The sequence below is a fragment of the Rhynchophorus ferrugineus genome, unplaced genomic scaffold, assembly GCF_030347505.1.
Source record: "Rhynchophorus ferrugineus isolate W39M unplaced genomic scaffold, kcgeb_rfMv2 rfM1, whole genome shotgun sequence".
Classification (NCBI taxonomy): Eukaryota; Metazoa; Arthropoda; class Insecta; order Coleoptera; family Curculionidae; genus Rhynchophorus; species Rhynchophorus ferrugineus.
Window position 1 is genome coordinate 3,072,061 of NW_027472580.1, and position 72,089 is coordinate 3,144,149.

Here is a 72,089-nt window from a genome sequence, read left to right on the forward strand (position 1 = left end):
ATGAATCAATTAATCCGATTTCATTACATAATTATAATTATTAATTCCTGTCATCTTCCTATTATTTTGGATGAAGACGTCAAACGATATATGGCTCGACAAAATCAACACGTCAATTTTAATCCATCCTGGGAATTTCGTAAAGAATGTTGTCAATAACAGCCCGCATACTTTATAGCAGTCTAACAAATATAAAGTGTCCGTAGACCAAACTTGTTAGCACTACGAAGAAAACCAACCAAGCGTGTAAGAGATAAGCTGATACAAAGAAATACGTGAACGATAAACATAATTATGTGTCAAAATTTGATTTACTCTGGGGCTGCTAAATTTTTTCACCATAAAATAAGGCAAACACACTTCTTAACCATAGCGTGACGGATTGAGGATTATGGTGCTTGTTGATCTTTCTCCCGACCCGGACAAATAAACTTGTCGTTTTGTTTGCGTCATATACAATATCGAATATTTGATCGAGAAATTGTTATGTTATCAGGTCAAAAGATTCCTCGAGCACACTTCGAGTTTGTTTTGTACCGACGTTTTGACGTGTCTTATCTGCGAGGTGGATTTTCTTTTGGATTACTGTTTTCGTAAGGTGGTTCCATTCAGGTAGTGTGGATAAGACGGATCGACTGAATACCTGTTGAGTAAATACGGTATCGAACCATTCACAAAGTACGGGTAATGAACAAGTTCTTGTGCTTTTGTTCTGTACCGAAACGACGATAAGGACTGCCGCAGTGTTAACTATGAAGTCATCACAATATAAGTTCTTGCGTTGGGTGAGTATCGGCCTGATGGAGGCACTGTACCTGCCAATTAGATATACCGAGTATATTTGCATATATAACTAAATAACAAACTTATCAAAGACGGAAAATTGATCTGGTGAAAGAGTCAACATTTTATGTGTGCGATTTTTCTCATTCTTGTGTTAAAATGACAAGCTGCCGGTAATTTAATTTCATGTTGCTTCAAGATATTCCTTAAAACTATCGCAGATATTTTTGGAATCTGATTCGTTTTATTTGGCGTTAGCAACTCGTCATATATTACACCTTGTTAATCAACATATCAAATATACGAATAGAAAACTATTCGTATCTGGCCAGACAAGCAATAAAACTACAATGCTAAAACTGTTCGAAATAGTATATTCGGCCAGTTCGTGTCATAACCATTTTCGCTAATTTTGAACCATCACCACTGCATGTAGACATCGGAAAACACTTGTTTCATGAAGCTTTATGACATTTCATTGAGTTCGATTAAGGTTTATATCCAATATTATAATCCTTTTTCAATCATATTAAAGTAACCCCATTTAAATCGTTGAATTCAAAATCATAAATTGATATATGACAGAACAGCATGACCATAATTTTATAATAGGGTTTGATATACATTAATAAAGACCATTATTTCATACAGAAAAATGTCAAAAACAATCGAATATAACAGTAAGTTTATGTTGTTTAAATGTTATTTTCTTTGATAATTCTCAATTAAGAAATTTTCTAAATCAAGAGATATCGCTGATCAAACTAATGAAAAAAAAATCAAATATAAATCTAAAACAAAAAATAAGTTATAATATTATTTAACTTTTGTTTATTTTTCAATCAGTCATTTTAATAATATGCTTTTTCCTCGCATTGACTATTTACAGCTTTATTATTTTCAAGTGTCATATATTCGATGCAATATTATTAATATAATAAAAATAATGATAAAATAGAAAGAAATGAATTAAATATATATGTAGGAATTATGTTCATCCGAATTAATTTTGTTTAAAGGAAGAAAAGCTTTATCTATACTAATCAAATCGTTAAAAAGTCTATGCGAAAGAAATCCAATGAAGGTTCCGAATAAAAAATTTATTAAATATTAATTAAATAACATTAAAATATTAATTTAAAATTTAACTGACTTCAAAAAATAAATAAGGGACGCATAAAAAGATTTAAAAATAATCAAACTTTTAACACTTTTAAACTTTTTGTAGATTTTTAAAACAAAAAAAAGTTTTGAAATAAATTATGTTCATAATAATAGTCACAAAATTATAATATCATTTTTGTATTGTTATATATATATATATATATATATATATATATATATATGCTACATAGGTTAAGATGATGATGATCCTCATTCACAATGTATTTATATTAAAAGAACTACTAAATATTTATTTTTTTAATGTATCACATTTCCATTATGGTTTGAAAAATTCACTGTTGACCGGTTAAGTTGTTATCCAAGCTAAAGCCAAGTATCGAATTTAGCTTTAACGTTGGAAATAATCTGGTCATTGGTCAGATAGGAATGACCCAGGTCAAATTCATAGAAATATGTATTCGGAATAAACTTAATGTTGATGAATCAATAATTGAAATACTTTTATATGCACCATGGATGCTAAATTTGTTAATTCGTTTCTTTATATATGAAAATAATGGAGAATATTTTGACTGCATAGATAGGGGATGGACAAACTAAAATAACACCTAACATACGATATAAACAATAATTATTCAGTAATACGGTGTCTACGCACTGACTGTTTCTAAATTAGCTGCAATAGTAACATTTTCCTCTCTATCCCTCCCTAAAATCGAATTTTTGATGGGATTTGGCATCGAATCTCAAGAAGACATATGGCAGGTTCAAAATAATATACAAATAAGGACTATTTGGACATATGAAAAGAAGGATGGTCTGCAATAACACCATTCTGTTGTCTTAAAACTGACAAATGATGGAATCGTGAATTAATATTATATTGGAAATTAGTAGCGTTGTTGTTGACTTGAATAATGACTCAGAAAGTGACAGTGGATGAATGAAACTTTCTAGATGTGAGATTATGATTCAATGATGAATCATTATAAGACAATTACCAAGACAGGGTGATGAGAGTAGAAACAAGTACTAAAAAGTGAGTATATAATTAATATACTAAAAATGTAGAAAATCATCTTGTAGAGTGTGAAGCTGAGTTGCAGATATGGCAAATGCATTAAAAAGAATACAGTGATCAAAAGGAATTGTATAACGAAAAATTTACACAGGTAGTGACAGAAGAAACTAAGGAGAAATACAATGATAACAAGACGACTTGACAATTAAATACAGCAACGAAGGAAACAAGAACTAACCGTAAAAAGGTAAATATGCCCTCTAAGGAAACTATACTATATACTACGTATTACTAGGTTATACAATTGTTAGGTGCCTCTAGAGGATACCATAGGTAATTTGGAAAACGGTTTAATGTAAATATGATGAAACAACTCTAATTTACAAACTATTATGACTGTATAGTTAATAGTAGTTTAAGTCCTTCGATAATATATACATTTAGTAGAAGTCAAGATAAAATTTCAGAGTCAAATGTGATGCGACAGCGACGTTTTGACGTCATAAATTTAGATGACGTGAATTATCGTGCACTCTATAAATATCTTTTTAAGCGAAAAACCAATAAGACTAATATATTATGCATATTAGTTGTAAGGATATGATAATTCTCCGAAACTGAAACTTTGAGAGATTCACACATCATATCTGATCCTAAGAAAAGCATTCAATCACACCCCATCAAACCTATAATATAACAAGTCATGTTTACAAAGAAAAAGTTCGCACCAAATGATAATAGATCGTCACGCATACGCTCTTTTCCATTTCTCTACTCTTCTTCTGGACCAGGGAACAATCCGCAAGTGTACCAACACGTCTTTTGTCCGAGTTAATGGCGAGGCGGCCTCATGTACCAGTTTCTGTTCATCGTTCCGACACATTTCAAGAAATATTTACACTCACACAAAACGAAATCCCTTTATTCGGGGTTTTATCCAATTTAGAGCCGCTCCCATTGTGGTCCTGACAGTGGGCGGACCCGGTTACATAAAGTCGGTCTTGGGCCGTTTTATCTACGCATTTGATATGGTGTCTTTAAGTCATCTTCTGACGCGTTTTAATTTTCGGTAGCCGCAAAGACCGCGCTGGGTTCGTCGAAATGTTTAAGGTCTTCGGAGGTGATCGGATTAGGGCGTCGCTCTTCTAATCTCGTATTTGTAAAAGTTAATAGCCGAATGTCAGTCAAAATAAATGTCAGATCTCAGTTTTGGTCTCGGCCTATTTAATTTCCGTTTCGGTAGTTTCCATTTTACTATTAACATTGTCTAGTTTTCTTTCACACCAGGCATGTTTTACATGAAAAATAATAATGAATAGTATTATCTATCATTATCTATAGCCGTTCCCTATCCTCCAGGCATGATTGGAAAAATTTGTTCTTCAAATTTCCATTTTTTCTTTACCTTAGTTGCAATATTTTAACAATTTAACATAAACCATATAGGTTTAGGCCATAACACATGTTAACACAGTATTCACATACAGAATTCTAAGATTATTTATTATAGCAATATAGTAAATTAACACTAATACAAAGTGGGGCAAAAAAAATTTGATTGCCTATAACTTCGCTCAAAGGAAAGATAAGTAAGTTTGGTTTTCATAAAAGGTTTATTTGGTCTTTTTTTTTTGTTTCGTTATAATTTAAACATTATGTCGGCTAAACAATGACCACGAGTCGCTATACAATTTTCGGCACTTTTTAAAGCATTTTTCATGACATCCTGCAACATCTGAGACTGAATTTCTTGAATTTCGTGACGAATATTGCCTTTAATATGTTAAATCGTTTGGGGCTTATTCATATAAACTTTCAATTTTAAGAAACATCATGATAAAAAGTCTCGTGCTGTTAAATCCGGAGATCCGGCCGGCCATGCTAAATCGTTAGTTTGCGAAATTAGTCTTTGTGGAAAAACGTCATTCAATAATTGAATTGTTGAACGACTGTATGTGCTCTGGCCCTATCTTGCTGAAATCACATATACTCTAATCCTTGGTCTTCCATTTTAAGCACAGAGAAATTTGAGAAATCATATCTTAGTACCGTCCAACAGTAACAGTAACAGCAACACCTTAGTCATTTTCAAATAAATAAAGACCAATGATGTTTCCAGCATGAATTAATTGACGATTCTGTGTTTCCCAAAACGGACTGTTCATTGACGTGGCCGCTGAGAAAAAAATAGCTTCAACGCTCATTATCATTTTAGGCGAAATCTACAATTTTACCAGATAGCCTTAGGATTACATTACTGTACTCACATCGTTGATCAGGATCTCTCGATAGCAATTCTTGGACTAATTGAATTTTGTACGGGAACAATGTCAAATTAGTTTTCAAAACTGCGTGCAGAAATGTGTAACTGGGAACCGGAACGTCTCTGAATTGATGTTTCTGGAGACTCTGAAGCACTATCGTGCACTAGAGCCACATTTTCCGCAGTTTCAGCGTCGCGTTGTCTTCCAGAACGAGGCCTGCCTGATAAATTGTGGTTTTGTGAGGCACTGGACGATTAGGATATTTTTGACGTAATTTCCTCTGAGTGAGAATATTGTCACTATTTTTTCTCGTTCTTGTAGTGTGTATTTCTCTATAATAAAATTCGGACGCCTACACAACACAATGGTTAATGCTAAACTGAGCTAAACGTCACGTAAACAAAATGACGTCCAATGAAATTGATAGCGGGACTTTTGCCCCACCTGTTACAATTACAAAATACGTATTCTACGACAGATACTTTGGGCTTAACATTTATGTTACTGTTTTTAATGCACACTAAGTTTTACTCAAAACTTCACTGAGTCATTATCTAAGAACAGGAGAACTTTAATATTGACATGCTGCTGATATGTTGCTTCATGTCTTTGGACATATTACTTGATAACGTTATCGACAGTTTCTACCCTCAGTTCCTATCGCAAAATGTAGTTACGAATGCACTATGGAGCATCAATAATACCTCACAGTACATTGTTTTGGAATCTCGTCATGAAGTTTCTGTTGCTTTGGGTAGTACATGAATTTGAACCCCAGTATTGAACAGCATATGTGCACACTGGTTTCAAGGCCGGTCGGAATATCTACCTAATAAAGACAACATTTTTTGTACTTCAGCTTGAGTCCTTCACATTACTTCTTAACTTGTAGTTTACGCCTGAGTGAAACATCAAGGATCATGCCAAAATATTTGGCTTCATTTCCATATGAAACTAATTGCTGATTTCTATATGATGGCTTGTGCTTGATTATTTTGTTGGTAAAATCAATATACACTGATTTGTTTTGATTCGTTTGATTATACCATTTTTTCTGTCAAGTCTGTTGATTCAATATTGTTATCTCCAATAATTAAGATTTCAGTATCATTTGAAAATGTAGCAACAACATTTTCATTGAATGTAAACAGATCCTGAGTGAACAGCAAATAAGGGACTGGTTCCCATACATTTCTCTATGACACAGCTGATTGTATATTCCTCAAGTTAAGATAGGTATCTTCTTGTTGGACTTTGAAGTATCAGTAAGCTTTATAAATCTCTAAAATATTTGAATATTTTTCAGGGAGAAGCATTTTAATCCTGTTATTTCAGCCCTCCAGTAAAATTTTGTCGAAAGCTTGAACAATATCTAAATCCATTGCAGTACAAATTTTATTTTCTTGTAGTGATGTGATATTTCTATAACACTGGTGATTCTGTAAAAGTGAGCAATCGTAGAATATTGTTTCTTCAAACCGAAATAATGATGAAGAATAAGATTATTTACCTTCATAATTGATTTTATCCTTTCAAATAGAAGTATTTCAAATTATTTGGACATTGTTGACAATAGTAATATTGGCCGATATAATGTTGTTTCATGAGTTGGCATTGAAACGTTACCTAGAGGTGTGTAAAAGTCGTAGCTTTCTCCTAATTACCTCTGTCCCAGCTCCCATTCTCATTTTTTATCGGAAGCGTTTGCGTGATAGGTCCTCTTAATTTACTGCTGCTCAAAAGTAGCTCTATTGGCAAGTCCACGGAGAAATTCACTCATTTTTTTGGTTGTTTAATTTCATGTCTTAGTTGAAACTTAAGACTATGTAACTTAGTGTCATTTTGCTGACCCTTGGAATAACGTATATAGTGTAATTAATACTGTTTATTTTCCTTCTGATACAGGCACAGTATATACAGAAAGCGGACAAAAGCATAAGAATTCGTAACATCTATACTATATTTATTAATTAATAACCTATTGAGCACTTTTCTTTAGAGCTTTTAAAACATAGATTTTCTATAGAAGTTTAAGAGATCGCACATTCCTCTGATCGCTTGGTTTTGCTTTGTCACGTAGCAAGGCATTTAATACACTAAACTATAATCTAATAGGTCCATTGAAAAGTCCCCGGCCTGAAACATAGATGGCGCTACTAGAATAATATCACCTTAATGACTACTTAATCAATAACTAATTAACCCTCAAAATATGCGCGTATAAATTAAACGTGACCCAACTTTTGTTATTGTGAAAAAAATGGATAAACAAGAAATTTGCGTGTTGATAAAATATTGCTTTTTGAAGAGAAAAAATACAGTTGAAGCAAAAACTCGGCTTGATGCGGAGTTTCCGGACACTGTCCCAGGAAAAACAATCATAAAGGATTGGTATGCTAACTTTAGACGTGGTAAAATGCACCGAAAATATTTCTGGACATTTCATCCGAATTTCATTTCGAAAAAATCAACAAACTACTTTAAATGACCGTAAGCTGAAACTGAATGAAATAGCAGACACTCTAAAGATATCAACCAAACGTATCATTCACGAATCATATCATTCACGAATGTTTGGTTATGAGAAAGCTTTGTGTAAAGTGGGTGCCGCGCGAGCTCACTTTTAACCAAAAACAACGACGAGTTGATGATTCGGAGCACTGTTTGAAGATGATCAAGCGTAATAAACCCGAGTTTTTGCGTCGATATGTGACAATGGATAAAACATGTCTCCATCATTTCACTCCGAATTTCAATCGACAGTCATCCGACTGGACTGCACACGAGGAACCCGCTCCAAAGCGTAGGAAAACGCAACAGTCGGCTGGCAATGGCGTCTATATTTTGGGAAACTGATGCTTATTTTGAAGCAAAGGACAAATCGTACTACAAAATGGTATCGAAAAGTTGAAGGGTCGCTATTATCACTGTATCACCCTTGAAGGGAATTATGTTGTAACCAAATAAAAAAACAATTAATTCAATTATAATAATTTCGTGAAGATATAATTTAAAATATTTCATTACATGCAATATAATTATGTGTTAATATTTTCAAAAAGTTGTTAGTATTGTACAGGTATGCAGATTAACATTTTACCCTACGTGGGAATCCTACCATGGCACGTTAATACCCTTTTTCATTTACTGAAGGATCAATGCCTTACTAATTTAAAAATGTTTTCACTATATCATAGGTTTTAGAGGATAGGGGCGTAACCTTATTTAGGTGTCCGTCGCATTTTTACAATATTTGACAAAACATTCATTGTATTTTGATCACACGTGTCAGTGTCAGTCAAAATATAATGATACTCGAAACTAATCTAACAGAAAACTTATTTAGAAGAAACATGAAATACCGAGGTTTTACATTAATGCTAACTGACAAGTAAAACACTATCTCTTTCATTATATTTCATTTTAATGTTTTTCACTTTTTGTAAAATGTGTGTATGTACAAACTTCTTTATAACGAAAAGAGAGAAAACCAACGAAACTAAACTACTCTGTTAAGGCAGTTGCGAAATATGTAAATAGATTTTTTAAGGAAAAAGTTACAAAGGACCAATGTCCAAGGCACATTATCATCATGAAAAGTCGACGAGTTACAGACCTATTATTCTGGTCTCTTGAGACTAATAGCTTCACACAATAGAGGCACTAATATGTTATTGTCGTGTCAAAAAATAGGAAATACTTTTAAATAATTTATTTAGTTTAAGCTTAAGGGATGAATATACACTATTTTTCATCCATTTTACGTCCTATTTTACAATTCAGTAACAATACACTGGTCATATAGTTGGATAAGGCCGAATGTATTTTGAAATAGATCCCTCGCCAGTCGATAGGCTCAATGCCAAGAATCGTGATTCGAAGTTCATGTTAAGCAATAGATTCAATCAATAAAAAATTAAGAGGTAGGCATCAATAAAATCTATACATATATAAACATATTTCAACGGTTTCACTTTCTTCACCTCTTTTGCTTGAAGTCCTGTTCTTGTTCTAATTGAATTCTTTTGAGGTTTACGATAGCAGGATATCAGTTAGCTGTGTAAGCTCTAGTATTTTCTTCATTAAATCTCTCTCTTGAGATGTTGTTCATCGGCTATATCAAATCGGTTGAGGCGTTTAAAGCATCATACCGAACACCATGTCTATTCTCGAAAACCTATCTCATAACTGCATCCACTATTACTAGTTTCCAGAGAAAACGTATTTATTATCTCGATTTTCATTTCAACTCATATATTTGTCAGAGTCACATTGTTGCCCTAACAGTGGCAATAGTGGCTGTCGCTATATGTAAAATTGACTAAAACCTTGCAGATATTTGCTAACTTCATGCAAGCACTTTCATGGGATATAATGTGTGTTACATTGCACAGTATGTGTTAATTTAAAGTAATATATGAAATATTAAAAACAATATTTCCAACATATCATAGTATTTTGAGATATTATCATTGTCATTTTTATTCCCAACATATTTAGTTACATTAGTGAAATTTCGCTTACATTCCTGTTAATTTCAACTAAATGTGTTACCTATTTTTATATGTTGAGTATTTATTAAATCAAATGTCACGTCTTCGAGGACTATTCACTAAATATAACTACTGAATAACACTTGACGGGTAATGAAAATTAAGAGACCAGAAACCAGCAGCACAATAAACGTCTTTGAGCTAATAGGTTGAGACGTTAGGCACGTCACGTTCAAATATGACACCGATATAGACTATTCGTCACAAGTACAAACCTTCATTGGCAATATGGAAGAAATGCAAACATTTTCATGCATTTAAAAACAAAGGTGATTCTTTGAAGTATTTAAAGAAAAGTCTCACTTCCATTGTTAAATATGCCACCACAGTCATTGAGAACACTATTAGCTGAAGCCACATTTCAATCGAAATTGTTTTTGCGTAAATTCAGTAAACTAAGTTCTTGCTACTAAATGATTAGCAATAAAAACAGTGCATAAAAGGTATGGTCCTAATATTGAATCAACATCTAAACGCAACGCCAAGTGTACCATAAAGTTGATTATCTCTATCTAATGTTAAATTTCAGATGTATATTATGGATGACGAGGAGCAGAAACTAACACAGACTGTCTATGCGACCACATCCAGTAGGTGGAGGATATAGAAACTGTGGTTGGTGTTGATGTAACATTTTTACAAAATCACAAATTATTGGTCCAGTTATTCATCTCCGGGTATATGTGATGTCCACACGACAACCACATTATTATCATTAAACTAGAGAAAGTACAATGTAGCGAGCACGTATGAGGATACAATGTACCAACTGTTAATAAAGTTGTTAAAACGACTTTCAGGGTTGGAAGAGGAATTATTATAGCTGGTCAAAACGGACCTAACAAGGCGTACATGATCCAAGATAATAATTGTTCTTACGATGCTTTACAATCTCTGTTGATATTTAGAAAAAGAGAGGTTGGAGATCATTTAAACATTAAACAATGAAATTCAGCGACAGGTACAACATGTACATTATTTTATTTTTATTGTTTTTTGTATAAGTAATTTATTTATATCTTTGTACATCCTGGTCGAGTGCCACAGGCGGTTGGTTGGCCTAAAGAGATCTATGGAACAACTTCTCCAGTTGAAGAACCTTGAGCGGCTGACGAATTATCTGGCAACCATTGAAATGCTCAAATATAAATAATTAAAGCTGGTAACAGTTTACAGTAATTTATTTGTACCGTTACTTGTTAACTTATGCATTTTAAACTGTCCATATTTTACGCTTTATGTTTTATCCTCTTACTTGTTTTTAAATTATGTATTTGTGTTTACATTTATTAGTATTCCTGCATTTTATTTATGAACAAAGTTTGTTTATATTAGTATTCTATCTTGTCCCTTACCCTATTTATACTGTATCCTGTAACATTATATTGTACTAGGTCCTAAATAGCCTATTAATCTGACACAGCCGTTAATAAATAATAAATAAACATATTGACTGATGGTTCGTGCCAATCAATATAATAATTATAAAATTAATATATTGTTGATATCTGTGTAAAAATTAGAAGCGAGTGGTTATGATACATTAAGTTTAGACAAGCGAAGCTTCATTTCGAAGACTAGATACATATACCTGATGCTAACATCAGTAACGTAGATGGAGCAACTGATATCGGCAACATATGTGCCTCACATATTCTTCCATCATCATATCCTGGTAAGTCACATGCAAGAATATATTCAAGATGCCATGACTTTTGTGCGTGCATACAATCGACTAAATCTATTCATCCCATTTACGTGCAATCCAAACTAAGATGAAGTAAAATTTTGTTATTGTCAAGTCAAACATCAATGTATTCCCATAATATCGCTACATGTATCTTCAAACAAAAATTTTAAATCACCTGAAAAAATAAAATATGAATGTATATCATCCCCTAAATTGAACAAGCTTTGAAAATAAATTATTGCCTTCTTCAAATCTCTTATATCAAAAACAAATACACATAATGATAAAACTAACAGAATTATTTTAAGTATCTATTTATAAAAAACCACAATTCCTTCCCATCCAACCCGTCATTATATCATTACCATTGAAACAAAGCTTTAAACAAACATAAAACAAACCGACGATGACAGGCTAAAAAGAAACAAAGGTAAAACCAATTATAGAAAGGGTCATTAGTAAGTATCGATTTTGAATAAGGCCAGTGAAATTATACTTATCAGTCCATCAGGTCCAATGCCTTTAAGATGCTTTCGGGCGCTTTGTAACTTCCAGTAGCTAAAAGGTCGGTGGGTTGATGGGATTTCGACGAAGTGCGAAGGTCCATCCGTGTTTGCGGCTCAACGGATTAGGATTTTAATCCTATGTTTTGATTTTTAATAAGTTAAAGTCAGTCGGGACAATATGCTATGCCATTCTTGTTCTGTAAAGTTTACCGTCAGGAAAGTATTGTTATTATTCAGATTAAATGTTAAAGAAATCGGGATTGACAACAGCATTGACTGGTTACCCAGGTGAGCAAAGAAATTTCGCACGACTTATTTAACTTCAAATAAAGGAAAAGAGTTAAGGCTATTAGGTTATGTATTTGACAAGTTTTTAGCCCATCCAATATGGACAAAATAAAATTGTAAATTACCTGATGTTGGAAATACCTTACTTCAAGGAAAAAATAATAGACAGACCCCCTAAAATAATAGACAGATATAGAATGTAGAATGGAATAACACATTATATTTATTATATACAGCTGAAGCTCATTAATATGACCTAATTCACACCATGTTAGTCGACATTATCCAAATGATTATATTAGCGAACGTGATAAAAGTGATTTAATTAATAAACGTTTTATTAAAAGAAACGTTTAATACATATACATATACTTATAACAAACTAAACAAGCATTTCGACAGCTATTATTAATTTTAGTTAGAAAAAAAATATTTAAAATTTTGGTCTGCCTTGTATCTTTCCCCACAATTTACGAAGAAGTACTTACAACACAATAAAAAGCTTGGTTAATAGCTTACGCATCAGTTACCACAATCCTAACTTCAACAAACGTCCTAATCATCCTCACTATTCATATCTTCGTTTTATTATATTTAGTGTGTTTGTCTTCGTCCCATAAAATAATATCAGGTGAAGTACAAGCAATGTCGGGATTCACCATTTTCAATAAGTTAACAACATCCAAGTATCTACTGACAAAGATATCCGTATTCGAGCGGAATTTTTTCATAATTACATTTAAGGGAACATCGACATTATACATCATCTTCATCATTATACATAAAAAGGGATTGTTCCAACATTTTTGAATAGTTTATTGATTAAGAACATATCAGATGTTATGTAAGTGTCAGTGTTGGCTGTTTCAATGCATCAGATAAGTTTTGAGGATGCTAAAAATGTTCAGTAATATAGTTTAGTCAGTCCTGCAATATTCTCGTTTATTGGTTGGACTAATGAGTTACGTTGACAGATAAATAATAAACGTTGACCTATTCACGCTCCTTAGTGGCTGAAGAATGACTATATAAGGTTCTGTTCTATCAGAAAATATTTTACCCCCAAATTGGACATATTTTTTATTTTATATTTTATATTATATTATTATTATTATATTTTTATTTTTATATTTTTATATTTATATTTTTACCTCATACATCTAAAGCAGTGTTACAGAATATATTAATTATCGATCGTCGCATTGCCAAGAACAGTATCCATCATCGAACGTAGATATTTTTGATGTAACAGCGCTTCCCCGTGGTCCTGTAGTACGACTTCTGTTCTGTACGTATTATTTACAACGTTTTTTTATTTTTTCTGTAGTATATCTGTAAATTTGTAATTTTAAAGTATTCTGCATAAGATTTTTATGAATTGTAAAATAAAATAACTTAAAGACTGGACATTTATCTATGATGACCAATTGATCCTTCCTTAGTCTCCATAATAGTAATGTTCATTTAACAATAGGCATGATGACAGTAACAAAAAATCACAATAATATTGACATAAAAACTTAGGATAGAAATATTATAAAAAACATTTATTTTTACATTATAAATGTGGTAAGGTATTAGTATAAACAAGAACACAAGACATAACAATCCACTATAATAGTCAAACACCTATCACTGTCCCCAAAAATTTAAATTATATAGACTTACTATAAGATCCTACTAGGCTATTTTAGGAAAAGGTGTATATATTACAATACCAAATTATTTTACAGATATTTAAATAGTTAAAATGTCGGCTTGGTGCGTAGTGGTTAAGGCGAGAGGACGGTCCTCCTACTGTTACGATAGTCACGGGTACTTTATGTTTGTGATTGTAATTGTAAATGTCTTTATGGGCAACATCTTTACAGATCCAGTCCAAATAAAACATCGCTGTTCAAAAGGAAATTTTAAAATATATTAAAAAATGCTTAAAAAAATTAGAATGAGGTTATCACCACAACTGCCAAGAGTTCATGAACAATTATTTTCCTCCAAAAATATAAAAATATAATATATAAAATACATAAAATTTAAAATTTCGCAGCACTTTGCTTTCTTGTTCTCAGGTCTCAAAAGAATGCTCGCTGGAAAGAAATTTTCGTCGAATTAAGAGGTGATCGCCGAAACTGAGGCCTAGTTTGAAGCAAAGAACAAATCGCACTAAAAAAAAGGTATCGAAAAGTTGGAGGGTCGCTATAATCAGTGTATCCTTGAAGGGAATTATGTTGAATAAATAAAACTAATGTTGCCAAAAAAATGTGTTTTACTATGGTAGGCCGGGGACTTTTCAATTGATCTGTTACCTACAAAAATGTGTGGTGCAATATGGAATGAAATATATTTAATTCATTCAAAATTAATTCACAATTCCACATTTTTAACAAAATCCGTATGATTGAACCACTGTGTGAACTATAATAGAATCACCCTATATATGTGGAGAGTTTCGCATACCACCTGCTCATAGTCTCAAAAATTCTTCTTTGATTTTCATATCCCATTTCTCAAGTCCATTTATCTAATACGGTCGTAACCGCGAAATTTATAGCCTTCCAGCAAAACACGTATTAAATCGGTAGAGAGTGCATTCTTCCCATCTCTAGCATAGCTTCGATTTTCGTATAAATCAATTGAAACAATTCACAATCCTCTACGGAATAAATCATCGATATGTGAGTAATCTTTAAATTTTCTGGACGATTATTTCTTGCATTCACCGGTACGTTGTACTAGGCCGTAAGTTTAATGTTCTAACGATGATCTACAAAATCAAATTTGATTATATTAATATTTCTCTGTGACAAGAATCGTTTTTAGATTTTAACTAGCGACCCGCCTCGGCTTCGCACGGGTGCAATGCTGATACTAAATTAAATACACTACAGAAAAAATATGAACGTTGTATATAAAAACATAGCGGCCCGCTCCGACTTTGCACGGGCATAAAATATATATGCCTATGTCACTCAATGAAAACATGATTAAAATCGATCCAGTATTTTTGGTTCATTCATTACTGCCCTTGGCCTGCACGCATTAAATTTGGAGTAAAACAATTCCTCTTCCCCTATACTTACTATGAAGATTTCCTGCTATCTTTGGAATATCTAAATTCATACAATTTTTATTACATTACACATTTTTAAACGCAAATTTTAAATTTGTAATATCTCCGAAAATATTTGTTTAATTTACATGCTGTAAGGAACCATATTGATCTATATTAATTGCACACTGTATTTAAGGTACTTAATTCGATAAGGATTAATGCCGTATTGCTTAAAATAGCTTCGTAAATAAGCCATTTTCTCACGTAAAAAGTAAACAATAAAAATGGTTAATGTGGGTTATCCCTAAAAGATAAACATATACCATCGCGGACTTTTTTGTAGACCTTTTTATGGTGTACAATACTGTAGTACATTAATTTGATCTAACTCGTAGGGTTAGGCAGCGTTTTTGCTAATTGCTAAATAAGCCTAAAAAAATAGGTTAATTTACGACATCACGTTAGAAACCTCTAAAATTAGCAATGTTGCCTTAGTATATTATGCATGTATTATACATATAAACCTTCCTCTTGAATCACTCTATCTATTGAAAAAAACCGCATCAAAATCCGTTGCGTAGTTTTAAAGATTTAAGCGCACATAGGGATATAGGGACAGAAAAGGCGACTTTGTTTTATACTATGTAGTGATTTCACTCATTATTTGTACTTTTCATAACTGATTTTAAGAAAATAAAACAATAAAATAATTAAAGAAAATTTCCATATATAGTTATAACATTATATATAGGAGAATAAATATATCGATGTTTATTCTTAAATATATCAATATATTTTTAACACTCAGGAAAATTATTGATATCTAAAAAATATATATCGCAGAATCAAAAAATCGATGTTTTTAATAATATTAACTTTTAAAATTAAGTGCGAAACAATGCTCAACCGCTAGATAGAGTCTTTTTCATTAACACTTGTCCAGACTGATGCCGAAGAAACCAGAAAATTAAAATGTATGATTGGATCACTAGCAATCCAACATGATTCTTTTAACATGGTATCGGCATGTTGGCAAAAATATCTGGAAATTGTTATATAGAAGGTCACGTGCAAATTTAGGAGACTTTATGGTACAACTCTCTACAAATGCGTGTGGAATACTGCAACAAAGGTAAAATATGCTTACATTTATATGATCGCTAGTGCCCTGAAAATAGTATCAAAGGTATGATGTGTAAACATAGTTTGCCTATTTGAAAGAATTTTTGAGGGCCTCTCACAGGGAGTCACAACGACCACAAAAACCAAATACACGCATAATGTGGCACATTTTGTTAACCAAGTAACTTTCTGAACAAATGTGAACCACACCAAAAGTTAACCAATTTCTATGTAAATAATAAGGTAATATAATAAAAAAATTAATAGATAGGCTATTTCATAATTTATTATATATTCAGGAGATTGTTAATTATCAAACTGAGAGTAGGACACTTCTTTATATTAACTTATAAAGTAGTTTTAAATATTTTTTTAATTTGAAGTTTTATTTATTGTGAAAAAATTAGTACATGTTTTTATAGCTGCTACTCTTCCATTTTTCAGATAATTTACATTTATATTTTGTAGTATACTCATAAAAAGTGAAGCCCTGCTCAAATAGGTCACGGCTCATATACCGGAACAAGTTGTAATCAGAAGAAGCAAGGTCTGTAGAATACGGCGGATGTGGTAGCACCTCCCATTTTAATGTTTCCAAGTATGTTTTCATCGTTTTTGCAACATGTATTTCAACTGAATATCGCGCTGTGTTCTGCTCAAACTTTGACTCTTGATAATTCAACAAACTTGATGATTTTGTGCCTTATTTTTGTGCCTTCAAATATTTGATTCAAAGATTTGATTGGCTGTCCAGAAAGGTTTTTTTTTCAGTGTCAAACTTTTGATAGACCGAAACCTTCCAAAATGGAATAGAGAAATGTAAATAATATTGTGTACTATTGTTAATGCTTCGGCGGATCCATCCTGCCACAGCTTCTTATTTTTTAAATACTATTTACCGGAAAGTCATTACCAGTTTTTGGTAATTTTGGTGCTAACAGATGTCGCTAGGCTTAAGTATGCTATGTTATGATTCGACACATATGTCATTTTATTCTACTGACATCAAGCTCGAGACTTCGTAAGTAAGTAACTTCGTCATACAACTATACCACTTTGAAAATATCAAGTTTCGTTCCTGAATTTGTGTAAAAAAACCGCTGAAGGCCATCGTTTGCTGGTAAAAACTTGCAGTGAGCGTGCTCTAACTTTAAAACATGTGAGACGTGATTTCAAAGTTTCAAAAATGCTGATTTCGATGTGCAACACAAAGAACGTTCTCGTAGACCGAAAAAATTGAAATAAAAGATACGAAATCGCAAGAGTTATTCGATGAAAACCCAACTCAAAACTAAAAAACAAGAGGCAGAAGCATTAATTGTTGCCCAAAAATTGATTAGCGGCCAATTACGAGCAGTTGCCACATCAAATGAATGACAAACAAATAGAAAATTGAAAAATCGTCTGTGAAATGCTGCTTCAAAGGTATGATCAGAAGTTATTTCTGCATCGACTAGTAAAATGTCATGAAATGTCGATTTATTTTGAAGACCTTAACCGCAAAAAATCATGGTTATCACCTGGCGAAGCCGGCCGGTTAACTCCAAGACCAAATAGTTTGGGTCGCAAGACAGTGCTCTGTGTTTGGTGGGACCAGAGTGGCGTAGTATAGTACAAACTATTGAAACCTGGTGAAATAGTTAATAGTCATCGCTAACGATGGCAAAGGAACCATGCTTTAATCTAAAAACCTCAAGAATAAACCCAAGACTTGGTAAAGTGATTCTACGGCATCATAACACGCCGTCGCATAAAGCAAAACTGTACAAGGAGGCGTTGAAAGTACTTCGATGAGACAAATTATCGAATCCGCCGTACTCTCCCGACTTTGTCCCAGCCGACTATCAACTTTTCGCATCAATGGTACACGCGCTTCCAGAGCAGTACTTCGCCCAATTTCGAAGTATTTAGAAAATTGCTCGATGAATGATTTTGATTAAAGAACAAACAGTTTTTTTTGGGATGGCATCCGTAGATGGCGTCCTGAAAGATAGGCAGGATTTACAGAATCATATGGCTAATACTTTAGATAAAAACGTTTTTTTTTCATACCTTGGTCGAAAGTACGTACTTTCGTCCCTAATAACAGGGAAAAAAGCTAAACATTTACTCCCTGTGAGAAGTATACCCGCGCCCTTTATAACGGCGGGAGGAAAGAAAGCCTTATGCGTATTCATACTCGTAATTAGGGACTATTTATTCTGTCGCTACAACAAATTGTTTGCCGCTGTCATTAACGTTGCTTTCTCTAACCGTAAAAGTAATCATCAGTGTTGTTTTGAATGTTGTTACAAACGTACTTTTGACCGGCCATGAAAAAAAATCGTATACACCACACAGGCCAAAAGTTGAAATAAATCTCAGTCCTGCTCGTCATGATTCCCGAGCCGAAGCCGAGCAGGGCCAAAAATTCAACTTTCGGCCCTTGTGGTGTAATATGCTAATTTTCCATTTTCATCAAAATTATGTGGTGTTTTCCTCAAAAGCCTGTAATTACCAGGTACGCCTGGTAAAATTAATTTAACAAAATATGTGTATTTTCCTTACTACACAAATCAAAACTTACATACCACTGAGACGAAATCGTCACCTGCTTGCGTTGTCCACACGAAACCGAAGTGGTATTTTATAAAGCGATATTCGAGCACCCGCATATAAAATGAAGTCCTCTCGTCCCTACGAGAGTGAGAGAGATTTTATCGCCCGATGTAATTCTCACCGACCTGCCAACAGCTCGGCTTATTTGTCAAAGTTTATTTAAATGCGCGCGAGATTCCATATTATTCAGGAATTTTATTGGCCCACGCTGGCGATTCGTTTCGTTACGTTCTGAAATTGATTTATTGGTGGATCCAAGATATGCGGGGGAAGGAGAACGGCCGAAGAGGACGAAGGCGAATACTATTTCCAACCGCCTCGAAATAGGGACCATAAATTTGCCAGTTACGACCGCATTAGATAAATAGACGCCGTAGAACTGGGATATGGAAATCAAAACTGAATTTCTGTACGTGCTCCGTGCTACAGGTGATACGATAGCCGGCCGAGTTACCGAACGTGATAAATTATAAAGTGTTTGTTTGAAACCAACTCGGATACTTTAATATCCTTAATCCTTATTTTGTTTTTCTTTGTATATATATATATACATATATATATATATATATATATATATATATATATATATATATATATATATATATATATATATATATATATGTAAAAAAATAAAGGGAAAAAATTATTACTGCAATTTATAAATTCATTTTAAACGAAGTAGAATTACTTTTATATTTGAATGTTCTGTGGATCTGTAAAAAGGTATGGAATAATCTTATATATAAAAATGAATCGCAAAATATGTTCCTAAGCGCATAACTCAACAACGCCTGGACCAATTTGGCCAAATCTTTTTTTAAAATGTTCGTTGAAGTTCAGGGATGGTTTTTACGGCGAGAAAAATTAGAATTATTGCTGGAAAAACCCTAAAAATAGCCCTTTTTGTTTGAATTTGTTTCGTGTATCAGTTGACAATTCATCTGTCATCTGTCAAAAGTCATCTGTAACAGACAACTTTTTTTTTTTAAATTTGATATGACTTGAACTCAAATCCTTTTAATCCGTACGAATTGTTTTATTTATTTAAAATTTTTTATTTGTTTAAAATTTAATTCAAATTTTAAATAAATAAAACAATTTGTACGGCTTAAAAGGATTTGAGTTCAAGTCATATCAAATTTAAAAAAAAAAGTTGTCTGTTACAGATGACTTTTGACAGATGACAGATGAATTGTCAAGTGATACACGAAACAAATTCGTATATCGTGTTTTGTGCAGAGTGTTTAGTTAGTTAGTGTTTGTTTAGTTCGTGATTAGTGAAAAAATAATTTCGCGACATTCAACTAATAATCGCGCAAGTTTGAATCGAGCTGCTTTCAGTTACGATGTGTCAATTGACTACAGTAACTACCAATGTGTTGTTATTGGTTCTATGAACTTGGTTTGCTCACACTGTAAGGCATTAAAATACAAAAACGAAGCCAATGGATTGTGTTGCGCAAATGGTAAAGTGAAATTGATACAATTGGATCCACCACCAGAACCATTGTACTCATTGGTTTCAGGAATAGGAACAGATTCTATACACTTTTTGACACATATTCAACAATATAACAATTGCTTTCAAATGACTTCATTTGGGGCAACAAATGCAGTTCGGGAAAATTTTATGCCAACTTTCAAGGTATGTATTATAGCAGTTACTCATAATTATTTTAGCGAACAAAATTTTCTGTCACCAAAGTTAAGATGTGTTACTAATCTTCAATTTCTTAATCATTACGAAATATATCACTTAGTCATCATATTATATGGTGATTCAGTTTCAGTGACACTTTTATTATATTTTATATTTGATAGATATTAGTTAAAACTAAATATATACTTTTTAAGATCAAATATTATTTAAGTTTGATCATTGACAATCCATTAATTTATACCACACCATAATATTTTTTTTATTTACAGATACAAGGGCAAATATATCACAGAGCAGGTTCACTGTTACCAGTGTCAGATAGCGACAACAAATTCCTGCAAATTTATTTTATGGGCAATTCACCACAAGAAATTGATCTGCGTTGTGCACATAACAATTTAGTAAAAAGGTCTATTGTAGAACAATTACAAACTTTATTTCATCAACACAATCAATTGATTATATTGTTTAAAACTGCCCTGGATCTGATGCCATCCGATAATCACAAAATTGTAATCAGAGCTGATAAAACACCTGCAGGTCAACATACAAGACGTTTTAATGCACCAACTATTGATGAAGTTGCTATCGTTGTAGTTGGAGAAAACTTGGAATCCCGTGATATTGTTTTACATCGTCGGAATTTTCAATTACAACCTATAAAGGAAACACACCGCTCATATGATGCACTGCAATATCCCATTATATTTTGGCAAGGTGAAGATGGCTACGATTTATCAATAAAAATGATAAATCCCATTACAGGTAACTAAAATATTAGTTTAGCTATGGCGATAATATCTCAGTCACTATATTATGTATTTTAATTTTATATTTGAATGTTATTAAAACAAAATCTGTTTACAGGTTCTGAAACCAACAAAAAAGTCAGTTCAATGAACTATTATTCATACCGCCTAATGATTCGGGAAAATGCAGATAATCACATATTGAAATGTCGGCGATTATATCACAAATATGTTGATGACATGTATGTTAAAATTGAAACGGAGAGATTAACATTCATCAGGTTGAATCAAACCAAACTCCGATCTGAAGAGTATATTCACCTTCGAGATGCGATTAATACTGATGGAAATGCACAGAATGTCGGTCGGATGACTATTCTTCCAGCAACATACATCGGAAGCCCTCGGCATATGCACGAATATGCTCAAGATGCCATGTCGTATGTTCGTCATTATGGTACAGCAGATTTGTTCATCACATTTACATGCAATCCGCAATGGATAGAAATTAAGCAGGAGTTATTACCTGGGAAATCATCCATTGATCGTCATGATATTACAGCCAGAGTCTTTAGACAAAAGTTGAAATCTTTAATGAATTTCATCGTAAAACATAATGTGTTTGGTGAGACACGCTGCTGGATGTATTCTGTGGAGTGGCAGAAACGAGGATTGCCACATGCACACATTTTGATTTGGTTGGTTGAAAAGATAAGGCCAAATGAAGTTGATGCAGTGATATCAGCTGAAATCCCTAATGTACAAGTAGATCCTGGATTGCATGAGGTAGTTATCAAAAACATGATACATGGTCCCTGTGGAACTTTTAATCAAAATTCACCGTGTATGATGGATGGTAAATGTTCAAAACGATATCCACGGACATTAATATCGGAAACAATTACTGGTAATGACGGTTATTCATTGTATCGTCGCAGATCGACAGCAGACAATGGAAAATCAACAATTGTTAAATTAAATCAACAAGATATTGAAATAGATAATCGTTGGATTGTTCCATATTCACCCATTTTATCAAAGACATTCAAAGCACACATCAACGTTGAATCTTGCCATTCAGTGAAATCGATTAAATACATTTGCAAATATGTAACCAAAGGGGGTGATATGGCTGTGATTGGAATTGGTGCAGGGAATTCTAATGATGAAGTTACCCAATACCAAATGGGCCGCTATGTCAGTAGTAATGAAGCAGTTTGGCGAATATTTTCTTTTCCTATTCATGAGAGACACCCTTCTGTTGTTCACTTAGCTGTGCATTTAGAAAATGGACAAAGAGTGTATTTTACAGCACAGAACGCAGTACAAAGAGCTGCTCAGCCACCATCTACTACATTAACCAGTTTTTTTGAGACATGCCAAAACGATGATTTCGCACAAACATTGCTATATTCTGAAATGCCAAAATATTATACCTGGAATCAATCCTCAAGGAGATTTATACGACGGAAACAAGGAAAACCAGTTCCAGGATATACAGATGTATATTCCACCGATGCGATTGGCCGGATTTATTCAGTACATCCAAGCAATGATGAATGTTTTTATTTACGACTGCTATTAGTCAATGTACGTGGCCCAACATCATTCCAACAGTTACGAACTGTTGATGGTGAATTGTGTGGATCCTACAGAGAAGCCTGTCAACGTTTGCAATTGCTTGAAAATGACGCTCATTGGGATCAAACTCTCAATGATGCTGTAATATCATCACACACTCATCAAATACGAACATTGTTTTCTATAATCATATCTACATGCTTCCCATCAAACCCAATTGATTTGTGGATGAAGTACAAAGATTATATGTGTGATGATATTTTGTATCAAATACGGAATAGAATGGGAAATCCAAATATACAAATCAGTGAAGAAATTTACAATGAAGCATTGATTTCAATTGAGGACATGTGCTTGATAATGTCAAACAAACTATTAATTCAATTAGGCCTGACCGCGCCCAATCGTCCAATGCATGACGCTTTTAACCAAGAGTTGCATCGAGAAATCGACTGTATGATCTCAACGCTTTGAAAGAATAAATTCAAACAAATCTTCCACTGTTAAATGAACAACAGAAGTATGTATTTGAAACTCTTATGAAAGTAACAAATGATGAAACTGGAGGGATTTATTTCTTAGATGCACCTGGTGGTACAGGAAAAACTTTTTTTATTTCATTAATATTAGCAACAATTCGCTCACAAAATAAAATTGCACTTGCACTCGCTTCGTCGGGAATCGCAGCAACTTTGCTTGAAGGTGGTCGAACAGCCCATTCAGCACTAAAATTGCCATTAAATATGCAAAGCAATGAAACTCCAACCTGCAACGTTTCGAAGAACTCTGCAATGGCAAAGGTTTTGCAGCAATGTAAATTGATTGTTTGGGATGAATGCACGATGGCACATAAAAAATCTTTGGAGGCTTTAGACAGAACCTTAAAAGATCTACGTAGCAATAATAACCGATTTGGTGGTGCAATGATTTTATTAGCAGGAGATTTTCGTCAAACATTGCCAGTGATTCCACGATCAACGCCAGCTGATGAACTCAATGCATGTCTAAAGTCCTCCAATTTGTGGAAACATGTTAAAGTACTTCATTTAAGCAAGAATATGCGTGTCGAGTTGCAAAATGACCAATCTGGAAACATATTCTCTAAACAACTCATTGACATTGGTAATGGCAAATTTCCTATAGACATGTTGACGGCTTGCTTTTGCTATGACTATAAACAAGTCCCAGGGGCAATCATTAAGTGTTTGTGGTATTAATCTAGAAAACCCATGTTTCTCACATGGTCAATTGTATGTTGCCTGTTCCCGTGTTGGAAAACCATCAGATTTGTTTATCTATGCGCCAGGTAATCAAACAAAAAACATCGTATACCACAAAGCAATATAATGATAATAATAATAATAATTATGATTCACATGATTAACAATAAAGCGATTACTTACTTTTCAATCCTTATATATGTTTTATTTAATTATTTTTTATTCACAACGCCCTATCACCAGGGTGATGGTTCTGTTCAGGAGAATTTTTTAAAATACGTAGGCACAAAAACTGCCACATTACAAATCTTTTTGACAGGACGAAGTCTGTCGGGTCAGCTAGTACCCTATAAATGTTTTATCGTATTTTAATATCTCAATTGCTATTTTGAAATAATATACTATAGTAAATATAGACAACACAATAGAACTTTAAAAAAAACCTAAAAACTAAAGAAGTACAATAACCATAAATACTAAATAAAAATTAAACTTATACCCAATCATAGAAAAAAACTAATTCATGTCACAATTAAAAATGTACAATGATCGTACAATAACTACTAGAGCTTTTTTAAATAAAGTAAATGCTTTATTTATTATTGAACCCACATATTTTTTAACAAAAGTCGAGGGAGTAATCGAAATATTACGTATTATTGTCATAAAAACAGTCAAAAGTATATATATATTACATGAAATCTATATAAGCCTCAGTTCGGCATATTTTTGTCAAGGTCGCGGCTAGGACGACAGAGGCAGAACGTAAAAAATCAGTCAAATGAAACTATTAGAATCAAAATAGTAACTAAAAGTACACGACTGAAACAGTCGATAGTAAATAGTAACAAAATCAGTCGGACTGAAAATAGCGACTGAATACAGTTGACTAAAACAGTCACTGGTAAAAGGTAGATATAACAGTCGATAATTTCCAACACTAATATATATATATATATATATATATATATATATATATATATATATATATATATATATATATATATATATAGATAGATAGATAGATAGATAAGATAACGACATATTACGACGACTAATTAAAATTCACCTTTTAATAAGAAAAAGTGTTGTAATTGTGTTTATCAAGTAAATAAAAATTTGGAAAAATTGGGAAATATTTTTAAATTTAAAAAATTTTTATTGCAAATCTGAAAAAAAACACGTAAGTGAGTGTAAAATATCATATTTATATAGAGAGTATATTGAAATATCTTTACATCAAGTTCATCTAGCATTAATCTGATATTATTTACAAAAAGTCTAGAAACTATATTTGTGTATCATTCGTCTATCTCAAAGCAAAATATTCATTTTGTAGATCATTGTACTTTTCACCTGAAAGTCTCCAATACATCATTCTTTTTACAACACAATAACTTATTTGCCTATACTCCTTTATAAAAATATATTATTTTTTTCCTTGTTTGTTTTGCTCCTCCGCCTTCAGATTTGTAGCCATTAGATCACTAGAGTGTTATTGATCAATAATATTCAGGTCAACTCTTATTAGTAAATTTAATCCTTTAAAGTATCGTCATTACTCTTCTTGCAATATGCAAAATCGAAATGCGACGTAATTTCAGTCAAATAGTAGAAAATCGGAAAAATCCCAAAAAAGAAACAAAGAAAAACAAAAGTTTTTCATTCAAAAATTAATTTCTAAGAATTATATCGTGGAACCTAAATGGGCTAACACAAGCGAGTTTAAGTATTAGAACCGTTTCTGAAAACAAATCACATTGATGCAACTCAAGATACGTGATCTGAGATCCTTTTTTCTAAAAAAACACACATTAAAATAGCTGGAATGGAACAGCTCTAATTATAAAACAAACTATACATATAAAAATAAAATAAATATCAACAAGATGAGATCAAACAAGTAGAAATACAAGTTAAAATATTTAGCAATGAAAAGAACTTCTTGAAAGAATCTTGGTATTCACTATTAATAACACTACCGTATTATTAACACTGGGACGCGTTTAGACATATGATGAAGGAATAAATAAGTGTAAACCTAAGACTCAAAATTATAGACGATTTTGAGCCGTAAACTCTAAATATGATGAACGAATTCGATCTGCTACAAAATAAGCCACCAAGAGAGAAATCCGAATATGAGGTAAATAACCCCTTTGAAATTAGGGAAATGTTAAAAGAAAGACGAAAATCTAGATCGAGTATGGAATAGATCCAGAAGTAATGTAGACAAAACTACTAATTAGTAATCAAATAAACGAAAAGATTAAAGAATATAAACAGAGTTGCTTCTAAAAATAGGTGACCTTACCACCTATTAAAAATGATGGAAATGAATGGGCTCAACCCAAGGATGAAAAAGCTGAATTATTCGCAGGACATTGAACTAACGTATTCCAACTAAATGATATATAGAATCTACAATAGATACAAATCCTGTTTATCAACTCGATGTAACTGTAAATCTAATTTCTCCAATGGAACTTGCCGCAAAAATCGACAACGACCTCAATCCTAAAAAGGATCCTGGATTTGATTATATTTCACCAGGGTTATTGCAACAGTTGCCACGAAAAGCAATCGTCATCTTAATCGGCACTTATATTTAACTAGCGACCCGCCCCGGCTTCGCACGGGTGCAATGCTGATACTAAATTAAATACACTACAGAAAAAATATGAACGTTGTATATAAAAACATAGCGGCCCGCTCCGACTTTGCACTGGCCTAAAATATATATGCCTATGTCACTCAATGAAAATATGATTAAAATCGATCCAGTATTTTTGGTTAATTCATTACTGCCCTTGGCCTGCACGCATTAAATTTGGAGTAAAACAATTCCTCTTCCCCTATACTTACTATGAAGATTTCCTGCTATCTTTGGAATATCTAAATTCATACAATTTTTATTACATTACACATTTTTAAACGCAAATTTTAAATTTGTAATATCTCCGAAAATATTTGTTTAATTTACATGCTGTAAGGAACCATATTGATCTATATTAATTGCACACTGTATTTAAGGTACTTAATTCGATAAGGATTAATGCCGTATTGCTTAAAATAGCTTCGTAAATAAGCCATTTTCTCACGTAAAAAGTAAGCAATAAAAATGGTTAATGTGGGTTATCCCTAAAAGATAAACATATACCATCACGGACTTTTTTGTAGATCTTTTTATGGTGTACAATACTGTAGTGCATTAATTTGATCTAACTCGTAGGGTTAGGCAGCGTTTTTGCTAATTGCTAAATAAGCCTAAAAAAATAGGTTAATTTACGACATCACGTTAGAAACCTCTAAAATTAGCAATGTTGCCTTAGTATATTATGCATGTATTATACATATAAACCTTCCTCTTGAATCACTCTATCTATTGAAAAAAACCGCATCAAAATCCGTTGCGTAGTTTTAAAGATTTAAGCGCACATAAGGATATAGGGACAGAAAAGGCGACTTTGTTTTATACTAGGTAGTGATACGTATTTGTTAAAAAATTTTTGAAGGTTCTGAAGTAATTTAAACCTGAGAAACCAAGTCAAAATTAGTAAAACGACAATTACTCGATCTCTACATCCCATACGTTCTCCTATTATCTGGCGAAGTGCTGAAAAATTGCCTACACAACCGCAATTCGATCAAAATCCTGACGGCTCTTGTCTACTTGTTTCTTCGCGAGTGCATTGAAATATAATTTGGCCATTTTCATGAACACAGTTAATTTAAATATAGCAAAAATCTCCAAGTCAAATGCTCTTTAACTTGATTAGTTTATCAACAGTATAAAGTATATTTAGCTTCTAACGTTAAGAACTGAGTAAAAATGTTATAAAATAAAATATGTTTGAACCAAATGGAAATAAAATTACTCTTAATGATTTTTGACTGTTACAAACTCGCCCATATTAAAAACCAACCCTCAGTAAAACTTTACATAATAATACATCAATTGAAAAGTCCCCGGCCTACCATTGTAAAACACATTTTTTTGGCAAAATTAGTTTTTTATTCAACATAATTCCCTTCAAGGGTGATATACTGATTATAGCGACCCTCAAACTTTTCTATACTATTTTTGTAGTACATTTGTGTTGAACATTGCTTCAAAATAAGCCCCAGTTTCGGCGATCACCTCTTCATTCGATGAAAATTTCTTCACAGCGAGCATTCTTGGTGAAGCAGCCCATTCTTTTTCTACAAATACTGCCGTTTTTCGGCGGTTTCGTCATTCAAACGGTCCAATAAAGCTACGTAATAGTCGCTGTTAATTGTCCTTCCTTTTTCAAGGTAGTCAATGAAAATTATTCCATGCGTATCCCAAAATACAGATGTCATAACCTTTCCGTGTTCTGTCTACTCGGATGACTGTCGATTGGACTTCGGAGTGAAATGATCGGGACATGTTTCATCCATTGTCACATACCGACGCAAAAACTCGGGTATATTACGCTTGATCATCTTCAAACACTGCTCCGAATCATCAACTCGTCGTTGTTTTTGGTCGAGACTGGGCTCGCGCGGCACAAAGCTTTCTCATATCCAAATATTCATGAATGATATGATGTACACGTTCAGTTGATATCTTTAGAGTCTGCTATTTCATTCAATTTCAATTTACGATCATTCCAAATGATTTTGTGGATTTTTTTAATGTTTTCCACTGCGTACCCCGTCTTCGGTTCTCATTTCACCACGTCTCAACTTAGCATACCAATCCTTGATGGTTGATTTTCCTGGGGCAGTATCCGGAAACTGTCATCAAGCCAAGTTTTTTCTTCAACTGTATCTTTCCGTTCAAAGAATCAATATTTTATCAACACGCGAAATTCCTTTTTATCCATTTTTTTCACAATAACAAAAGTTGCTTCCCTCAAAATGCTATAGTTCACAAACTAATGATCTGACAGCTGTCAAATTTATACACGCATCTTTTGAGGGTTAGGGCTAACTAAAAAATATATGGATTTAATTATAATAGCGCCATCTATGTGTCAGGCGGGGACTTTTGAATTGACCTGTTATTTAATGTAAGTTAATATAATTTTTAATAAATATTTCCACCAAAATATCTTTAGCTCCGTGTAAAGAAACAGAAATCGGAAGGAATTAGATATGACAAATAAGCTCTAGATTGAATTAATTCATAATCTATTTACCTGATTTTATTGATAATTTTTAAGGTCACATTTTGCAAGTGCCTTATTATGATGGATAGAAACTTGATAGAAAAGTGAAGAATCTATGTCAATAAAGCTCAGCACAGTTATGGTAATAGTTACAAAGTGGAGACAATGAACATGAACTAAGGTTACTAAATCATAGCAACGTGGAGGCAATAGAGCTACTAGACAGCACGCAAGATATCAGAAGATTGAAGCGAATCAAACCACACGAACTTGTTTAATGTATAGGTGTATTCTTAACTTTAGCTTTAGTTGATTAGTTTTATTTTAATTGGGATAATATATACTGATGTATTAATGTGGTTTTCGCCTTGCCTGTCTATTAATGCAACTACAGTAATACAGTAGCACTAAGTTCATTTGTAAATTACAATTGTACTAAGCATAATGTAAGATGTAATTAAAAAACAAATAAGTTAACACAAAGAATGACAACATTTTTTGGACAACTAATAACCATTTTGATGAAACCAAAATATTACAAAAAATATATTCAATTTTTCTGTTTTTACTTACTGATTGATTGATCAACTGATTTGAGCTAATTCTTAATTGCCTTCTTATTTTCATTTTTAAACAATAGTGTATAATTTTAATTAGACAACCTTAAAGCACATTTTAAAAACAGAGAACGAAAAAAAAAAGAGCAAAAACAACGATCACTCTCTCAACCCAATAAAGTTATATGTTTAGTACACTTTCGAACCTGGTAACATTTTTGTATTGTTTGAATGTCTACATTGACCAAGTTTGGTGGTAGTTATAATGAGAGAACTAAATATGCTCCAGGTTTTTAATGCATTCAAATTGTTATATTCTAAGAGAATATGGCATACTGAATATGGAGGGTATCAGTGAATTGTGCATTAATTAATTCGTTGATAAGATTGAAGCCAATGTTTTAGGACCAGATTCAGATGTTAGAGAGGAAATATTATAGGGAATCAGATGCAGTTTTGGCTTCACGGGAAGTGTAGTAGGCCAAGATGTTAATTGCAAATAATTATATGCACTATGGGACATGGCAAATCAAAGATGGAATTCACTGCTATATTGAAGACGATGGAACTGAGTTTAGAACACTGAGTAACACCGTTCTTGAGAAGGTGAGGGGGAAAGTTAAATATTTAATCACTAAAGAAGATATTTTATTCAGTAACATATTATATTTAAATAAATAATAAAGATATGTACACAAATATATATCCCACTCAACAAAAAGTGATTGAAGCAACTTATAACAGGTACCGTCTGTTGCCCAAGTATTGTGGGAAATAATCAAGTTGTAAACGCTGAAAATGTATTTTGAGAGACATTTGAGCACCAATCATGCGATTTTGCAACACATTGTTAATTGCGTGCTTGAAATCCGGTGATTTCTGGTTACCGAGAATGTTTCAAAGTGCTGGAATGATGCTCTTGCTGCTGATTCATCTTGCGTTAAATATTTTGTAAAGTTCACATCACCCATTAGTTATCGAAATTCCATAACAAAACCATTTTCATTAGGCGCCGGTGATGAAGATGAAGTTCTTAAAACATTTTTTGATTTTGTATCTGGACAAATTAGGAATGAATTGCAGTTTCTACGTTAACTTAAGTTCGACACTGACGATACGTGCGGTTATTCATACTGTGCTATTTTTTACATTTATACCGACGACATTCATAGCGGAAAAGTAGAATGGTATTTACTATTAATGTGGTTTTCGCCTTGCCTTTCTATTAATGCAACTACGATAATACAGTAGCAATAAGTTCATTTGTAAATTACGATTGTACTAAGCATAATGTAATTAAAAAACAAATAAGTTAATACAAAGAATGACAAAAATTTGTGGACAACTAATTAAAAATAAAGGTAACCACTTTCACTCAGTTTTTCTGTTTTTACTTACTGATTGATTGATCAACTGATTTGAGCTAATTCTTAATTGCCTTCTTATTTTCATTTTTAAACAATAGTGTATAATTTTAATTAGACAACCTTAAAGCACATTTTAAAAACAGAGAACGAAAAAAAAAGAGCAAAAACAACGATCACTCTCTCAACCCAATAAAGTTATATGTTTAGTACACTTTCGAACCTGGTAACATTTTTGTATTGTTTGAATGTCTACATTGACCGGAGAGAATTGACATTCGAACGGTGTAATCGGCAGTTTTCGCCGCCTATACGAAACCGAATCGAAGATATAGCTATTCGTGTATTTTATAAAGCGATATTCGAGCACCCGCATATAAAATGAAGTCCTCTCGTCCCGACGAGAGATTTTATCGCTCGATGTAATTCTCACCCGACTGCCAACAGCTCGGCTTATTTGTCAAAATTTATTTTAATGCGCGCGAGATTCCAGATTAGTCGGGAATTTTATTGAGACGCGTTAGCGATTCGTTTGGTTGCGTTTTCGAATTGATTTATTTGAGGATCCGAGTTGTGCGGAGGAAGTAATACGCGACAACGGCGAAGAGCTTTTTACAACTGGCTCAAACAATACGCCTGATGGTAGCAACAGAGAATAACTATTGCTATGAAGACATTACAAAGAAAAAACCTCTCAAATTATATTAAATATATTTTTGTAAAAATATACACAACATGTTAGATTTCACTAGTCATAAGCAATGTGTGAAGTTACACACCGATTTTTTTGAAAATGCCGATTTTTGTATCTCAAATGTGCATTCGCATTACTTTTCTTGTTTTATCAAAAGAAAAAAGCGACTAAAATCATTTGCTTACTAGTAGAGATTTATGGTTAGCATGCTCAAACTATAAGAACAAGTAAAACGTGTCTTCGGTTTTTCTTTATATTTTGGTCTTCTTCGTGTTGTACCGCCTGGTTGCTGTCTGTTTGTTTATCTGTTTCAAAGGAATCTGACTTCAAACTTTTCAATATTTTTGCTTTGAAAAGAATATTATATTTTTACTTACTTCTAACTATTATTGAATATTCCAACATAGACTGGACAAATTTTGCTGCACATTTGATCAAAATGTCTCCCCAAAATGGACCAATAATTCTGTCTCCACAGGTAGATGTAGCTGAAAACATTACGAATTAAACAGACCTACGTAAACGAATATGTTGACTAGTGAATATCAATAATAATCTTACAAAGACGGAGCTTTATCTAAATCTTGGAAAAAGCACATACTTGCAATAGTTTTTCTATTTCAAAAGAATCTGCCTTGAAACTTTTCAATATTTTTCCTTTGAAAAGAATATTATACTTTTACTTACTTCTAACTATTATTGAATATTCTAACATAGACTGAACAAATTTTGTTGCACATGTGATCAAAATGTCTCCCCAAAAAGGACCAATAATTCTATCTCCACAGGTAGATGTAGCTGAAAACATTGCGAATTAAACAGACCTACGTAAACGAATATGTTGACTAGTGAATATCAATAATAATCTTACAGAAACGGAGCTTTATCTAAATCTTGGAAAAAGCACATACTTGCAATAGTTTTTCTGTTTCAAAAGAATCTGACTTCAAACTTTTCAATATTTTTGCTTTGAAAAGAATATTATATTTTTACTTACTTCTAACTATTATTGAATATTCCAACATAGACTGGACAAATTTTGCTGCACATTTGATCAAAATGTCTCCCCAAAAAGGACCAATAATTCTATCTCCACAGGTAGATGTTGCTGAAAACAGTGCGAATTAAACAGACCTACGTAAACGAATATGTTGACTAGTAAATATCAATAATAATCTTACAAAGACGGAGCTTTATCTAAATCTTGGAAAAAGCACATACTTGCAATAGTTTTTCTGTTTCAAAAGAATCTGACTTCAAACTTTTCAATATTTTTGCTTTGAAAAGAATATTATATTTTTACTTACTTCTAACTATTATTGAATATTCCAACATAGACTGGACAAATTTTGCTGCAAATTTGATCAAAATGTCTCCCCAAAATGGACCAATAATTCTGTCTCCACAGGTAGATGTAGCTGAAAACATTACGAATTAAACAGACCTACGTAAACGAATATGTTGACTAGTGAATATCAATAATAATCTTACAGAAACGGAGCTTTATCTAAATCTTGGAAAAAGCACATACTTGCAATAGTTTTTCTGTTTCAAAAGAATCTGACTTCAAACTTTTCAATATTTTTGCTTTGAAAAGAATATTATATTTTTACTTACTTCTAACTATTATTGAATATTCCAACATAGACTGGACAAATTTTGCTGCACATTTGATCAAAATGTCTCCCCAAAAAGGACCAATAATTCTATCTCCACAGGTAGATGTAGCTGAAAACATTGCGAATTAAACAGACCTACGTAAACGAATATGTTGACTAGTGAATATCAATAATAATCTTACAGAAACGGAGCTTTATCTAAATCTTGGAAAAAGCACATACTTGCAATAGTTTTTCTGTTTCAAAAGAATCTGACTTCAAACTTTTCAATATTTTTCCTTTGAAAAGAATATTATACTTTTACTTACTTCTAACTATTATTGAATATTCTAACATAGACTGAACAAATTTTGTTGCACATGTGATCAAAATGTCTCCCCAAAAAGGACCAATAATTCTATCTCCACAGGTAGATGTAGCTGAAAACATTGCGAATTAAACAGACCTACGTAAACGAATATGTTGACTAGTGAATATCAATAATAATCTTACAGAAACGGAGCTTTATCTAAATCTTGGAAAAAGCACATACTTGCAATAGTTTTTCTGTTTCAAAAGAATCTGTCTTCAAACTTTTCAATATTTTTGCTTTGAAAAGAATATTATATTTTTACTTACTTCTAACTATTATTGAATATTCCAACATAGACTGGACAAATTTTGCTGCACATTTGATCAAAATGTCTCCCCAAAAAGGACCAATAATTCTATCTCCACAGGTAGATGTAGCTGAAAACAGTGCGAATTAAACAGACCTACGTAAACGAATATGTTGACTAGTGAATATCAATAATAATCTTACAAAGACGGAGCTTTATCTAAATCTTGGAAAAAGCACATACTTGCAATAGTTTTTCTGTTTCAAAAGAATCTGACTTCAAACTTTTCAATATTTTTGCTTTGAAAAGAATATTATATTTTTACTTACTTCTAACTATTATTGAATATTCCAACATAGACTGGACAAATTTTGCTGCAAATTTGATCAAAATGTCTCCCCAAAATGGACCAATAATTCTGTCTCCACAGGTAGATGTAGCTGAAAACATTACGAATTAAACAGACCTACGTAAACGAATATGTTGACTAGTGAATATCAATAATAATCTTACAAAGACGGAGCTTTATCTAAATCTTGGAAAAAGCACATACTTGCAATAGTTTTTCTGTTTCAAAAGAATCTGACTTCAAACTTTTCAATATTTTTGCTTTGAAAAGAATATTATATTTTTACTTACTTCTAACTATTATTGAATATTCCAACATAGACTGGACAAATTTTGCTACACATTTGATCAAAATGTCTCCCCAAAAAGGACCAATAATTCTATCTCCACAGGTAGATGTAGCTGAAAACAGTGCGAATTAAACAGACCTACGTAAACGAATATGTTGACTAGTGAATATCAATAATAATCTTACAAAGACGGAGCTTTATCTAAATCTTGGAAAAAGCACATACTTGCAATAGTTTTTCTGTTTCAAAAGAATCTGACTTCAAACTTTTCAATATTTTTGCTTTGAAAAGAATATTATATTTTTACTTACTTCTAACTATTATTGAATATTCCAACATAGACTGGACAAATTTTGCTGCAAATTTGATCAAAATGTCTCCCCAAAATGGACCAATAATTCTATCTCCACAGGTAGATGTAGCTGAAAACATTACGAATTAAACAGACCTACGTAAACGAATATGTTGACTAGTGAATATCAATACTAATCTTACAAAGACGGAGCTTTATCTAAATCTTGGAAAAAGCACATACTTGCAATAGTTTTTCTGTTTCAAAAGAATCTGACTTCAAACTTTTCAATATTTTTGCTTTGAAAAGAATATTATATTTTTACTTACTTCTAACTATTATTGAATATTCCAACATAGACTGGACAAATTTTGCTGCAAATTTGATCAAAATGTCTCCCCAAAATGGACCAATAATTCTATCTCCACATGTAGATGTAACTGAAAATATTGCGAATTAAACAGACCTACGTAAACGAATATGTTGACTAGTGAATATCAATAATAATCTTACAAAGGCGGAGCTTTATCTATATCTTGGAAAAAGCACATACTTGCAATAGTTTTTCTGTTTCAAAAGAATCTGACTTCAAACTTTTCAATATTTTTGCTTTGAAAAGAATATTATATTTTTACTTACTTCTAACTATTATTGAATATTCCAACATAGACTGAACAAATTTTGCTGCGCATTTGATCAAAATGTCTCCCCAAAAAGGATCAATAATTCTATCTCCACAGGTAGATGTAGCTGAAAACATTGCGAATTAAACAGACCTACGTAAACGAATATGTTGACTAGTGAATATCAATAATAATCTCACAAAGGCAGAGCATTATCTAAATCTTGGAAAAAGCACATACTTGCAATAGTTTTTCTGTTTCAAAATAATCTGATTTCAAACTTTTCAATATTTTTGCTTTAAAAAGAATATTATATTTTTACTTACTTCTAACTATTATTGAATATTCCAACATAGACTGGACAAATTTTGCTGCAAATTTGATCAAAATGTCTCCCCAAAATGGACCAATAATTCTATCTCCACAGGTAGATGTAACTGAAAATATTGCGAATTAAACAGACCTACGTAAACGAATATGTTGACTAGTTAATATCAATAATAATCTTACAAAGACCGAGCTTTATCTAAATCTTGGAAAAAGCACATACTTGCAATAGTTTTTCTGTTTCAAAAGAACCTGCCTTCAAACTTTTCAATATTTTTGCCTTGAAAAGAATATTATATTTTTACTTACTTCTAACTATTATTGAATATTCTAACATAGACTGAACAAATTTTGTTGCACATTTGATCAAAATGTCTCCCCAAAAAGGACTAATAATTCTATCTCCACAGGCAGATGTAGCTGAGAACATTGCGAATTAAACAGATCTATGCAAGCGAATATGTTGACTAGTGAATATCAATAATAATCGTACAAAGGCAGAGCATTATCTAGAACTTGGAAAAAGCACATACTTGCAATACGAAAAAACTATATCAAACTAAAAATTTGGACATAAACAATATCAAATATGGTATATGCTATTAAGCATGCTAACCTACACTTATATGGATATAGAATCTTACTAATGGATACTGCTATCAAGACTAAAATTTAGAACTCAAGGAGAATAAAATAAAGAGTCTTCGTATTTGTATTTTTAAAAAGTGCCTCTGCCGATCTTATTAATGGACATGTGTGCACTTTACTATATATAGATGTGTAGACAGAGTATGATTCAAAATAAGATATAATACAAATTGTTATTGTCCCTTGGACAGACCTGTCAAAATAATAATAAAAAAATGTAATCCGACAATAATTTTTAAAAAATATGTACAGATAGAACTAGGTTAAGAAAAAAATTAATTTTTAATGTAAATGAATGAACCAACTTAGAAAAAATACCTGTCACCGTGTGACCATAAAATCCATCAAAACAAACCCATAAATAACGGTTGTAAAAGAAACAAAATGATACAAATAGACGAAGTTTAACCGAAGAATCTCTAATTTATTATTTCGCATAATAATCCAGAAATTTGCTTCGCGTCATTACACCAAACAGCATAATCACTACCAGAAGTGGGAATGCTTAATCAACGGGCCACGGATCCGCACGGATTTATCTTCGCACCATTACAACCTCTTTGATGAAACTCATTGTCATTTTTTTCACTAAAGTTCAATGCTATGTTCCTAACTTCCTGTTTCGAAATAAGTTGCAATTAAACATATGCTCTGTGATTTAGTTCGATTTGGAAACCTTTTCTATTAACTAGCTTTAAAAATTAAGGTTGTACTTACTTGTCAGATCCTATCTTACTGATGAAGACAGAATAACTTCTACTGATGCTGATGTTGAACCTGTATCCATATTTCAGTTTTTAATGAATAATTCAAAAAGATCCGTAAATAAAAATATTCTACGCCTATACAATCTATTTTTGGATGGTATATAGTTACCACATATACATATCATTATGAAGTACTTATGAAGAGTACTATTTAAATTAGTAGTAGGAACTGCAACATTTGTTGTTATAAACATTTTATCTAAAATACAAATTGCAAACCTATTTAATCATACTTAGGACCTCACAAAAGATTCCTTCCAGTATTTCGTTATTAACTTTTAAGAACCTCTTCTGACATATAGCAAGATATCTTGAAAGACGCTTTTATATAGCATTATTTTGAATTCGAAGGAAATGATAAATATGGGTATACAGAAAATTGCCAAATTTATCAGAAAATTCAATCTAAACATTATTGTATGCATCGAGAGTCAGTCAGTTCATGGTAAAATGTCAAACCAAACTATACATAAATTATTACCAAAAACAGTACCGCCAATTTAAAGATTGTTTTCGACTCAACAAATTAAAACTATTTGCGACTACGACAGTGGAATGGAAGAATATAATAGTATAGTATAGTAGAATATAAAACTATGGCATATAGAAATATGGCTACAATTATTATACGAATATATAATAAATACTTCATATAACAAAATTATGTAAAAAAAGAACACGATTAAATACATATATATGTATATAGAAATTTGCATAAGGCATAAGGTATAAGAAACTGGTGGATTTGGATAGGATTATTCGTGACCAGATGGTTTTCAATGAATCTAAGGATCTTAGCTAATTTTCTCGAAATGAACAAGTTTGGTGGTAGACAGAGAGAGAAGTAAATATGCTCCAGGTTCTTAATGCATTCAGATTGTTACATTCTAAGAGTATATGGCATAATGAAAATGGGGGGCATCACTGAATTGTGCATTCATTAATTCGTTGATAAGATTGAAGCCAATGTTTTAGGACCAGGTTCAGATGTTAGAGAGGAAATATTATAGGGAATCAGATGCAGTTTTGGATTCACGGGAAGTGCAGTAGGCCAAGATGTTAATTGCAAATAATATTATATGCACGATGGGACATGGCAAATCAAAGATGGAATTCACTGCTATATTGAAGACAGTGGAACTGAGTTTAGAACACTGAGTAACACCGTTCTTGAGAAGGTGAGGGGGAAAGTTAAATATTTAACCACACGAGTATTGAAATATGACAATTATTGGATACCACCAGAACAGGTGACAGACTCAAAAGAATCAAATCATCTGATCTTGTGTAGTGAGGTGTAGGGAGGTGCATATATTAAAAAATTGAGCAGTGACATGTATAGACATTATTTCACCAGAGACTGAGAAGGGGGAGATGGGTCCTCCTAGTTATATACCTAGATTTAAGTTATCATAAAGACAAATTGTGGGCCAGTCGGAAACGACTAGTAACAATATATTAATTAAATAATAAAATGTTCAATTTCAAAAAAATAATTAGAATATGTATTCAAAAATATATTCCACTCAACAATAAGTAAATAATGATTGAAGTAACTCACAACCATATCTGGCGCCGTGTGACCATAAAATGCATCAAAACAAACCCACAAATAACTGGTGTAAAGCGAACAAATTGATACAAATAGAGGTAGTTCGACCTCCAATTAATTATTTCTGATAATAAATATCCCCCTAAACCAAAAATTTGCCTCGCGTCATTACGCCAAACAGCATAATCGCTACCAGAAGGGGGAATGCTTAATCAACGGGCCACGGATCCGCACGTATTTATCTTCGCGCCACGACACAACACAAATTGGTCAGGCCGATATTAAAACCTCACTAAATTATTGGGGACAAATTGCGACCTTTTCGATTCCGTTCGTTCCCGGCCGGCCCGGTTATCTTAATATATACACGGAATTTCAATAAAATCTGTTGAGAATTAATCAACAGTGCTGGTCCGGTGCCGGGAATCTTGTTCTACCCAAAATGCAAATTCGGACGTACCACTTCGGAAATATTTTATTGTCGTTCAGGGGCTGCTATCTTTCTTAAAAAGGCATTTTTATCAGGAAAGTAGTAGGTTTTTTATGTGTAGCTCATAAAGTACGCTATCTGGCTTGCGGACAGTTACCTCTTCTTTTTTTCGCCTTCCTCCTCGTCGTTTTTTGTCAACCCGAATTTTTCGCCCGGCGTTTATTTTTAAAATATGTCTCATTTTATTTCAAACCCATTAAAGTGTCACCACTTTTAACACAATACATTTAGAATTGAATCGGGAAGAGTTATGGCTTCTTAATCTTTTACAAGACTTTTTTAAGGTGGTTTAAATTCGGATAAATATATGCTGTTATGCCATCAAGATTAGGATTATTTTTCACCCGTTAATAAATAGCTTTTGTTATTAATCTTTGCGCACAAAATGTGACCTTAAAAAGTCACACACCCTGATTTACCTTCTTCATTTTCGAATCTGTTATTAAAATCATCAAATTTCATCAATACATTAAATATTTTGATGGCATAGGTTCACTGCTACTTATGACTTAGATATCAGATCTCTAGATCTCTTAGAACTTCAACAATCTGCCCATGTACAATAAGTATGTTATTATTATATGATCTCCGTTATACAATATGACTATCCTAACATGAAGAAGATCGCTTCACTAAGTAATCTGCTGTACAACTCATAATCTATCTAAACATCTATCTAATATCTATCTACTATCTACTATCTAAATAGTCTATCCTAACTTATTTTAAAGACAATTCTAACTTATTCTAGAGATTATTAAATCTCACTCTATGTGTCTATTAATCATTATACTACACGTCATCGCGCACATTTAACTGTTTGGCGAGTGCATTGGGATGCACTAATAGTCTTTCAGAGTACTTCGCAATGAATCAGTTTGTTGGTGACGTATTACGGGGCACCTGGAGGATAGCTATGTTAGATTTACGCCCTATCACCCAATACATTTTGTTTGGTTAGGTTTAGTTTAGTTTAAGCCCAAGCTGATTGCGTTTTTTCACTATATATTTTTCCCATGGCAAATGTCGATCAAAATGCATTCCTAGAAATTTAACGTTGTCTGCTTGCGGAAGATCATGATTATTTAATTTTACTAAGGGGCAAGTTCTTCTACAAAGGATGAATGTCACATGGATAGATTTTGTCTCGTTTCATTTGATACGTCGCGTTTTCAACCAAAATTCGATTTTGTTAAGATGAAGTTGGAGGTTTCTTGTGGCTGATATTGGATCCTCGTGTGATGATGAATCCGCTGTACCGTCGGCATATGTTACAACAACATTAGTGGCAACATTAGTGTTTCTTGAGGTCGATAGGTCAGATGTATACAATAGTTATAAAAAAGGGTCAAGAACCCTGAACTGCAGAACACCCGAATACAATGGGTGTAGGTCAGTGTATTCGTCAAACTGTTTGACAATAAAATGTCTCTTTTACTTCATAATGTTTTTCAATTTAACATGCAGTCTACTGTGTCACAACTTGCCGAAGAGCTGAGATATATCGACTACTTTGAATAGACTATAGTTTATAACGCTGAATCACATTACTTGAGAGTTATTTGAAGAAAATACCAAAATCCTGACAAATGACTGATTGCCTGCAATTGTGATTCTCAATGCGATCCAGTTGGAGCAAATGCAGGAGTTCAAATGCCATATTTGGTAGCAATAATGCAGGAAAAAAGTGGCATTTACTGCCAAAGTAGTAAGCAGAATGGGACAATATAATTGAATCCAATTGAAGAAGATGATAATTTATATGTTTATAAAGTTTTTGGGTACAGACACATAAATCAGTAGGTTTATAAACCATTTATGTATACGAAATTTATGAAATTAACACTTATACAACACAACACACAAACACTTATATTTTACTTTAAAAAACTATATTATATTGCGGAAATAAATGGCAACTTGTTGAACAGTTGCCCGGTGATACATAACGAAACCGAGACTTTAAATATATACCAATATAAACCAAATCCATATGTCCAGAAGTTTCACCCATCACAGTATTCAGACCTAACATAAATCATGATTATGCAGATAATCAGGAGATTGAAGCGAATAAAACCATACGAACTTATATAAAGTGTATATCTTTGGTGTAAACTATAGCTTACGATATTATAATTTTATAATTGAAGAGTACATATTGATGTATTTAACTCTCATTCGTCTTGCTTGTGAATTTGTCCAAGTGCAAATGAAATGTAGTAATAAATTAAATTATAATTGAAATTGTATTAAGCATGTCCAATATAGATGTTATCAAAAAAATTGACTTTATCCAAATTCTAATAGTCTAAGGCTCCAAAATTGCTCTACTGCAATCGGTTTTTGTAGTAGTACACCCGAAACTACAAGTTTTTATCTATCCAAATACTAATAGACTATGTCTCAACTCTCAAGCGTCGGAAATCTGAGGACCAGGTTTGATTTCCAATTTGAATAGTTTATGGCTAGATGTGTCTGAGTCCCTTAAATCCACTGTCCACTATCTTTTGCTACCTTAAAGCTTCAACTGCAAGAATTTTGCCCAAACATTACTTGGATTTTTAAGAAAACAATTGAATGATTGTGACTGAAAACGTAACGAATTCTACATGCAATATATGCTGACCAAAGAATACTAGCAATTGTCAACTCAACAAATTGTCAACTACAGGCCTATTAATTAAATTTAGACGATTTGCAACAGGTGCACTCGCATTCATTTGTAACCATCGTCATGTTGGAGCCTCACTGATAGGATTTACTTTTCAGTATATGTAATTTCATTGAAGTGTCAACAAAAATTTGTTTTTCAATGCGCTGAAAATATCGGAAATTGTACAGAGTAAGTCGCCTTTGCGGGAAATTTTACTTTTTTATTTTAATTTGAAGAAAACGACAGCTGAAAGTAATCGAATGCTGTATGAAGCTTATGGCAAGCACGCTTCATCGATTTCAACATGTGAAGACTAGTTTCGACGTTTTAAAGGGCTGATTTTGGCACGGAAGACAAAGCGCGTTCTAGACAGCCAAAAAAACCTTGAAAACGAGGTTTTGAAGGCATTATTCGATGAAACCATCAATGTGAATCGCTATCGGCTACAAGTGATCCGTTTGAGCTGAGCATTTCGCGAAAAAGTGGGGGAATATGAGTAAAGACACAACAATGTTATTCCTCAGCATGACAACGCTCGACCACATGTTGCAAAGCTGTTGAAAACATACTTGGAAAGGTTAAAATGGGAAGTGTTACATAATCCTCCGTATTCTGCAGACCGTGCTCTTGACTACTACTTGTTCCAACACACGAGTCGTGACATGTATGACTAGTGCTTCACTTCTTACGAAGATACCAAAAATGGGTCGTGGACAGCCTTAAAATATACATAATTATTTGGAAATTTAATCCGCAAATTTCCTGAAGGATGGCGAAAAGTAACAGCTATCGATGGACATTATTTTAAATAAAGGATAATGTCAGATTTTTCACAGTGAAACTTCTAATTTCAAAAAATATATATTTCAAACTAATTTATAAGCCTATATTTAATTAAACAAAGTACTTCGTGACGATAAACTTTTATCGATCGTGCTCGGATGACCCCCATATAAACCGCATAAACAATAACAAAGGAGACCGTAAAATTAGCCGCGTCCAATCGGAGACCAAGGCCGAGAAGCACAGCCGACGTCGATTAATAAAAACCCCCGCCCCGATCAACACCTTAAGTATCCGAAAAAGGTCCCTTTTCGAAGATAAAAACCCGAAAACGAACTGGCCGGGACCCCTTATCGGAACGATCGCCAATTAGTCACCGCGACGAAGAACGGTGATAAAGACGTGCAGGTCCGACTATAAACGCGTCACTACGTTGACCACACGCAACGACACATAAAAATAACTGGACGGTGTTTCGAAAGGCTTTACATTCATGTCGCCTGTCCAAACAGAGTAATGTCACCGTTGAGGAACTCGCGATGCCGTACCACTCTCCGTCTCTCTCTCTCGTCTCTCCCCCCAACCTCACCCTACGACGACATGTTTTTGTTAAGATACATTAAAAATCATCGTGGGCCGGAGATTCTGCTACTTTCCATACTGTTCGTGTATTGGTCAATATTTTGATATTTTATTTTTGTTTTGAGAATGTTATAAAACGGAATATCGAGGCAAGTAACATATAAGTACACCTTATTTTCGAACCGTTGAATGATGCATATATTAGATTTGCCAGCGGTACCCCATAGTTGGATTCCATATGACCAAATGGGCTTGAGTATAGACTCATACAGCAACACCTTGTTATCTAATGATAACTTGGATTTGCGACCGATGACTGCCAACATGAATTCCAGAATAATATTAGAAAGAATTATATATCTATATATAATTGTAATATATGTCTATAATTTTTTTATTATTTAATTGTTACTAGTCGTTTCCAACTAACCTACAATTTGCTTTTATGATAACTTAAATCTAGGTATATAACTAGGAGGACCCATCGGCCCTATCTCAGTTTCTGGTGAAACAATGTTTATACATGTCACTGCTGAATTTTTTAATATATGCACCTCACTACACCTCACTACACAGGATCAGATGATTTGATTCTTTTAAGTCTGTGTCCTGCTCTGGTGGTATCCAAAAGTTCCAAAACTTCAATATTCTCATGGGAATGGAGCTTTTCCTTATGCCCCCTTGCAATTATCTAGATTTCTTGATAGACTGTGGATATCTGAAGGTCTCGATGTTGGTAGTCAGTCCTGTAGTATTTGCGTGCGCCCACAATACTTCTCAGGACTTTGTTCTGAAAAATGTGTATTTTGTTTATGTTACTCTTTACAGAACATCTCCATAATTGAACTCCGTACGTCCATATAGGTTTCAGTATTTGCTTTTCTAATAGTACTTTATTATGTGCTGATAATTGTGATTTTCTTCCAATTATCCTGTTATGATATCTATATATGTTATCATATATCCTGTTATCATATCCTGTTCTGATAAAAAGAGTATTATCAGGTCCTTACACCACTAACATCAGCAGAGGCAATTCATGAATTTCACGTTAAGGGAAGAAGTCCACCACTACGCGTCGAATGTGGTTCCTCACTATCAAACACGTAATAACTGATGCCGACTCGCAAACGATGCAGACTCGCTTGACAACTTGGGAGAGACGATGGTCTTAGGCTGGAGAACCTGAAGAACCTGATTAATTTTCTAACCGTAACAGGACTACTACTAGAAATATAATAGTGTGTATCTATGTAGTATCATGCATGTTCGTTTACCTTTTTTGTATCTTGTAGCCTTACCGCGTTGTGCGATCACGATATATATATATATATATATATATATTACATATTACATTATAATATATATTCATTTTACTACTTCCATAAAAACACACCCGGGCGTAGTATGTTCCATCTATCGGACTACGATGATTTTTACTGTATCCTGAGGATTTCCACTGAGGAGATGCCGCACCACTCTTTCTCTGCGCTACCACACCTTTCCCCTCTGTTTGTTCCTCCCTCACCGATTGATAAACGTGTATCGGATTTCGCGGTTTAATTGGTCGAGATCTTCGACTTCGGCTTATCAACGTCCGATCGTCCGGGGCTTATGACGGTCGATGATAAGAGAGAAATGAGAAGAAACGCCTTTATCGGAAATCGATGAGGCGAATTAGGAGGGCCGCCGATATCGGATACATCATTGTCCGGCCTTGAGGCCGAATTTACATATAATACCTGAAGCTGCTTTATACGGATTTTAAATAAAAACATAAATCAAACTGGTTAACGTACTAGACGAAGGTCGAGTTCGCGACAACTATTGTCTCGATTACGGGACAATAAGTCTCCATTACAACAATGGAAGCTTTGCGCTCTGTGACCGTAAGACTCTTGGTACAAATTTATCTGCCCACGTTAAATCAGTGTCAACAATTTATAACTAATTTAAATCTTTATTTGTTTGGTTTTCTTTAATAAAAGTATATTTATATATGGGGCATCTACTGATTGGCATGTTTTTGACAGTACACAGTTTTTCATTTAGTCATATTAAGTTATTCAATTTTTGCACACTCTAATCATAAAACGCTAGAAATTTTATTTAAGACATGCATCAAACACCTTCCAAAACTTATGGTGATGCTGCTCCGTCATATCCCCATTGTGGTTTTTGGTTTCAATTATTTAAATGTCGAAATTTTGATTTCAGTGACAAAGAATGGCCTGGATTACCAAAAAAGTTTGGAGATAAAGGAATGTAAACTTATTCGACAAAACTAGCAAACCCTCAAAGATTCAGTTTATAGATTCAGATGCGATGTTGTCTACCATAAGAATTAACTTAAAATGACATTTAGAACCTTTTCAGCATCGCGGTTTCTTTGATTGCCAAACAATAATATAATAATTTTCTGTGATTTATTGTGATTGTCAATAAAAAATGGCTCTATTAGGATAACCCCAAATGCATAATGGGATGGATCAATCCAGAAAAGCTCTCCACATCGACACAGAAGCAGAAGCTATAAAGAATTTTCTGTGGATATGGTAGGGTCAGCAAAATATTTTGTACTATGGGCTGTTAAAACTAAATGAAAATATTGCTATAGATGTCTACTGACGTCAACTGAATAAATTTAATGCCACATGGTTGACAAAAAATAACAAAAATAGCTTGTAATAGTCACTTGTTGCAAGCGAAGAAAATGCTTCTGCATCCAGCGTAGGTACCAAACATAACGCCTTGTAAATACCATTTGTTCATATCCATATGTCTTGAAATGCTGAGAATGGGTCGATAATTGGATCGCTGCCAAGCACCCAGGTTCTTTCGACATAGTAATACTGAAACTACAAATCTATCACTCTAAATGTATGTTCTCCTATTTAAAATTAACAACTCATTAGCTCCCACTCAATGACATCATCCTTTAATAGAGACACTAATATTCATTGTATTATATTTTACCGCCTTGGTATAATTTAAGTTCAATTCTTGCTTAGAAATAAATCTAATTTACTCAAATTTAACACTCCAATATCATGTCTTTTAATTAAAGATACAAAGAGCAATGGGTTTGAAAAATAGGGGAGTATGTCTATCAGAGATACAGATTAAGAGTGGTGAAATTTAGTGAAGAATGTTCGTTTTTTCTCTTGGACATCAGCCGATAGGTGCCCTTGCAGATATAGGATAACACTGTTGGGGAGTTCAAGAACCTTGGGAAGAATATTCTTCCTACCGCCGGAACAGCAAAGTATTAATTGAAAAATATAATATTTTATAAGCACAGACTATTGATTGCTGACGATAATAACTACATGTTTGTTGAGAGCAAAAATATAGTTGGTTAAATGTTTACAAAACGTGTAATCTCCATTCTTGTCCTTGTCGAAAGATTGTTACTCGCGAAAGGAAGTTACTTCCTAAAGGAAGGACTTCTGGTACTTAACTCCGATTTACCATACCATAATAACTGTCATGAAAACGCCACGCAAATTCCCAGTTGTACTGAATTTTAATTTGATATCACTGTTATCATTCTATGTTCTCCTCTTTTTTTTATTTGATACTTCCGGTATTTTGCTGTAATATAGTAAGCTCGTCGCCACATTCAATAGTTGATAATATTTTATGATTACATTAGACACGGAACTATGTAACCGCTGGTTGCTGAACATCGCCAAAACAATTGACTGAAAACTTTTCAATTAATTTACATAAGGTTCATTATTTCCTGGTCAATGGAGCACGTTACACGTCAAATCTCATATCTAAACAGCAATAAAAATCAGCGTTACAACAAAAATAGCTTATATATAACGTCAAAAAGTCAATATTTCAGTTTTTAAGCAGCATGGACTTGGCTCGGCAGTTTTGAACTGGTGTTAATCAGCAAGAAGATAAAAAGAAAAAGGAACGAAAGAGCTTACTAATAGATGTAACATATAACCATAAACGCGGAGCTAGTTATGGAGAGTGGATTTTTTTCTTTTTACCAACCCTCATGCGATGAATCATAATTTTTGAAAATATATCACACATTATATATCACCAAAGTTTTTTACATTTTTTATTAATAGCGCTGGAAGAAAATAAATTTCAGCTTGCAATATTTACGCTGTTTGACCGGTTGTGGCACTTGGAACTGATCCACAAAATAAGCAAATTTCAAGGGACATTCTAAATATTAAAACATATTTCGGTTAAATTTCCATAGTGTAATGTCTTGGAATCACCTTGATCCCAAAAACAAACAAAAAACTACTTGCCCAAAATACAAAAAAACCATGGCAAAAATCCACTAGATCTAACATACAACTGAACTGGAGTCTTACAAATATAACTCAATAATTCAATATATGTCCATGTTAATTTTACAATGCGACCAAAACATGGAAACCTAATTATTTCACTTGTATCCAGCTAAATTGGAAACATCACGTTAGCCAAAGATCTAAGTAAATCAGGATCAAAAATAAACAAATGTACTGATTAGCTGGCAGATGCTACATTAATTTGTCAACAAAAAAAGCTTATTTGGACAGGCGTGCTATCAAACCGATCAATCCAACATTGTCTGAACAAAGTTCTTATTAACCAGCGAAGAACTGCAAGACCTCGATATCAAATAAATCCTCAAAGTTTTACAGCATTTCGCTGTAATATATGAAGAAAAACTAAAATTACAGCAACATGGAAATAACACAGCTACAGGCTAACACACAAGAAATCAGAAGATTGAAGCCAACTAAACCACACAAATTTGTGTATTGTATTAGTGTTGCTCTTAACTTATATTTACTCATAATTTGACTGGTGAATTATCCAAGTACAAATCAAAACTATTGAAAAATTAATGTATAATATAGATTGTACTAGTCATATCTAAAAAAACAAGTTATATTTTTATAAAGGTATAAGCAACACCATCAAGATATTAATTCATTTTGTTTCAAATAAATAACTGGATATATTTCCAATAATAAAATATATACAATCTATATATTAATCAGTTTAGCGACAATTATGCCTCCCTTTTTGAGGAAAACGGGATCAATTAATTTTTAATTTTAAGAATTTTAATTCATTTGATGTCTGGTAAAGTCAGAATAAAAAAGAAAAATGATTCTTGCTTAAGAATTGGTAGTATTTATAAGGTTCTGGAGACATAGCATATCATTGGTATATCATAGGTATAAAAATATATTTATAGAGGTAATTGTTAAATTTATGAAAATATTTCTGTAAATTGTATTGATATTAACTTCTAATATATTTAACTTTTACCAACTAGGAGTTTATCTGAACTGGAGCTGTAGTTTAACGTGGGCTCCGAACCACGGTCCTCAGCGGTAAGCCTGCCGACTAGCGAGTGACAAACTTTAGAAATCATCCCAAAAGACATCCGGTCTTACCCAGCCTGGTTACTGACGTGACTGGGATCATTTTTCTTGTCGGATTTTACACTCTTGCCTAAGGATAATCACGAAAATTAAACAATCACAAACATAAATTTACGACCATGCCCTAGCAGGACTCGAACCCGCGGCTATCGCAACAGTAGGAGGACCGTCCTATCGCCTTTAACACTGCGCCACCAAGCCGGCTTATACTAATTTGTGCATCAAAAGTTAAAATAAATATTTTGTGGGAAACAAGAGAAAGTAGAAAGCAAAGACAAACCAAATATTTATCCAGTATATTATAATTCAAGTGAATAAATTTACTAAAAGAAAAAATATGACAGCTACTGTTAGAGAGATTGAATAGTGGAATAAATGAGTAAAGGACTATACACTTTTATTTAAAAATGTAGATAAAGAAACTATTCTTTTATCATATATACCTTTTTACTGTATTTATTCTTTATCAATACATAATTTAGGTGAAAAATATACATAAAAGATAAAAATTATATTAATACATGAATAAAATAATGAAAATATGTAGGTAAACTGAAACAAAGTACATGAATTATTAACAGTAATTTAGTAAATATTTTAAACCAATGGTAAATAATAAGATGTTTAACAACTAATATAATAAAATATGTAGCTATATGACAATGTATTCTTTCAATATTTTATCAATTATTTAAGTTATTTACTTCATAGAGCTAAATTTTGAGAAGTCAATAGTTCTTCTAATGATTATACATTACTTTAATATAATTTCTATGTTGTAAAAATTAAAATGCCTAATTGTAATTGTTATTGTTTTAATTTGATTAATTATTTGATTTTCTAAAGCTTTCGCAGTTCTGAAAATAATCTTATTCATTATACTTTTGTTATAATGTTCGGTGATGTATTATTTTAAACTAATTAATACTTTGTTTCTTATTAAAACTTAATGAAAACTGGATTTAATTAAGTCCCATTTAAAAAAGGTTAATCCTTGAGATAGTTTACATGTATTTTAATATACGCGCATTTATTACTATATTGAATGTTTTATATCAAATATATTTCTGACTTTATATTGAAATCATTGCAAAAACAAGTTCTAGTAAATTAACAAATTATTTTTAAATGATTCTCTTTACTCTATTATGAGATAAAAATGATTAACTATATAAATTGTGGTCGAATTTCGACTACAGGGTGATCAATAGTTATACTAGACAAAAACAAAGAGATACCAGTTCCTATACCAAAAATACTATTAAATGAATGATACCAGGCTTTCACTTCGGACAGCTAAATTTGATCGAAACAGTATATAATTTAGTTCGAAACACCGAGAGACAGATCAACGCGTCTGTCACATTTAAAAAATTTACAACCCGGTCCCTGGTGCTACTTCTAAGAAGCTTTTTTTCTCGAAAAACGAAAAAAAAACCACACGTCCGGCTTCTCTTTTTGTATCTCATAATTTTCGTGGCGCTGCCTAGTTCGCAACATTATAATTAACTTTAAATATGGGTTAGTCAGTCGAGAGCGAGAGCCACAAACGATTTTGTTGTATCCGTTTCCTATAGACCAGTCGAGTTTTACGGTGATCGGTAAAACAGTGACCGACACTCGTCTCGATTAGGTTCGCTATCCGAAATTTGCCGTCTATCGCCCGCCCAGCAGCAGCCAAAGAAAAATCCTTCACCTGTGTCGGGAACACGTTAAATGCCGCTTAATGATACAGAAGCCGATATTCGGTTGTCAGTTAATTATGTGTTTTGTTAAGTTTTTTTTTTCTTTGGTTTCTTTTCCGACCTACGGCCCAGTTTATAGACGATCTATTTCGGCGCTTAATAATAGCGTTAAGTCTGACGGTTGGTTTTCTTGTACCTGCCATTTTACAATTAATAGAAATTACACAACTGTTGGATTAGGAACGACGTGAAAGGGATGAAGAGAGCGTTTGGTCTCGGATGTACCGACGGGACTCTCGGGCTGTTTTTTTTTAATGACCGATACCCAAAATTATTAAATATTAATCATTGTAACCTTACGGGTTTTAATTACAGTTTGCACAATAACACTATTAATTATAGTTAATTTGTATTTTTTTATTGGGCTAAATGCATTTTCCTGGTATTACACTTGAACAAGAATAGTTTCAATATAAAATTTTAGGTGTTGGCTGATCATTTTTTAAAAACACCTTTATTGAGAAATCTTTAATGGAAGTTGATTAATAAAAACCTCAATCTTAAAAAGATTACTGGAACTGATGATATTTCACTTGGGTTATTGAAAGAGGTGCCACGAAAAGCGATCATCGTGTTGACATTCATCCGAATACTTATTTGAGTTCATAATGATATCAACATTATTTGAGAAAATGTTATTAAAACGTATTAAATCCTTTACAAAAATACTAGACTTTCAGTTTGGATTTTACCACTCAACAAACGACCAAATACCCAGAGTAACAGCGATTGTTGAAGATGCCTTTAAGGAGAAGAAATACTGCCCTGCAATATTCCTGACGAGCTTATACTTATATTCTTGAAGACTTCTCACGAGCTTTAGACCTGGTAAGGCATTTGAGACTAATATACAAGATTTACAAACTGCTACCGCGGGACTAATATAACTGCTGAAGTCATATATTTTCTTTTGAAAATATTCATTTTCGCATGAAGAAGCATTTTCAATACTAGAAGAGCTATTTCAACTGGAGTTTCCCAGGGTGGTATCTTAACAATAAAAGTAAATGTACCTGGGACATTTTCGAACGACACAGTTATTATGGAAAAAGATGCATCTCTACTCAAAGTTGTAGAAAAAGCACAAGTGGTAGTCAAGAAGATCTAAAAAATTGACTAAAGACTGTAAAATAGAGCTTAATATGTTCAAATCTGTCCATGTTAATTTGGTGTTACGGCAAAATAACAAAAACGGTATTATAGCACTACGGATGTCCGATTTTTCAAACAGAATTAGCTAAATACCTTGGTGTCCATCTTGACTGTAGGTTAAATTGGAAACATCATATTAGGCAAAAAATATAGCGTTGCACGGCTTAATGTCTTAAACCAACTTTAAGGTAAATTAGATGGCTCGATGAATGGAGGTTAAACGAAATGAAACGGTGGTGTTTACATTATGTGACCGTTATTTATTGGAGTAATATAAAAATGTAAAAATACAAATGATAAAACGGATTGCAGCGGTGTTACCTGGAGACGAGGCTTGGGCAGTCGATGGTGGCACGTCTAAACCAAACGATGGTCGAGTACTGAATCAGTGGAGATACCCTTCAAAAACATCCCAGATAAACGTCTCGGGGTTGCCAGCTATTCGTTATCGGGTTCTAGTTGGCGCTGCTGGCACCCCGCCCGTGTTCAACATCTGAGATTATATTTCTAGGTATTTTGTAGACCGTTATTCCACGATGTAAAATTCGACATGCCTCAAGGTCGCTACACAACTATTAATCCAGCGTTGCCAAAACAAAATTGTACGAGTAATTGCCAATGCTAATCATTACGTATTCAACAAAAAGCTGCATGACGCCTTCTTGCACTTCTGCATTTTTGCATTTGAAAATGAAATTTGAAAACCCTGTGCGGTTCAAACTATGCTGCATCAAAATGAAGAACAGCTAATCAGAAGATGTTATGTTTGACGGGTAAACTGAGTGCTACAGAACTTACTATTCAAGCTGCAACAATATATCCTTCCTAACTACTCGTATTGCAACATGTGGCAAGTCGTTGTCATGCAAAATTATGTCTTTGCGCCTGTTACTCATTATTTCTGGTCTTATTCGCAAAAATACATCAGCAGATATCTACAGTGACAGTTCCATTTAATTTTAACAACTCGTAACACTAATGTACTAACTGTATTACACCCTTATAAAACTATATGCACAGTAAGACTTTATAGCCTTAAATTTTCCGTATAGGTGTCAATGTGGTTGAGTCTCCGGATGTGTGTGAAATAACTATACGGATCCCAAGTCTAGTACAGTTTCATATCCCCTACATAGCCCAAATATCTCCACAAATATACATGGGCACAAATTGGACAAATGTTTTTACCCCGTGATTTTTTAAAAATATACAAATATACTGAGAAAACAGAAAATTTGAGCGAGTTTCGAAGAAACAAGACTATTAGCTCTGCGCCGGTCTAGAAATACAGTGCTTGAAAATAAAGAATGATATTAACTATATCAGTGCTATAAAGCTAGCTTAAGAGCAATGAAGTGTACAACTTACATACATTTTGTGAAAAACAAGAGCTATAGTTAACTATAGCATTTATTTGTCTATTCATTTATTTTACATAACAACAATAATTTATTTTGAGAGTACAGAATTAGCACTACCATTTTTCATTAAATAAATGTCAGCAAAGTACAATTAACCACAGCTATAAAAAACCAAGAGTAACCTGTGGCTTTAGTGAAAACGGCATGATTCTTTTCTGTTTAGTAATATCCGACCATTGACTAAACTATGACGCATTTAAAATCCATCAGATACCACAGTCTTCATCAGCCAACAACTACATGGCCTTATTTTCAAATTACACATGAAATATTTAAACATGCGTCACCATGGCTATTCTACTTTATATATAGTAAAATATTTTTAACAAAAAATTGAACCGACTTCAAGAAATAAATAAGGAACTCAATAAAAACTAAAAAATAATCAGGCTCTAACAGTTTTTAAGTCGGTACGAGCAACAAATTAGATTGGTTTTGTTCCTAATTTAATATTGTGTATATATCACAAAATTATATTATTATTTTTGTATTGCTTGGGTTAGGCAATGTCTTCTCAGTTGGTAGTACTTAAAATAATATTGGAAATAGATAAATAGGTTTAGGTTGGTATTAAGCTAAACTGTGTGTATATAGTGAATATAAAGTACGTGTAGTAGGTAGGTTAAATAAGGTTTTTGTTTATTTTTTATTTAGTTATTATAACAATTGTGTTAAAAATCTAAGTTTGATAATTTTTTAATATTTTAGTGAGTTTCTTATTTTTATATTCCGAAGTCGGTTCATTTTTTTTTTGTTAAAAATATTTTACTTTTCTCTTTTTTTAGTATTATATATTTGCTCAATAAATTACACAGTTATTTTATTAAGTATTATAATAGGTAGTTAAGGTGTAGCCCATATGAGAAAAAATAGAAATAAAGAAACGATAATTGAAATTAAGGAACGCTTCACGCCCCAGAGTCCGCTACCTAACCTAGGTGATTTGGCAAATGTTCCAACCAAACTAATGAACGCTCTAACCACTACACTATAGAAGCAGCTGCCAGCAATGTTTCTACGGCTTCTCATATTATATGGTTAGTGTTTAAAAAGCAAACTGAACGGCTATTACACTGAACGACTTTCGGTCATCCGTTATATCAGCTCAACAATAACATTATACCCAAATATCTGATTATTTCAGATAAAAAGCATGTGTAAACTTTGTACGTGCCTTTGAAATTTGAGCGTTTTTCTCGATTTCCCCCCTTTCAACCATCAAATCCTAATTTGGTTCCAATGAGAGCACCTCGGAAGTACACTCACAAAATTAACGGAGAAATATATAATGCGAACCATTTAAAATATAATAAGTATATTCTCGTATAATAAGTATATCATAGTGATACCACAAGAGTTAAGTTGAAGGCCGAGAAATGGAGTTTAAAATTATATAATTGTATTCATCAAACTGTAATATTCTTATATAATATTTCTAACGAAAGCTACTAAAAGTCATCAAATATTATTATATTGCATGTTGCATTTATAAATATTCAAACATATACCAGTGGATTGTAACAATTTTTAAGTAGTAATGAATTGAAAAAGAAAATTTTGACCAGCTCATGTTAAAAGTTAGACGAATATGAAATTAGAAGCTTAGACAAAACTATCATGTAATATTATTGAAAAATATAATTTCTCGGCTATAATAACTGTGACTATATAACTAATAATATATAATTGTTCCCAAGTGAAAGTTTCCCATTTTAGACTTTTGAGCAGCTTCGAGTAATGAGCATTTTTACCGTAAAAAAATTAATGTTACTAGAGAAGCTATAACTAAAGGTAGACAATAGATTATCTAATATAGAAATAATCTAACAAAAGCAGTCGATTGTCAAAATTATTGAAATATAATAAATAAAATGGAAATAATGTAACCTTTTACGTCTGCATCTGATGATGCTATTGTTTGTAGCTAATGACAAGACGAAAGAATCCCGTAATATCGATGTTCTATAGGTATTTCGACAGGAGAATGCCTCGTCATTAGGTCCACACCTCCTGCCGATCAAAAACCATGTCAATCGACTCCAAGAAATTCTCAAAATAAAAGTCCGAACTATTTAAAATGCCATTCGATGATGGGTCCCTTATAAAAATACAGCGGCGTATCGCAACATTATACAGTTACATAATAACAAAAGCAATATTTATTAAATTAATAACAATTACATTAAGTTCCCACGAGTAATACAGAAAAGAGATAATCAGATATTTGTGGTCATGCGTATTTCTACCAACTTAAAATTGTTAACATGCTACTTAATTCAAACTTGTGACCATAGATTCTTGAATTAATTAAAATTATAAAAGAATTCGCCTGATTTAACATCGTGTTATCTCTGCCAGGTCGGGGAATAATTTATTAATTGAAAGTAAAATCTTGATCAAATAATTTTAAAACATCTTTACACCCTAAAAAGTAACTCGGCGGTACAGTCTGTGTGATTCTTCTAGACCCGCTACTGAGATAATAAAAGAATATTTTAAAATGTGCCAAATACTACTTTCGTTATATTTACTTTCGATATTCAGAAATCTACATATTTTATTAATTGTATTATATTTATTATTTTAACCACACATATTTGTTCTTCATATTTCTTAATAATTTCAAAATATAAGGGAGTAGTAATATTAAAGTTTAAGTTTATGATATCTAAATTGTTTTAAAACAAGTAAACAATAAAAGAATGACTTAGTCCCATAACCTCAGGCTTTCAAAATTATTATTAATTATTATATGTACTACATAATTTTAGGTTATAATAATTTTGGTAATACGATAATTTTCTAAATAATTTTATTCATTAGTGCAATATAGAATATACAATAAAGGATATGTTTCTAACTAAAAAAAAACTGAAAAACTAATTTCAATTGTTAACTTCTGTTGTTTAATATAACCACATAGTCAGAATAATTAAAAAAACTTATAATAATAGACAGATTTTGATTATACGAAACACATAAATACGAACAACAAAAATATATATTAATTAAAATTATATATATATATATATATATATATATATATATATATATATATATATATATATATATATATATATATACATGTTTTTTATCTAAAATAATCAGATATTTGTGTATAATGTTATTGTTGAGCTGATATATATAATATGAGAAGCCGTAGAAACATTGCTGGCAGCTGCTTCTATAGTGTAAGTGGTTAGAGGGTTCAGCTCATATGCGGAGGTCGCGGGTTCGATTCCCAACGAAAATAACGACTTTTCGTTGTTTTTCTAGTTTGGTTAGAACATTTACTAATTTTTAACTAATTTCAATTGTTAACTTCTGTTCTTTAATATAACCACATAGTCAGAATAATTAAAAAAACTTGTAATAATAGACAGTGTCTTAAATATTCTTCTTAAGTAGTTTTTAATATGATTTTGATTATACGAAACACATAAATACGAAAAACAAAAATATATATTAATCATAATTATATATATATATATATATATATATATATATATATATATATATATATATATATATATATATATATCATTTTCAACATTTTAGAGCTTTATTGTTTGTTATATGGAAACGTGCCTCCTAGACCACCGCCCCTAGCAAGTCTACTAATCCAGTAGAGATTATTGTGAATTTGAATACTAAACGTAGCTCATACTCCCATTAGCTTCTCTGGTACTAAATGGTACTATCATAATCGAATTATGCTTTCAATTCTTCATCTTTAATTTTTTTTAACGATGTCCTTTGTCTCCTATATCGAAACCATTACTTAAACAAAATCAGAAACCCAAAATGAAAAATAAACTAAATATATCTTCAGTATGAAAATATCAATAAATTTCAATTTTAAAGTCGGCTCTGAAATAACAAAGAAATTTCACGGAGCTACTGAACACACCCAATATGAACAAAGAACGTTTAAAAAATTGCACGGTCAGTCAAAAGTTGGTCATTAATTTTCCCTTGAGAAATTAAAGGCCTTCGATCTTCTATTTTCTAGATAAGTAAGCATAACCTTATGTTAGTTTAAAAACAATTTGCATTGTTAAAAATTGATTGAGCTCAATGTCTCTCAAATATTTGCTTAGTTCGTTTAAATATTTTTCATGTTGAAAATAATATACAAAATAAAATGGTACCATTACTGTGTCAAGTTTGCTTGACTCTAAAACTTACTATTTACGAACTATTCCTGAAATTCTGATTTTACTTCTGATATACTTTATTTATCACCCACCTGTCTTAATTATTTCGTCCTATTCCACTTTTATCTACAGGAAAATCAAATGTTTTACTTCATCTAATGATGATGATGTGAACTACGGAACAAACAAATAAAGATAGAGTGTTGAAAAGTCAAAAATAGAAGAATATAGAACAAAAAAGTGTACGGTAAGGAACAGAAAGCACCAGATTAATATACGTACCAGAAATGCTGAAAAAAATTTCCGAAAGCTACTGAATTGTCATCAGAAATTTACAATAGAGTATAGAAAAGGAAACATATCGCACAAGTTGGTAAATAACACTTAGTGTCCCGATACTTGAAAAAGAAGAAAAAAAGTCTGTAATAGTTATAGAAGAACAGAACGCTGTTGTGCATAGCGATGAAGATATACGGGAAAACTATAGAAATTACATAAAATCGTAAAAAATTAGTAAAAGTCGTTAGCAGTATATAATACTATATATTTTATACAAGACAAATAATGGAAAATGTTCTACCCAAACAGGTATATCTGGTTTTTATTGATTTGGAAAAAACAAAAAGATGTAAGCAACAAAATGGTAAGAATAATTCAAGAAATATCACTACATAGTATAAAACAAAGTCGCCTTTTCTGTCCCTATATCCTATGTGCGCTTAAATCTTTAAAACTACGCAACGGATTTTGATGCGGTTTTTTTCAATAGATAGAGTGATTCAAGAGGAAGGTTTATATGTATAATACATGCATAATATACTAAGGCAACATTGCTAATTTTAGAGGTTTCTAACGTGATGTCGTAAATTAACCTATTTTTTTAGGCTTATTTAGCAATTAGCAAAAACGCTGCCTAACCCTACGAGTCAGATCAAATTAATGTACTACAGTATTGTACACCATAAAAAGGTCTACAAAAAAGTCCGCGATGGTATATGTTTATCTTTTAGGGATAACCCACATTAACCATTTTTATTGTTTACTTTTTACGTGAGAAAATGGCTTATTTACGAAGCTATTTTAAGCAATACGGCATCAATCCTTATCGAATTAAGTACCTTAAATACAGTGTGCAATTAATATAGATCAATATGGTTCCTTACAGCATGTAAATTAAACAAATATTTCGGAGATATTACAAATTTAAAATTTGCGTTTAAAAATGTGTAATGTAATAAAAATTGTATGAATTTAGATATTCCAAAGATAGCAGGAAATCTTCATAGTAAGTATAGGGGAAGAGGAATTGTTTTACTCCAAATTTAATGCGTGCAGGCCAAGGGCAGTAATGAATGAACCAAAAATACTGGATCGATTTTAATCATGTTTTCATTGAGTGACATAGGCATATATATTTTATGCCCGTGCAAAGTCGGAGCGGGCCGCTATGTTTTTATATACAACGTTCATATTTTTTCTGTAGTGTATTTAATTTAGTATCAGCATTGCACCCGTGCGAAGCCGGGGCGGGTCGCTAGTACGGGATAAACACCAATGACGTCATTACAGACAATATCAAATCAAAAACTTTCCAAAGCAGTACCCAGTCAAGACCGAAGTTTAAACCCAATATTGTTTATAATATTAATGGACAATGATAAAGAATTGTCAAATAGGCAAAACAGGTTTATATATAAGGTATAAAAATAAGGAAAAAATAGAAGTATCCATAGGAGGTATTGAAGATACTGCAATAATATCAGCTGATAGGCCATAACAACTATATAAAGTATTAAATAAATGAAATGTGATATTAATAAAATATTTATCATTCCATATCATGAAAATTAGAGTTATGGTGTTGGGAGAGCTAGAATTAATGTAAAGCTAACTTGAGGGCGTAAAATTACAATAAGTAATTGCATTTAACTATTCAGAGACAGAAATGAATGCCAGAAATGGAAAAACCATAAGTATTTACTTGGCTATAAATATGAAGCAAAAATAATAGGATTATAAGGTTTTATAGTTGCTTCAAAATTCAAAATCAAAGTTGTTCAAAGGTAAAACAAGATGCCAAAGAATGATATGATCCTGCTTATCGGCTGTGAAGCAAACTCATAATTAGAAATCGGACAAGGCATTGTTAGCGTCAGTTTTTTGGAATACAAAAGTAATTTTATTCAAGGATTACCTTCAAAATGGTAAATAAAGAAATAGGTATTTCATTACCATTATTATTTTCTAGTGGTGAGTATTCGCTGTGGAGCTACCAGAAAGTCAAAAAAACCTAATAAGAAACCTATAACAAATCCAAACTCAGAGTATTATATAATATATATTAGAGAAATTATAAGAAAGTCAAAAGAATATTATATGTAGTAATATTATATAACAATTATATTTAATCTGGCACCCAGTGACCAGTACTGACTATTTAGTAGATAATATTAGTACGAAGGACATTAAAGGTTTAAACACAACTTATTTTTTAACCTTCAATAATACAATTTGTTTGTTTGTTTTTATTTAAAGCTACTCATCTTACTAATATTGGTGTTACTACCAAACCGAAAAATTTCAAACAACTATTACCGAAACACAATTCTGGACAGAAACATTAAGTATTAAAATGAATCAAAATAAAATAGTTATATTGATTTGACAAATAAAAGAATGAAACACAAACCAATATATATATAAATGGACTAGCAGTTCCGTATGGATATAACACCATATATCTTGGAACGACCTTTGAATAATTTGGAACGCAAGTCTTAAAACCAATATGGATTTAGAATAGAGATATCATACAAAGATTCAAAAACAAGGTATTACAAGATATTATTGAGGTTACAAGGTAGATCCTTAATGACAATATGCATAAGGACCTAGAGGTAGAAATTGTCGACAATGTTATCAAGGACTATGCCACAAGACACGAACAGAGCACGTCAATGTTGAGGTTCTCCAGCTCCTAGATAAAGATGGCTTTGTCAAAAAGATTAAAGACAGTAAACCAATTTGATCTAGTCCAATGAGGTCATAAGTAAGACTCAGTGCACATTAAAAACAGTGACATATAGTCTATTGAAAGGTTTTTGTGCATATGTCATCAAGATGTTTAATATATTACCTGCCGCAACTTGTAAATTCATTCTCATTTTATTCTAGTTAATAATAGACACAATGCTGTCTGATTAGTTCGAACACGTAAACGAATGAGCCTGTCAAAGTCTGTTGGCAGAGGTATGCAAAATTCTTGAAGTCAATAGTGATAAGAGGTTATAACTCTAACTTATAAATTACTAGCGACCCGCCCCGGCTTCGCACGGGTTCAATGCTGATACTAAATTAAATACACTACAGAAAAAATATGAACGTTGTATATAAAAACATAGCGGCCCGCTCCGACTTTGCACGGGCATAAAATATATATGCCTATGTCACTCAATGAAAACATGATTAAAATCGATCCACTATTTTTGATTCATTCATTACTGCCCTTGGCCTGTACGCATTAAATTTGGAGTAAAACAATTCCTCTTCCCCTATACTTACTATGAAGATTTCCTGCTATCTTTGGAATATCTAAATTCATACAATTTTTATTACATTACACATTTTTAAACGCAAATTTTAAATTTGTAATATCTCCGAAAATATTTGTTTAATTTACATGCTGTAAGGAACCATATTGATCTATATTAATTGCACACTGTATTTAAGGTACTTAATTCGATAAGGATTAATGCCGTATTGCTTAAAATAGCTTCGTAAATAAGCCATTTTCTCACGTAAAAAGTAAACAATAAAAATGGTTAATGTGGGTTATCCCTAAAAGATAAACATATACCATCGCGGACTTTTTCGTAGACCTTTTTGTGGTGTACAATACTGTAGTACATTAATTTGATCTAACTCGTAGGGTTAGGCAGCGTTTTTGCTAATTGCTAAATAAGCCTAAAAAATAGGTTAATTTACGACATCACGTTAGAAACCTCTAAAATTAGCAATGTTGCCTTAGTATATTATGCATGTATTATACATATAAACCTTCCTCTTGAATCACTCTATCTATTGAAAAAAACCGCATCAAAATCCGTTGCGTAGTTTTAAAGATTTAAGCGCACATAGGGATATAGGGACAGAAAAGGCGACTTTGTTTTATACTATGTAGTGATTGTGACTGTATAATTAACTGCATTTTTGTTCAATTATTTTATTTAGATTAGAATTTTGTTGTATGTCAAAGCCAAACTGACTAAAACTCAGAGTTGATGCGCCAACATTGCAACGTTTTGATGTCATAAGCAACATAACTCTGAACAGACTATAGGTGCTAACCCCTATAGTGCCTATAGTAGAATAAGTGGACTGAAATAAGTGGAATATTTGGACATTTTAAACCGGTAGAAAAAAGAATGAACGATTAGAATAAAAATATATAGCTTATATTTTTAATTTATTAGATTACTTTGCACTTTTGTTTCGAGATTTTTTTGAAAATATCCGTGAACATTTTAGACATCCTAAAACAAGTCTCCTAAAACATTATTAGAAATAATCAAACCAAAATATCAACTAACGAATTAAAATATTACTCAGTATCAGTTCAGCATCAGTCACACAACAAAAAACAAATATGTTAATCTATTGTCTCCTTAAATCAGTGGTTATTTATACCACAGCGAGATCGTGAACACCGAGCGAGATCGAATTAAAACAACAAACCAATCTTCACTGATTCCAATCGGGTCCGACAAACATTTATTACGTCTAATCGTAACCTGAAACTTTTCAAATGGCCATACCGAGGGCCCGAGTCATGGGCGCGACGACCGTAGTCGATTCGCATAAGCGCCGCTGCCCCCACCACTGCGAACGCAAGCCAAATGAATGGGCACATTTTTAAAACAGTGTGAAGTCTACGCCATTAACTATCATTGTGAAAATCGGAGCCGGTTTGAATTTAAATGCCCGTATTGTTGTCAAGTTAGATTCGAGTTAGGATTCGATTCAGCGACCATAGGCGTAGCGATCGGTTGTTTCCGTGAATTATTATTAAAATCAAAATAAAATATTTTTTTCATTTCTACGTAGGGTTGAATTCATTTTAACATTCTTTTCGAAAGGAATTTATTTATGCATTAACATTAATTCTATATCATTCTATACGTTCTTCCCATCTCTCAGGCAACTTATGGATGCCATGCCAAAACAAGAGTTTCTTTTTTGAGCTAAACCATTCCCCGACCCATTTTTATACTTCTTAAAAATTTGCAAGCCCGTGTCCCTTCATTATCATGTCCTTGAGCGTATTGTAGACGATTCTCGATAAATTTCATCATTTGTTGCCGGTACAGATCAGCATTAACTCTTTCTCCAGTTATCAAGTCCATAATATACTACACCAACGTAGCTGCACCGGACTCATGGCTAGGTAATAATCATGTTCTTTTTCACTTGGGATTTTCCAAATAAATCAATTTTTCATCGCCCCTTACTACTCGATGCCGAAATCCACTAAAAATTATTTAATTTTCAAATTGCCTGTCATTCTGTTCATATGCCACCCATCTTCCCATCTTTTGAATCTTTTCCATTGCTTACAATCATTCACAAATTACAACTAGACAATCATTCCATTTTTCTGCAAAATATTTTTGAGTTCGTGTTGGATGTTAATCAGAATCAGAGAGTTTCATATAGCAACAACGCTAAATATCTTGGAATAAATCTCGATGCAAGACTTCGCTGGAAGGAACATATAAAGATAAAACAACTGGAATTGAAATATGGGAAAATGTACTGGATAATTGGAAGAAAATCACAATTATCAGTGCATAATAAATTGCTATTATATAAGCAAATACTGATATAAAATAGCATAAACAAAACACAAATTTTTCAGAACAAAGTCCTAAGAGATATTGTGGGTGCACCTAAATACTATAGGACTGATTAACCACTCCCTTTGGAACCCAGGTTCAAACCATAAAGAGAGTTTTACAGAGACTCCATAAATAGTATTCTGATGGAGTCAGATCTCGACTATACAACAATTACATCAAAGTGTCCTGCTAATCTATTTCAATGTTTACGCAGCCAGTAAATATGTGTGTGGTTTAACGTTATTGTAATAGAAAGCTTTATAGAGCCTTTCCTAATAATTATTTTTGAATTTTTTTGTCTGTCGCATCTGCTTCGTGAACATCAATAATAGCCTTGCAACTGTTTCGGAATTTCAAACTGACGTAAAACACTTTTTATAGTCCTCAGTCACTCATTTCAATTCCATTTGCTCATTCCAAATGGAACATAAATATTCCAAGTATCGCGTTTGTTATCCAGTCTTACGTAAATGGTTTAAAAACTGTTTAATGTCGACGTCGCGACATAAAATATGTTTACCTACCAAAATATGTTCAGTATCAATATATATAGTATGACAATATGTATCAATGACTTTCAAGGAGGTCCATCTTTAACATCGAAATTTCCGGAACATAAACAAGCAAAATTACTTCGAACTCTGACGTTCTTTAAGCACTCATCGCCAAAAATACCACCCAAGCAAAAAAAGGAAAGCATGACAAAAATTAGCTTTCGGAATCCGGAATCTCCATTCTCAAAGGGCAATACCTTTAGATTGCGTAAACAAGTTATATTAAGTGAGATTATGATTACTAGAATTAAATTCATATGTTTTTTAGTTAGCCCTAACCGTCAAAAGATGCGTGTATAAATTTGATAGCTCTCGGATCATTAGTTTATGAATTAGAGCATTTTGAGTGAAACAACTTTTGTTATGGCGAAGAAAATGGATAAAAGGAATTTCGCGTGTTGATAAAATATTGCTTTTTGAAGGAAAAAATACAGTTGAAGCAAAATCTTGGCTGGATGTCGAGTTTCCGGACACTGTTCTAGGAAAATCAACCATCAAGTATTGGTATGCTAAGTTTAGACGTAATGAAATGAACACCGAAGACGGTGAACGCAGTGGACGCCCAAAACAGTTTATTATCGACGAAAACATTAATAAACCCCACAAAATGATTTTGAACGACCGTAAATTGAAATTGAATGAAATAGCAGACACTCTAAAGATATCAACTGAATGTGTACATCATATCATTCACGAATATTTGTGTATGAGAAAGCTCTCTGCAAAGTGGTCACCGCGCGAGCTCACTCTTGACCAAAAATAACGACAACTTGATGATTCGGAGCGGCGTTTGAAGATGATCAAGTTAATAAACCCCAGTTTTTGCATCGATATGAAACATGACTCCATCATTTCACTCCCAAGTTCAATCGGCAATCATCCGAGCGGACTTAACCCGCTCCAAAGCGTGGGAAAACAACAGTCGGCTCGCAATTATGGCGTCTGTATTTTGTACCTTAAAAAAAGAAGGACCATCAACAGCGACTATTACAAAGCGTTATTGGACCGTTTAAAGTACCCCGTATCCCCCAGATCTGGCCCCCAGCGACTATTTCCTGTTCTCAGATCCCAAAGAAATGCTTGCTGGTAAGATATTTGAATTTCAAAGTCGAATGAAGATGTGATCGCCGAAACTAAGGCGTATTTTTAAGCAAAAGGCAAATCGTACTATAAAAATGGTATCTAAAAAGTTGGAGGGTCGCTATAATCAGTGTATCACCCTTGAAGGGAATTATGTTGAATAAAAAAAAAAATTGCCAAAAATGTGTTTTACTATGGTAGGGCGGGGACTTTTCAATTGACCTGTTAATATATCCTACCGATCTCACATTTTTCAATCACATTAACTGAAAAACCGAGAGTTATAGGAAGTTACTTTGCATTCAAAAAATCACTTTTAACATTCCAAAACCAATACTCACTTTTCAGATGTTTAAAGGTTTGAAGATATATGATAAAAACAACTAATGATTAATAACAGAAAACTATTACAAGACCGTAGATTTCATTGTACTTATTAATACTCTTTAGGACTCAAATAGCATACTGATCTGAAAATCAGTAAAAAAATAACTAAATTGGAAAAAATATAACCTAATAGATAAATAAACAATAAATTGTAAAAATATTCAATAAGAATATTCAAATATGTATTTAAGGAATATTTAGTTAAAATAAAAAGGCAAAAAATATCACATAACAATACATAAATATCACATAGAAATTATTCAATACAATTAAATTAAATTAAAAAAAAGCTCGGGATTCGCAATTTGTAAATGAAAATTTAGGTAAAATATAATTATGCAGAGGTCATCACTTACTAAAACAAATATTAACAAATCCATGAAAATACTTGTACTGATTTAAATATTATTATAATTTATTAAAATAGATTCAATGTCTCCTCATCTATGTATGTAAATTTGGGATACACCGATGACAAATTATGACACATTAAATATAATTAATTTGAATATTCATTTAATTAAATCATAATAATTCATAATTATGAATCGACATGGCTAATCATACCAAACTAACGCTGAAGTATGTTAATTATAAACTAAATAGTTTCGCCAACATCATTAACATTATTTTCCCACTGTTTCTATACATATTTCTTTATTATTTATTTTTAATGTCCCAGACATTTGCAAGATGGCGGAAATTATAATGATCTCAAAACCTGGGAAATCAGCAAAAGAAATAAAAGCCTATAGACCTATATCACGACTGTCAGTAACATCTAAGGTTTGTGAAAAACTCCTGTTGAAAAGTATAAAACCGATCATAGAGAGAAAAAACCAACTACCAACACACCAGTTTGGATTTATTAACAAGCACTCAACAATTGACCAGGTCCACAGAATAACAGATGTTATTGAAAAACGAACGTAAAGTAAAAAAGTATGCTCAGCTATATTCTTAGATGTAGCACAAGCCTCGATAAGGTTTGGCATGAAGCCCTTGTCCATAAACTATAGAAAATGCTACCAAAACAACACACTGAACTACTAAAATCGTACATTACAACCAGAATGTTTAGAGTCAAACAAGAAGAAGCTTACTCTACAATAAAAGAAGCTAAAGCAGGTGCACCACAAGGAAGTGTACTGGGACCAATGTTTTATCTACTCTGCATGTGTGAAATACCACAAATGGAAAATATTACGAGGGCTACATTTGCTGATGATACTGCAATTATAGCTGTCGGAGACAATAGTGAAGAAGCCTCGCGAAAATTACAACAGGCAAGTGACAATATAAATAATTGGACACAAGCTTGGAAAATAAGAATTAACGAAAGTAAATCTATACATATGCAGTTCACCTATAAACACACCGTACAAACACCAATAACATTAAATAACACTATCATTTCATATAGCAACAACGCTAAATATCTTGGAATAAATCTCGATGAAAAACTTCGCTGGAAGGAACATATAAAGATAAAACAACTGGAATTGAAATATGGGAAAATGTACTGGCTAATTGGAAGAAAGTCACAATTATAAGTGCATAATAAATTGCTATTATATAAGCAAATACTGAAATAAAATAGCATAAACAAAATACAAATTTTTCAGAACAAAGTCCTAAGAGGTACTGTGGGTGCAATCAAATACTATAGGACTGATTACCTACATCAAGACCTTCAGATACCCACGTCAGTCAAGAAATCAAGAGAATTGCAAGGGGCATAAGGAAAGACTCCATTCTCATTTGATAGATGTAGAACATCCCTTCTAATAAAAACTGTTGGGTAACATAGGATTTAAATGGTGTAAAGATAAACCATGAAGAGTTCATCCACCTACCTCATAGGTGGTGTGGAAAAAAGATAAATGTAAATATAATAAAACACACCCCTAACCTACAAACTGAAATAGCTGTATAATTAATGTTAGTTTAAATCCTTCGATGATATGTGTATTGGATATATTATAATTTTAGAATAAATTATATTTGAATACATTTTTGTTTCATTACTTTCTTTATATTAGAATGTTGTTATGTCAGAGCCAAAATAAAATAAACCTTGGAAATAATTCGGCGTTTTGACCCCACCGATTTAAAGGGAATGAGTTAATTATTTTATTGAACGGACTATAGGTAGTTACCTAGAAATACCCATTAACTGTTTGCAGTTGTGCAAAATAAAATAAAATAAAAGTTAGTGACACTTTTCAGTGTTTTAATCATTCAATACACATACAGTTTTCTTATCCAATAATTACAGCACTACTTACATAAGAATGGAGTTATTTCTCATGTCTTGTTTAGAATCTCTTTATTTCTTCTATGACAGTAGGAATCCGAAAGTCTCATTGTAAGTAATTATTCCTATATTTTTTGAATGATCTCCATGAAACAGAACTCTTTTCTGAAATAGATCTATCATATTGATATTACATCCGCGTAATTGAATTCCATAGGTTCCATATATGTTTTAATATATGATGAACAGCAGCAACCTATTATGCTTGTGTAATTTTTTTTTAACAATCAATACATTTTTTATAAATCAATCATAGCTCCTTTTTTTGATATGCCCCTACCAAGAAAGTTTTGCATCGAAATTCATCCCAAGATACTTGGCATTGTTACTGCATGGAATAATAGTACACGTAGATGGTGCTACTAGAATTAAATCCATATGTTCTTTAGTTAGCCCTAACCCTCAAAAGATACGTGTATAAATGACAGCTGTCGGATCGTTAGTTTGTGAATTCAACCATAAAGGATAGGTATGCTAAGTTTAGACGTGGTGAAATAAGCACCGAACTATCTACTCTACATGTGTGAAATACCACAAATGGAAAATATTACGATAGCTACATTTGCTGATGATACTGCGATTAATGCTGTCGGGGACAATAGTGAAGAAGCCAAATGTTGTTTAGTTAGCCCTAACCCTCAAAAGATACGTGTATAAATGACAGCTGTCGGATCGTTAGTTTGTGAATTCAACCATAAAGGATAGGTATGCTAAGTTTAGACGTGGTGAAGCACCGAAGACGGTGAACGCAGTGGACGCCCAAAAGTTTGTTACCGACAAAAATATTAAAATAGTCCACAAAATCATTTTGAATGACCGCAAATTGAAATTGAATGAAATAGCAGACACTTTAAAGATATTTACTGAACGTGTATATACTATCATTCACGAATATTTGTGCTCACTTTTGACCTTTTGAACTTTTGACCAAAAACAACGATGAGTTGATGAATCGGAGCAGTGTTTGAAGATGATCAAGCATAATAAACTAGAGTTTTTGCGTCAATATGTGACAATGGATGAAACATGGCTCCATCATTGCACTACGAAATCCAATCGACAGTCATCCGAGTAGACTGCATACGATGAAACGTAAAAGTCGGCTGGCAAGGTTATGGCGTCTGTAGTTTGGGATGCGCATGAAATAATTTTCATTGACTACCTTGAAAAAAGAAGGACCATTAACAGCGACTATTATATAGCGTTGTTGGACGGTTTGAAGGATGAAATCGCCGAAACACGGCGGTATTTGTAAAAAAAGAAAGTGCCGCTTCACCAAGACAATGCACCGTGTCACAACTCAATGAAAACGATGGCAAAATCCATGAATTGGGCTTCCAATTGCTTCCTCATTTACCGTATTCTCCAGATCTGCCCCCCAGCGACTATTTCCTGTTCTCAGATCTCAAAAGAATGCTTGCTGGGAAGAAATTTTGGTCGAACAAAGAGGTGATCGGCGAAACTGAGGCCTATTTTGAAGCAAAGGACAAATCGTACTAGAAAAATGGTATCGAAAAGTTGGAGGGTCGCTATAATCAGTGATGAATCACCCTTGAAGGGAACTATCTTAAATAAAAAAACCAATTTTGCCTAAAATGTTTGTTTTACCATGGTAGGCCGGGGACTTTTCAAGTGACCTGTTAAAAAAATTAAAAATATAAATAAAAAAGTTAAAAAATATTTTTTCTATTAGATATTTAAAAAATTTAAAAAATAACTATCGGGTAAGCCACTGCCACTGCCTTTTACCTGTATACCCATCTCAGGTCCACCACTGGACACTCGATGAAACGGTTCGATTGGCAGGTGGCAGTGCCATCGGGCCATTCTTGATTGATTAAATTTTCAAATGCCATTGTGTTTATTGTGGGGCATGCGTATTGTATAAAAAGGTGTTAACATCATTAATTTTTTATTGTCTAACTTGATACACGCAAGATTGTCTAATATCATTTATAAAAGGATTTGACAGGAGCGTGTGTGGGTGTCCCAAGGAGAATAAAAAAGGGCGAAAAACGGAGATTCACTCTTCGACTATACCCGTTCGAATTTCGTACCCTTTGTGTTTATACGTTGTAGATAACAGAATTAATAAATAACTAGTTATCGCCCAGTGGTACGCCCAGTGAAATTCGACTACGACTTATTAAGTTAATCATATTTCACGCATAATGGACTAAAGAGGACTATTTAAAAATGATATGTTATGCTACTAAACTTGGTTTTGACAATATTTTCAACAGAAAATCAGAAATGTATCTGATATATTATATTAATTAAAGTAACATATATCTGTATATTAAAACATATGCAAACTATCTTAAGAACTAAACTCAAGAACAGTCCTAAACTTTTTAAATTACATTTAATTAAATCTAATTAAATGTAAAAATATATATAACACGACTCTACGAAAAGATTTTCTTTCTTTGTCCGAAAGTTTATTTTATGAGTTTCTGCTTTTTTTGGTATAAAGTTTGCTTTTGTAATAGTTATAGCAATAATACTCATATTTGATTTTTTTATAAATTTTAATTATTTTCAATACATCTAAAAATATCGCGCAATCAGAGTGGTGTTTAAACCTTCACACAGCGCTGAAACATGGCACTCGAGTGATAAACAACGATCAGGTGTTTTGTACAAATCTAGAATACCTTAAAATGTCGTCGCAAAAGTGTAAATATGAAGCTGATGAATTTTGTTATATATATGGACAATTTATTAAAGTTAGATACGTAAAATACGAATTAAATACATCTCACGTTCTCTGTGAAGCCTACGAAGCATAATTTAACTGTCCTGTTCAGAAGCAAGACAAGACATGGGCTCGATATGTTGCTTGTAATAATTGTAAAAGATGTTTGGAAGGTAATCAGCAAATTTTAATTAAATGAAGAATTAAATATAATAGAAATATTAAATTATATTTCTATATTTTAGGTGGGTATCGAGATGAGAAATGGTCAATGAAATTTGCAACACCACTAATCTGGCGAGAACCAAAAGATCACGTTAACGACCGCTACTTTTGTATTGTCAATCCGAGTAAAAGACGTAGAGGTAAAAATGCAAAACCTAGCGAATATCCTGATCTGGAATCCTCTTCTGCTCCAGTCGCACACGATCTTACACGACCAATACCTGAGCCACCGAAAAACATGCGGAAAAGTAGCTCATCTCTTAGTTCTCATAAAAGTAATTCGGATAAGGAGTTTTTACCTACACCAGAACAACCAAAACACCATCTTATTACTAGAGAAGATTTTAATGCTTTAATTCTTGGAATTTACTTGGTGATATTATACATATATGAATACAAGGAAAACATGATGGGAAATTAAATTTGGGGTTTATTAAAAGATAATACCTATGAACATAAAATAAAGAGTAAAACCGTGCACTTTTAAACTATTTTCTACTTTTTTGTAAGTTACTTTGATAGTAAAACTTAATAAAAATCATTAAAACGTTCATTAAATGGTTCCATTGTCAATTAAAAATTAACACCACAGATTTTGAAAAATATCGTTCCAGTGGATTCCTAAACAAAAAGTAAATGTTTTCAGGCCATATATGTTTTTTCGTCTAATTACGAATAATTAAAACAAAAATATCCCAAGATTATCTTCAGAACAGTAAACACTTAAGTACGTCAAATATAAGTATACATGAACTTTCTTTATTTTTTGTTATAAAGATAAATATGGAGTAATAAATGAAGTTAGTTATACAAGTTTGTATATTAAAACAATAATGAATACAATTTATTTTTTACAATTTAGAAATGTGTATTATCGGAATGCATTTACAACGATTATATAAACTTATAACTTTTCAAAAAATAAGTCTATAAATTAAATAATCAAAATAATTGATACAAGGTTAAAAGAACAAAATGTCATATAGTTACGTATCTTATTGTATTAATCGTTAAACTCCTTAAAATGTCTCAATCTTTAAAATGTTCACAAAATTACCGTTAATAATTCATAATTTCTTCTACTTTTCCCATGTGTCCCATCTACGCGAATTAGGTAGTTAGGTAGTTACTTTAGCTGTTCCATAATTTCATTACTTCATTTCTGTATTCTTCTTTTATTTATATTTTCTACCTAAAATATGTAATGAAAATTAATGAGTACGTCAGGATTATTAAAAATAATTTCTTCATCTATTTTTAAATTAAATTATATATTAAACAAAATATGCTTTTTTTATGTTAAAAATCTAAGATTGATTATTTTTTCATTTTTAATGAGTTCCTTACTTATTTTTTGATGTCGGTTCAATATTTTTGTTAAAAATATTTTATTGCTTATTTATTCCACGCTTCCGACCTTTGAAACAGTAGCTGTAATTTTTTTTTCTATAAGTAGATGTATTTATGCACGTTTACAAGTTATATTTTTCTCCATTTTAGGTAAATC

The 72,089-nt window shown here is 32.4% G+C and overlaps 2 protein-coding genes across 2 annotated transcripts; one reads left to right on the forward strand and one right to left on the reverse strand.

Annotated features, from left to right (window-relative positions):
• Positions 1 to 20,442: 20,442 nt before the first annotated feature.
• On the forward strand, positions 20,443 to 24,402 carry LOC143194767 (uncharacterized). The gene is made up of 4 exons (XM_076401452.1): positions 20,443 to 20,647; positions 20,932 to 21,202; positions 21,260 to 21,427; positions 21,530 to 24,402. Exons 1-4 carry the CDS (start codon positions 20,591 to 20,593, stop codon positions 23,464 to 23,466), a joined length of 2,433 nt encoding a protein of 810 aa, XP_076257567.1. The 5' UTR covers positions 20,443 to 20,590; the 3' UTR covers positions 23,467 to 24,402.
• A 2,256-nt stretch (positions 24,403 to 26,658) lies between these two features.
• LOC143199180 (uncharacterized) lies at positions 26,659 to 36,490 on the reverse strand. The gene is made up of 7 exons (XM_076409007.1): positions 36,370 to 36,490; positions 35,750 to 35,860; positions 34,820 to 34,930; positions 34,200 to 34,310; positions 33,580 to 33,690; positions 33,270 to 33,380; positions 26,659 to 26,729 (listed from the first exon to the last, which is right to left on the reverse strand). The coding sequence occupies exons 1-7, from the start codon at positions 36,488 to 36,490 to the stop codon at positions 26,659 to 26,661; spliced, it is 747 nt and encodes a 248-aa protein (XP_076265122.1).
• Between the last annotated feature and the right edge of the window lie 35,599 nt (positions 36,491 to 72,089).

What these genes read in the sequence shown, in the direction of transcription:
- LOC143194767 (XM_076401452.1), top strand. Translation starts at nt 20,591, where the DNA reads ATGACTTCATTTGGGGCAACAAATGCAGTTCGGGAAAATTTTATGCCA. An exon ending in AGCTGATAAAACACCTGCAG is followed by an intron (nt 21,203 to 21,259) that starts GTCAACATACAA and finishes CTATCGTTGTAG; the next exon opens with TTGGAGAAAACTTGGAATCC. An exon ending in AATGATAAATCCCATTACAG is followed by an intron (nt 21,428 to 21,529) that starts GTAACTAAAATA and finishes ATCTGTTTACAG; the next exon opens with GTTCTGAAACCAACAAAAAA.
- LOC143199180 (XM_076409007.1), bottom strand. Translation starts at nt 36,490, where the DNA reads ATGTTCTCAGCTACATCTGCCTGTGGAGATAGAATTATTAGTCCTTTT. An exon ending in ATATTCAATAATAGTTAGAA is followed by an intron (nt 33,381 to 33,579) that starts GTAAGTAAAAAT and finishes TAATGTTTTCAG; the next exon opens with CTACATCTACCTGTGGAGAC. An exon ending in ATATTCAATAATAGTTAGAA is followed by an intron (nt 26,730 to 33,269) that starts GTAAGTAAAAAT and finishes GATCCTTTTTAG; the next exon opens with GATTGAGGTCGTTGTCGATT.